Source organism: Gopherus evgoodei, unplaced genomic scaffold (genome assembly GCF_007399415.2).
Source record: "Gopherus evgoodei ecotype Sinaloan lineage unplaced genomic scaffold, rGopEvg1_v1.p scaffold_33_arrow_ctg1, whole genome shotgun sequence".
In the NCBI taxonomy this organism is placed as follows: domain Eukaryota; kingdom Metazoa; phylum Chordata; order Testudines; family Testudinidae; genus Gopherus; species Gopherus evgoodei.
The window spans coordinates 1,613,363-1,684,743 of NW_022060005.1; the positions used below are offsets into that span (position 1 = coordinate 1,613,363).

The 71,381-nt window shown below is 46.9% G+C and overlaps 2 protein-coding genes, 1 long non-coding RNA gene and 2 other non-coding genes across 6 annotated transcripts; all 5 read left to right on the top strand.

Moving 5' to 3' along the window:
* Positions 1–2,413: 2,413 nt before the first annotated feature.
* On the top strand, positions 2,414–10,117 carry LOC115641057. Of its 2 annotated transcripts, XR_003998009.1 has the most exons (6): positions 2,414–2,501; positions 2,930–3,024; positions 5,464–5,545; positions 8,526–8,573; positions 9,019–9,096; positions 9,921–10,117. It is a non-coding gene; the product is annotated as an uncharacterized LOC115641057 (long non-coding RNA). The 2 variants fall into 2 exon arrangements; XR_003998010.1 differs by lacking the exon at positions 2,930–3,024.
* LOC115641243 lies at positions 8,674–8,751 on the top strand. The gene has a single exon (XR_003998042.1). It is a non-coding gene; the product is annotated as a small nucleolar RNA SNORD126 (small nucleolar RNA).
* On the top strand, positions 9,511–9,658 carry LOC115641239. Its single transcript, XR_003998038.1, has one exon. It is a non-coding gene; the product is annotated as a small nucleolar RNA SNORA79 (small nucleolar RNA).
* Positions 10,118–21,719: 11,602 nt separating the features above from the next.
* On the top strand, positions 21,720–32,337 carry LOC115641091 (E3 ubiquitin-protein ligase CCNB1IP1-like). The gene is made up of 3 exons (XM_030544197.1): positions 21,720–22,031; positions 30,831–31,164; positions 32,138–32,337. The coding sequence occupies exons 1-3, from the start codon at positions 21,720–21,722 to the stop codon at positions 32,335–32,337; spliced, it is 846 nt and encodes a 281-aa protein (XP_030400057.1).
* Positions 32,338–59,645: 27,308 nt separating this feature from the next.
* Positions 59,646–60,617, top strand: LOC115641092 (olfactory receptor 10A7-like). The gene has a single exon (XM_030544198.1). The coding sequence runs from the start codon at positions 59,646–59,648 to the stop codon at positions 60,615–60,617; it is 972 nt and encodes a 323-aa protein (XP_030400058.1).
* Positions 60,618–71,381: the final 10,764 nt, after the last annotated feature.

Genomic DNA, 71,381 nt, shown 5'->3' on the forward strand with positions numbered 1-71,381 from the left:
AAGATCGCACAGCTGCCACCTCAGATTCTATATGTACTACTGAAAGATGTCAGATTTCAGAACCTCGGGCTAATCATCTGGCCGCTTAGGGTTAGGGTTGTGCAAGGAAAATGAGGATACAAGGGGACAAGACAGAAATCTCTGTATATTAAGTCTGGGATATTCAAAGGGTTCTAAGGATGTTAGTTGCCTAACTCTCATTGTGCAGTCAGCGGGAGTTAGGCACATAATGCCCTGAAGTCACTCTGAAAATCACTGTCACAGCTCATGGCCTGTAGTAAAAATTCACTGTATGGTTACAGATTCTGCAGCACCCACAGCCCCTTGTGTCTGCTCTAATTGCACAAAGACTCAAACTAACAGCAAAACAAACTTTAAGTACGTGCAAAGCAGGAAGCCTGCCAAACAATCAGTGGGACCACTGAACAATCGAGGTGCCATTGTGGAGAAGCTAAATCAATTCTTTGTCTCTGGCTTCACTGCAAAGTATGTGAGGGAGGGGGGCTGAAAGTCCAGATTCCAAGCTTTTATTCCCGGTTTTGGGAGGAGAATCTAATTTAGTGGTCAGAAAAGGAGGACGTGGAAGTCAGGAACCCTGAGTGTTATACTGGGCTCCAGGAGGTAGGTGAGTGGGTGGTAATAAAGGGGACAGGAATCACGGCACCTGGGTTCTATTCTCATCTTGGCCAGTGACTCAGACAAGTTACTTGGGCCCAGATCTCACAGATATTTAGGTGTTTAATTTTCAGTGGGAGTTATATGCCTCGATACCTTTGAGGATCTGGGCCTTCACCTCTTTCTGTGCCTGTTTCTCCACCCATAATGTTGGTGTCACAAAGCATAACCCTAAGTAACTTAAAAGGCAATAAGGATATGGAATCTCCCTGTTTAGGCCTCAGATGAGCAAAAGTCCCTCCATGTTTAAACTCTAATTGACCTAACAGGCCAATAAATAGAAAAGGCCAGGTGCAACATCCGTTATCAGTTGCCATACAGCTCAAACCAGTATAAGGCAGAACTAATGAGGCCTGCATACTTTTGGTCGAGGGAGAGGTGATAACGGTTCACAAAGAAGAAAGGATAAGGTCGTAATTCAAAGGAGTGGACCTGACAAGATAGACTTGTAGTCTCCAGCCTTGATTAACTGTTTAGTGTAACTGCTTAATGTAACTGCTACAAGGGGGAAAAGGGGAGAGAGGGAAAAAGGGACGGGCTTAGCTAAAAGTAAAGTATAAAAAAGGTAAATGCTTGTATTAAATGGGCTGGATCTGAGGCATTCCAAGTCTCCCAGCTCCGCTTTGAGATCTCAAATAAACTTGTGTTTTGCTTCTCCACCCTGGTGTGTTTATTGGCGCTAAGCACTCCGGGCACGAACCACTGTTGCTTGCCTTGGGCACCATCCGTGCCTGCAACAATAACATGGAACAATGATACCTGTCTTTGTACTACAGACAGAAAGGAAAATTCTATTGTGAAATACACCAGTTTAAACCTGGAGCAACTTCACTGAAGATAATGGGGTTACGTCAGTGTAATCGAGAGAGCAGTCTGGTAGGAAACATTGTACACAAGGGATTTTATTATTTTCCTTTGCAGATTTTGCCAAGATTTCCCACATTTATATTACCCGCAGATGTTATTGATGTCCTGCATTGCAGATCCCTCCCACAGCTTTTGTTGACTCTGAATCTGTATATATATTAGGGTTGCCAAAGGCATTTAAGCAAATTAGGTGCCTAACCCTATGGGAGTTAGGTGCCTAGCTACTTTTGAAATTTGGCTCTCTGTTGCCAGTATCCTTCTGTATTGTCCAGTCCTGGGACTTGAGAATGAGAAAAATCCCAAATTCTATATAAATGTGAAATTTTTTAATTGATATTACACTATTTGTAAAGATTTGGGGATCAAAATGACCCCAAAATTCCAGGGCTAAATTTTTCAAAACCAGGAGCTTAAATTTTTATTCCTACACCCTGATTTAGCCTCCTAAATAAGTGACTTTCAGAAATGCTGAGTAGGGTTATTCAGCACTTTTGAATATCAGCTCCATTTAGACCCTACAATCAGGATTTCTGGACAGTTCCTCAAAGAACTCCAGCCTGGCTTTTAAAATGTTGGCCCAAGTTTGCATTCTCTAATACAGACTGAAAAATCTTTTTGAGAGATTTCACAGAAAACCACCGATTTCTGTCACACGTTTTTCCTAAAACCAGCTCTGTAAAGGTCTGTTTGAAGCCTCAAGGGATTAGTGTTTGGCATCTTGCTTTTTTGATTCAAGGAAATGAGAGACTGACAGTTTTTGAAGCCTCAAGGGATTAGTGTTTGGCATCTTGCTTTTTTGATTCAAGGAAATGAGAGACTGACAGGTTTATGCTCTCAGCCAATTGCAAAGCTGCTCTCTTCTCTGTCCCACCTACCACTTCCTCTCATCTTTCTCTCTATCATCATCACTGTGTTTCCTGCACGTTCCCTGTTCCTGTGCTCCCAGACCAGCGTGCTTGGTAAATTGCAAGATCTTTAACTCGGTTTGAATCCTTTGCCATTCACCCATGTTTTAGGATTGGAATAAATGTAGTTAAACTGTGTGTGGTGGAGAAAGGTTTCCCCGTGGATTGAATTTGGCCTTAGGGCTGTTGAATTCAGAATCCATAGGCTACCCCTTTACATAGGGCCAAAGGCAGGGAATTAGTGGGAAAGTGATTTGTTAAAACTGGTGCTGTGCGATCTTCAGCGACACCCCTGAAATCCCCATTGACTTTGCAGTCCCTGGGTGAAACAGACGGCATGATTTGTTCCTGTGTTTTAATAAATTACTGTGTGTCTGTAGTGTTCCTCTTCAGGCCTGCATGAAGTCACACATGCTGTAGAATGAGTTTATCTATCTCTTTCTCTTCTCCCTGCCCCTGTATGATTTGATGGCTTGTTTCAGGGCACCCAGGGAGTGTGCTGCAGAGCTCGGAAGCTGAGTCAGGAGTTCTGATGCTTCATTCTGCCCTTTGCTCCAGCAGATTCCCTTCCAGAGCTGTGAGTAGAGAGTAAAGCCTTGAGATCCACTCCTCCTGCCATAGGCAAACCATCATAAACAGCAGCAGATGTTTTTATGTACAGATCTCTTTTTAATAGGAAAAACCACGTGGTGGGCGAGCTGGTGAAGGTTGAACAAAGAATGTCCCTGCTGCAGAGGGAGGCTGGGTTAGCAAGGTGCCTTCTGCTGCGTGTTCTAGGAGTCTCTTCAGGGGTGTGGAGTGAGCTGGAAGTGGGTTTGACTGGGTGTTCAAAAATGCTGCTGCTGGTAATGATGAAATTGCCCACGCTGTGTGTGGCCCATGTGCTGGGGGAGAGTGTGGGAGTTGAAGGTGACTCCAGGCCTGAGTTTTGGTCTGACTATTCTCCCCACTTTATAAACTGCATGCTGCACCAGTGAAGTAAATAAATGGAAGCTTAATTACAGAGAAGAAAGTTGAGCGAGTTCTGCTGGCTTTGAAACACAGGATGAAATTCAGAGGCTGTCTTGAGCCCAATCTGACTCCATGGTAAAACTTCCACCTGCTTTGCCGAACTCCATGTGCCATCCAGACTCCCTTTTAAAAAGCAGTTTCATGATGGGGGTGGGTGAGCAGGGAGTTAAGACTCCTGGGTTCTACCCCAACTCTGGGAGGGTAGTGGGATCTAATGCCTGGTGGGCTAGGAGCCAGGACTCCTGACTGTTGGCTCTAATGCTATCCCAGGGGTGACCTTGAGCAAGCCACTTTGCCCTTGCCCCTCTGTACCTCAGTTTCCTCACCTGTGCAATGTGAATAATACTTCATAGGAAGCATGTGATGCTTGATTAATTCATGATTGTAAAACACTCAAATCTTTAGATGGGAGTTCCTAGAAAAAGAGCAAATTATCAAATGTGGTTGGTTTTGATCCCTTATTAGGTACTAGTGGTTGGGTACTTCATAACCTGTGAATGATCCCAGACTGTAACTTTTACCTGATCTGTAGCACCTACCACAATAAAGAGAGCCAACAACTTTTATGCAGGTTAGAAAGATACCCAAGAGCCCAGTATCTGTGAAGCCTCAAAGGATTTGAGATACAGAATGCAAACGCCATAGGCTGCAAGCAGCCGGGCTTTAACAGAAAGGTTCTCAGCCCTGCTCTGGGGGTTGGATCTGCAAGTGAGGCAGTGGGATAAAGTCTGGAGGCTGATTCAGGGCAGTAATGGGTTTAGTTAAGGATTATTCTAACACAGAAGGTTAGAGCTAGGTAGAATGTGTGACCTAACAGGCCTGTCATCTTGGGGTTAGTGCAGGATTGTTCCCTACAATCTGCTTTCTATCACTTTGTTCACTCTAGTTTTAAAAATCCCAAAGTAAATCAGGAAGAGCTGAGACTGGAAGTGTAAAGCCTTTTGGCTGAGAGGAAGGATGCACCCACAATTAGGGTGCTAGCCTGGGACTTGAGAGACATGGGCTTAATATCCTGCTCCACCACAAACTTCTGATGCAAGTTTTAGTCTCTCTGGGACAGATTTGTGTAGGTACTTGGGCACCTAAAGATGCAGACCATAGAAGCATAGATTCTTAGGGTTGGAAGGGACCTCAGGAGATCATCTAGTCCAACCTGCTGCTCAAAGCAGGACCAGTCCCCAAATGGCACCCTCAAGGATTGAACTCACAACCCTGGGTTTAGTAGGCCAATGCTCAAACCGCTGAGCTATCCCTTTCCCCTGCATAGTGAGATGTTCAGAAGTGCCTAGATGCCTAACCCCTACTGATTTCAATCTGCCTCTAGGTGCCCACAGACATTTAAAAAACTGGCCCTCTGCCTCAATTCCCCATCTATAAAATGTGGATAATAGCAATGCCGTACATCACCAGGAAGACATTGTGAGGTGCTCAGATAGTTGATAATGGGAGCTCTGTTTCTGGTGCTGGGAGGAGGTGGGGCTTACTTATTAGAGAAGGGTGAATTGAGATTGACCTTTATTTGGTTCTGTTCATGGCTCTGCCTCTCACTGTGTGACCTTAGGCAAGTGATTGGCTACTCTGTGCCTTAGTTTCCCCAACTATACAGTGGGGATGATATTGACTTCACAGGGTGGATGAGACTTAATATTTATAAAGCACTTCGGCTGGGATTGTCAGAGGAGCCTAAGGGGATAGGTAAGGTGCTTAATTCCCTTAGACTCCTCTGAAAGCCTTTGTTGGAGATTTTTGGAAGAAAGGAACTAGAGAAGGACAAACCCTTATTACTGTATTAATTTTAGTGGGTGTAGCTTCTGCATTATTGGTGACTTGCTGCTGCTTACTCCTAAAGGTGGGAACATCCTGCTGTGGAGGCTTTTACAATCCTGTCTCTACTGTAACTTTTAAAAATCAATTTTTTGACATAGCTATGGTGTGGTGGTTGTGGTCTGGTTGCCATGTTTTGGTCTGTGTATCCTAAACCACTGTTGGTATCTCTTCATTTTAGGCTGAAAATGGAATTAATGAGCTGGGAGGAAACAGTTGTTTTGGAGAAATGCCACGTTCCAGATATGGGGCTCAGTGAGCTGGTATGAGATTGGCTTTTTACAGAGGAATGGAGAATCCCTGCCAGGGGGGTTAAACACTACATAACACAAAACTGTCAAAATCTAGGGGCAACTATAATGGGTTAGAACAGGGGGACTAGGAGTTAGGACTCCTGCGTTCTATTCCCAACTCTGGGGTAGTGTTGACTAGTGGTTAGAGCAAGGGGAATCACTTCTAGTTGTAAAGAAGGGGGACTGGGAGTCAGGACTCCTGGATTCTATTTGGCTACCTCTCTAAGTGCTTTAGCAAGACCTAAAACTTCCAACCTGGAGAGAGGACTCCAGGGTATTCCTGTTAGGTGTTCTGGCAGGCCTAATCCTGCCCTGATCTATCTCCCTTCCCTCAAATAGTGCAGGCTGAGGTGTGTCAAACCTTCAGCTTTGGCCTTTGTAATGTAACAGATGTTTTCAACTCTGACTTGATTAAAGTATCTGTTACCAGCTGTGTTGACCAATCCAACGTTCAGCTGTGGCAGTGGAGTGTAGGAGTGACTTGTGGCTTCACATGTCTTGAAGCCTTCAGATTTTAAGTCCTCATTGTCCAGTACTGGTTCATCTCTTCCTCCTGCCACTGCAGATAAATTAATGCTTTCTGTCTGAAGCTGTTTGGTCTTTTGCTTGAGGCCTCAACAAAATTTGAGATCCTGCCTGCTCACTGTGGATGTTAAAAGGGCCATGTGATCTTCTGTAAGCATCAGGAGGGAGCTTACCCAGTTGTCTTCTAAAATATTCCCCTTCCTTTTCCTCTTGCACTTTGCGCTCACTGCCTCCCTCCACCCCAGAAGTGGCTTCCTTTTACTCCTGCTGTTTTCCCCTCCATGTATAGTGTTATCTCTTTCTGCCTAGATTGCTCCTGTAGAACTGGGCTGTGGTGTGCTGGGAATTAGGTATAGATGCGTCCAGTGGCAACTCTGATCTCTGGTGTAGCTGCTACAGTAGGAGAGAGGAAGAGGCTGTGTTGGTTACGCTCTTATGAATGTTTCTTTGCCCATTTCAGATTGTGGAGAGGCTGAGGATGAAGACTGACTCCTCAGCCCCATGAAATGATTGGGACTGAAGTGGAAAAATTAAGTATTGTAACTGAATCTAGAAAATGGTCTGTAATGAAACATCCTGGACCTGAGCCCCAAGGACAGTAGGGTAAGGGCCTCCAACTGAGTAGGGCCTTAAAGAAAAGGGACTGAGCGGTTTTATGGCCTACCTGAGCTGAGATAAAGAGAATCAGCTCCTGTGCTTTCAGGACTTGCTCTGGTCTCTTAGGAAGTAGCCAGGGATGTGTTACTAGAGGCAGGATGCCTGACTTGATGGGCCCATCCACTGTTTTATTGTGTGTACACTGTGTTACACTGTAGCCTAGAGGCCCTACTGTGCTAGGGTTTGTACAGACACTTTATTAGAGACCATCCTTATCCCAAAGATTTTTGTTGGCTTTGTCTACTTAGGTTATAAAGGATAGAAAAGAGGAAGTATCAGTATTGCAGATGTGAAACTGAGGTACAGAGAGCTGAAGACTGAAATTTTCAAAGGAGCCCAGTGGAGTTAGAGATTTAAAAGGATTTGTTTGTGGTCACCCGGGAGTCTGTGGCAGAGCTGAGAACTGAGCCCAGATGTCCCAGTCCAGAACCGTCACCACACAACTGTCCCTGTGCTTGAGGCACTTTTCAATCCTTCAGTTTCCATGGCGAGACCTATGTTCCTATGTCTCAGACTCCGGAAATATTGGGAATAAGGTCCTCGTTCTTGTGGCACAATGAGTGCCCCTTGGACAGACACTTAGTACTGGGGGAAGTGCACTACTGTATGAGACAGCTCATAATTGGATGCATGGGGGCTATCTTGAGGGTGGGTGTGGAGGGGAGACCCAGCCTACAATAAGTTTCTTCTCAGACCTATGAGACCCCTCTTTTTGCCATTGGTGATGTTGTAGCTGGCTTTGAGGGCGTGGGTGGGGTCTGCCATGATGAACTGTATGTTCAGTCGATCTTTCACCTGCTCCACCCAGATGCCACATGTGCCCTCAGCAGACCCCATTACACCAAGGAAGGAGAAAAGCATTAACTCCCTGTGTGGCTTCCATTTCGGGCCTGCAGTGAAATCTGGGAATTTCCCATAGTAAATGGGGTCAAGGTTTAAGGCCAGGAGGTGTAAGACCATTATAGCCATTTAGTCTGACTTCCTGCATTGTAGGGGGCATAGAACAGCACCTAGTAACCCCCACTATGAATCCTTGACTCCTTCCCCTTTCTAAAACTCAGCTGTTCTCCCTGCATGGTCCTTTAAAATAGTTCCCTGCACTAGCTCTCACCTCATAGCGTCTCCAGGTAACTTCACTGTGCCATTTCCTTGTCTGTTGCTGCTGTGCCCTTAGCAGCTGCTCGTATGGCCATATTGAAAAGCCAGATCTTCGTACGCCAGAAGGAACCATTAGATTGCCTAGTCTGATCTCCAGTTTAATACTGGCCAGAGAATTCAGTCTGGATTGGAAGACAGCAAGGAATCTACCGTCCCTTGGGAGTTTGTTCAGTCACCCTCACTGTTAGAAACTTGTGCGTTATTTCTAATTTGAATGTGCCTGGCTTTAACTTCCAGACATTGGTTTTGTTCTGCCTTTCTCCGCTAGATTAAAGAGACCTATAGGACCCTGTATTTTCTCCCCATGAAGGTTCTTGTACGCTGTAATCAGGTCACCTCTCTCAAGCTTCCTTTTCTTGATTTAAACTAAACAGATTGAACTTGTTAAGTCTCACAATCAGGCATTTTCTCCAGCCCCTGAATCACTTTTATGGTTCATTTCTGAACCCTCTCCAGTTTTTCAGTGTCGTTTTTTAAATCTGGACACCAGAACTGGATGTGGTATTCCAGTATCAGACTCACCAGTGCCTTATACAGGGGTAAAATCACCTCCCTGCTTCTAGTAGCTACTCCTCTGTTTATGCATGCAGGGATTTTATCTGTCTTTCAGGTGAAGTTGGGAAGCCAGGGAGTCCATGTTGCAATGTGAGGAAGTTGGGTAAGGAAGCAGCTAAAATTCTCAAACACTTGAGGTCTCAGAGTCATGGTGGTTTGTGTGTGGGTGGGGCAACCACATTGCCACTTTTAGGACTAGGAGGGGTCTGCTGTGATGAACTGCATGTTCAGTCCGTGTTTCACCTGATTTACCTTGATTACACACGTGCCCCGAACAGACTAATGAAACAAACACCTGTAGCTGAAGTCTGATTTGGGGGGGAGAAACTGATGTTCTAATGGTTTCCAATGCAACCATATGTAAAGTCCCAGACAGTGAGGGGAATAAGTAGCAGATCCAGGGGACCTCTTCAGAAACATGGATCTGGTTTCTGTGCAAATGAAGAAGGAACAGAGATACAAGGAAGTGAGTTTTCCCTTTAGCTGGTAGCATGCTCTTTTAATAAATAAGGTCATGAAGTGGAAATAATTCCTCTTTGCTTCTGTAGGGGCAAGAACTCTGAAGACAAGATTGGCTGGTTTCGCTTCTCCCTCCTCACCCTGGATCCCTTATAGGAATCACAGATGTAAGTGCTGCAGGAAGTTCGTATCCATCCAGTTTCTTAGTGTAGTCCCAAATTGGTACCCCCAGCCAATGTCACCATCGAGGAAGGTGTGGGACAAAAAAGGGGTACTATGGTAGACATAGTTTTCCAGCAGTTAACAAATGTCTGGCATAGGGTGCATCATGCATTCCTCATTCAGTGACAAACAGTCTCTGAACTGATCTTCCAAACATTGCCAGGCTGCTTTTCAGTGCCTGAAGCTGCAGGTGCTTTCAGAAAGCCATATCTTTCTGCACATATGAACGGGAACTCCCTGCTGCAGAACTTTACTGAGGTAACTGCTTAGTAAAGGTTTGCTATTTGGGGAAATTCATGGGTGTTCTTTCTAGGGAGTCCTCTTGTTCTCAGAGCTGTTCATTTAAGTAAGAGTGGCTACGATGACCGTTCCTCTTGCTGCCACGAGCCATGGGCAGTGGGATTTTGTGTCATCGCAGATTACACTTGGCCTTTCTTCACTCAGGGTGCTCTTGGATGGGTTTGGCTGTTCGTTAGCACCTTCTGAATTTTGCGGGGTCAGATACTCAGAGGCAGAAGGGGACTGGACTCTGGGGACAGAAACAGGGTTTAAAAACAACATGCTCTGTACATATTGCTCTGTAAACTTTAGGCAGTGGGCTATAGTAACCAGATAGTAATTTTTCAATGTGAGCTGAAAGATTGCCTGCACTGAGGCACTAGGAGCTATGCTGGCCTCAGCTGGGAGGAGTTAGCTTCAGTGCACCAACTGGGTTTCCAAGACATAACTGTGTGCTGCATTCTGCATCTGTGAACCTTTATCTTTACAGGGATGATTTGAGATGAGCCTTAAAGGAAAGGAAAATGTATCTTTCTCTCCACCAGCATCAACTATAAGAGAGAATTTGGGGCCTGAAGATTAAAAGATTTGCCCCATCTCTGATCTGCATCACAAAGACTCTTTGAAGTTATGTTCAGGAAAGGCTATACTAAAAACAGGATAAATAATAAAACTAGATTGAATGGATGTGTAAAAGTTGGGTGTTTTTTGTACAAAAGGGCAGTGGTAGAACTGGGGGAAATGGAGCGTTTTCAACTCTAATCCACTGGTCTGAATTCAGTCCAGGTCAATAGTGGCTGTAGTTGGGATTTTCATAGGAGATTTAAGGGAGTTAGATGCCATGCTGCTTTAGGCTCCTTTGAAAATCTCATCTTTAATGCATGGCAATTTTCAGTTGCCCTTTCTGTGAAATAAGTTAGGGCTTGATCTCATATCTGAGATACAATATCTGTCGAGGTATTTTTAAAACTCCTAGTCACTAGTATCTATGCACTTGTACAAAACTGAGGATCAGGATGTTAACCAACATTGATCTGTTTACTGCTGTGTCCAAAATTACTTTCCATTCTTCCATGAATTGACTCCACCATGTCCACTGTCTGTTTTCTACTATCAACACCATTTAGGTTAGGCTGAGATTTTCAGATGCACTCAGGATTTGGACACCCGGTTCCCATTTAAAAAAATAATGGGACTTTAATAGGCAAATCCCATAGATTTGAAAATCTTAACCTAAATGCATTTAAATCATGTCTCCCCCATCCTACAGGTGCACACTCGCTCCTCTGACACCAGCTCAGACCTTTATTTCTTGCTTCGAATGTTGGCATCCTCTATCATCCTGTTTTCTCTTCACCCCAAATAAACAGACGTAGATCCTTTCCCATTGACCTGGGAGCCACCACTGCAGTCCTGCTACATCTTGCAGCTGTTGTGCTGAACAGCTGGGAGACAGTGAGAGAGATGGAGCTGAGAGGCAATGCTATGTGAACCAAATTCAGCAACGGTTTTCAGTTTAGGTAACCAGGGGAGTTCTGTTGAAGTCAGGACAAATTTTCAGTGTCACGAGCAGAGATGCCAAGCTGGACCCTCAAAACCAGGGCCATCCCAGAAAACATGAGCCATTTGGTCATCGAGAGTTCAAACTAGCTTTTGGGGGTTCAGCTGAACATAAGAAACAAGCATTTCCCCAAAATCCTGTATTTAACATTAAACCAGCATGAATCCTAAAAAATTTTCATTCTCCAATTTTTATTTTTATTTGTACTCCACATTATGGGAGAAGTTGCAATTTTATTCTTTTAACGTGATTGCTTTTTAACTGGGTGAAGGTCTCTGATTACATATGTACAGACAAGTACACAAATGCTATGTGATAACTTTTGAACACTGCATGCAATCATTTCCAACTTTTGTGGGAATGTTTGAGGTGGTGAGGGCCAGCAACCTGTTCATTTTTGGGGAAAATGGGAGGAGGGACAGATTCACACATTGAGCCTTTGCCAGCTGTTTAGCACAGCTGCTGCTTCAAGCAACTCTGCAATTGTCTATAGACTAAAGAACTGGTTCTTCTTCGAGTGATTGCTCACATCCATTCCAGTTAGGTGTGCGCGCCGCGCGTGCACGTTCGTCAGAAACTTTTTACCCTAGCAACTCCAGTGGGCCGGCAGGTCGCCTCCTGGAGTGGCGCCGCCATGGCGCCCAATATATATCCCTGCCCGCCCGCCCGCTCCTCAGTTCCTTCTTACCGCCGTGTCGGTCGTTGGAACTGTAGAGCGCGGCATAGCTGTCCTCCACGTCCCTAGCTCTCCTAGTTATCTATCGTTTATCTATCGTTCATCTCTAGTCCATTATAGTTGTTAATTAGTTGGTTAAGTAGATAGTTAAGTTAAATAGTTGTTAAGTAGTTCTTCGCCGGGGGCTTAGCCCTTCCCGGCACCCGGCGCCAGGCTCATGCCTGTTTCGCCGGGCTTCAAACAGTGTGCGGCCTGCAAGAAGCCCATGCCTACCAGCGATCCCCACGAAGCGTGCCTGAAGTGCCTCGGGGAATTGCACAGATCCGACAAGTGCCGCATCTGTAAGGCTTTTAAGCCAAGGACAAAGAAGGAGAGGGATCAAAGGCTCCGGACTCTCCTCATGGAGGCGGCACTTGACCCGACGGCTTCGCAGGCCGTGATCTCGGCGCCGGCACCGGATCGCACCGGCACAGAGAAGACTCCCCGGCACCGACCCTCTCCGGCACCGGAGTCAGAACCAAGGCCGTCGAAGTCCAATACTCCGGCCAGGCAGACCCGGCTAGAGCGCCCGGCCTCGACATCGGCCGCGGCGCCGCCAGCACCGTCGACTCCGGGCCCGGCGGGTCCGTCGAGTCCGGTACCGCCGAGCTCCCCCATGAGATCTGGGGTTGAGATAATGGTCCCATCCACACCGGAGACCCTCGCCTCGGCTCGGGACCTCATAGCCCTGACTGAGCCCACTCGGCTGCCACCCCCGGTACCTCCGGTGCGGGTTGTGTCCAGAGGCAAGCCCATGATGTCGGCACCGCCCAGAAACTCTCGTTCACGATCCAGGTCCTGACGTCTTGGGCGCTCCAGGTCCCGCCGCCGCTCGCAGTCCCGGCACCGCTCCCCTCAGCGGTACCGGTCGCACTCGCGGCACCGGTCGACATCGAGACGATCTTGGTCAGGTTCCAGTCGCCGAGACCGGCACCGCGATTCCAGGAGCAGGTCCCGATGCTACTCGCCGCACCGGTCGACCTCCCGGCACCGAGCTGGTGGCAGGTCCCGGTCTCGGTCGACCTCCCGGCACCGAGCTGGTGGTAGGTCCCGGTCGACCTCCCGGCACCGAGCCGGTGGCAGGTCCCGGCACCGAAGCGGCGCCCGGTACCGATCAGGATCCCGGCACCGTGACAGAACCCGGTCCCGATCCCGATCCTGGCACCGATATGACTCCCGGCACCGGTCCCCGGCACCGAGACGATCCTCCGTGCTGACCCGCGCAGACCCTTACCATCCAGGGTCGGCCCCACCATGGCCCTCTAGACAGCCGTCCGTATCCTCCCAAACGGACAGCGGGTATGCGCTGGGCACCGACCGGCAGGCGGCGCTGTTCGGTGATCCGCCGCTGCAGGACCAAGGCCCACAACAGTGGGGATTCTGGACACCCTGGGCATACCATCAGGCCCAGGGCCCCCAGCAGCTCCCTGCTAGGCCGGCGACTGCGGAGCGTAGGGCTCCTGAAGCCTCGTTGTCTCGCCCCCCTCCCTCCCCGGAAGGGGAGGAAGGGTCCAAGCAGCAAGACTCCGCTGTGGCTCCTGAGGCAGAGGCGAGGGCTGAGGAAGACCCTCAGTTAGACACTCTCGTGCCTGGGGTCTCCTCATCCTCCTCCCCGGATGAGGCGGTGGCGGGTACCTCCTCCAACAGTCCCCCCCCGCTGGATCTCAGGGCGCACCAAGACCTCCTCAGGCGATTGGCTCAAAATCTGAGTCTGCAGGCAGAGGAGGTCTCGGAGATAGAGGATCCAATTGTAACCATCCTCTCTTCTGATGCTCCCACCAGGGTCGCCCTGCCCTTCATACGGACCATCCAGGCCAACGCCAACACCATCTGGCAGTCTCCGGCCTCCATCCCTCCGACAGCGAAAGGCGTCGAGAGGAAGTACATGGCCCCTTCTAGGGGATACGAATATCTCCATGTACACCCGACTCCGTGTTCACTGGTGGTGCAATCAGTGAACGATAGGGAGCGTCATGGCCAGGAGGCTCCAGCCCCCAAATCCAGAGAAGCCAGGCGGATGGACCTCCTTGGCCGTAAGGTGTATTCGGCTGGGGCGCTGCAGCTCAGGGTCTCCAACCAGCAAGCCCTGCTGAGCAGATATGCCTTTAATTCCTGGGTGGCAGTGGACAAATTTAAGGAGCTGCTGCCACAAGATGCTCGCCAAGAGTTTGCGGCCATCTTGGACGAAGGCAAGAAGGTCGCACGCACGTCCTTGCAAGCCTCCTTGGACGCTGCGGACTCGGCTGCCCGTACCCTCGCGTCAGGAGTTACGATGCGTCGCATCTCCTGGCTGCAGGTTTCCGGCCTTCCGCCGGAGCTCCAGCATACTATACAGGACCTTCCTTTCGAAGGCCAGGGCTTGTTCTCTGACAAGACAGACCCCAGACTCAAGAGTCTGAAAGACAACCGGGTCATTATGCAGTCCCTCGGGATGCACACCCCCGTGATGCAGCGTAGACCCTTCAGGTCGCAGCAACAACAACAGCGCAGGCCGTTTTCCCAGTTCCGCCAGCGGCAGGACCTTAACAGGCGCCGCGGCAGGAACGGAAGGCGCAGGCATTCGGGGAACCAAGGGGGGCAGAACCAAGGCTCCTCAAAACCCCCGCCTGGACCTAAGCCTTCATTTTGAAGGTGCGCCCAAGGGCGCAGTAACAGTTTCCCCTATGGATCCTTCCCCCCCGTTTTCCAACCACCTTTCGTTTTTCCTCCCGGCGTGGTCCCAAATAACATCGGACCGCTGGGTCTTAAGCACGGTGCAGACGGGATACCGCCTGCAGTTTGTTTCATTTCCTCCTTCCCACCCTCCTTCCTCGTCCCTCTTCAGGGACCCCTCTCACGAGCAATTCCTTCGGCAGGAGGTGCAGACGCTCCTCAGCAAAGGAGCTATAGAGGCGGTTCCGGAAAGCGAGAAAGGCAAGGGGTTTTATTCCCGCTACTTTCTGATCCCCAAGGCCAAGGGGGGCCTCAGGCCTATCCTCGACCTGCGAGAGCTCAACAAATACCTGGTGAAGTTGAAGTTCCGCATGGTATCCCTGGGGACCATTATTCCATCCCTGGATCCGGGAGACTGGTACGCCGCCCTCGACATGCAGGACGCGTATTTCCACATTGCCATTTGGCCGTGCCACAGACGCTTCCTCCGCTTCGTGGTGGGGGCTCTTCATTATCAATTTGCAGTCCTCCCATTTGGCCTGTCCACGGCCCCGAGGGTGTTTACAAAATGCATGGCAGTTGTCGTGGCGCATCTTCGACGCAACCGTGTCCACGTGTTCCCTTATCTGGACGATTGGTTGATTCGGGGCACGTCGGAACAACAAGTCAACAGCCATGTCCACGTGATCACCGGCATGTTTGCAAGTCTGGGCCTCTTGATAAACACAGACAAGTCCACCCTGAGGCCCACTCAGAAGGTGGAATTTATCGGGGCCGTCCTGGACGCCACTGTGGGCAGGGCCTTGCTGCCTCTGCAACGGTTCCAGACCATGGCGGCGATCGTTCAACGTTTGCGGTCAGCCCCACTGACGTCAGTGAGGACATGTCTAACCCTGTTAGGCCACATGGCGGCTTGCACCTTTGTGACCGATTACGCTCGGCTCCGCATGAGGCCTCTCCAACTGTGGCTTATCAGTCATTACAGGCCGGCAAGGCAACCGTTAGACATGTTAGTCACAATCCCCCAGAAGGTCTTAGATTCTCTCGGCTGGTGGCTAGACCAGTCCGTATTATGTGCGGGTCTTCCCTTCCACCCCTCTCAGCCCTCGGTATCCCTGACGACAGATGCCTCAGATCTAGGCTGGGGGGCCCACCTAGGGACCCTGCGGACACAGGGCCTGTGGTCTCAGGAGGAGGTGGGGCTACACATCAACATGCGGGAGTTGAGAGCGGTCCGCCTTGCTTGTCAAGCGTTCTGTCATCAGCTTCAGGGTCGTTGTGTCGCCGTGTTCACGGACAACACGACGACCATGTACTATATCAACAAGCAGGGCGGCACCAGGTCCTCCTCCCTGTGCCACGAGGCGATACGACTCTGGGACTTTTGCGTAGCCCACTCCATTCACCTCAGGGCTTCTTTCCTCCCTGGAGTACGGAACACGCTGGCGGATCGATTGAGCAGATCCTTCCTGTCACACGAGTGGTCCCTTCGCCCGGACGTCGCTCTCTCCATTTTCCGGAGGTGGGGTTATCCCCAGGTGGACCTCTTCGCGTCCAAGGGGAACAGGAAGTGCCAAGCGTTCTGCTCCTTTCAGGGCAGGGAGCCGGGGTCGATAGCGGATGCCTTCCTCATCCAGTGGTCGACCCACCTGTACTATGCGTTTCCCCCGTTCCCTCTGGTCCACAAGGTCCTCCTGAAGGTGCGCAGGGACAGGGCTCTCGTGATCATGGTGGCCCCGGCATGGCCCAGGCAGCACTGGTACACCATGCTGCTGGACTTGGCCGTAGCCGACCCAGTTCCCCTGCCCCTTCATCCGGACCTGATTACCCAGGACCACGGGACCCTCTGTCACCCAGACCTGCAGTCGCTGCACCTGGCGGCGTGGCTCCTGCGTGGCTGACTGGTTCCGAGCTGCGCTGCTCCACGCCTGTGAGGGAGGTGCTCTTGAGCAGCAGGAAACCGTCCACAAGAGCCACATATTCGGCGAAATGGAAACGCTTCTCCTGTTGGTGCGTAGAGAGAAATCTCCGCCCTATGGAAGTTTCGGTGACCGAAATCTTAGACTATGTTTGGTCCCTCAAAGGGCAAGGTCTGGCCTTATCGTCGTTGCGAGTCCACCTAGCAGCTATCTCCACCTTTCACCCGGGTGCGGACGGTCGCTCCGTTTTTTCTCACCCGACGGTGTCGAGATTTCTTAAAGGGCTGGAACGTTTATTCCCTAACGTCCGTCCCCCTGCTCCGACCTGGGATCTTAACCTGGTGTTGTCCCGGCTCATGGGGCCCCCCTTTGAGCCGTTAGCTACTTGCTCCCTGCTCTACCTCTCTTGGAAGACTGCCTTTCTAGTAGCTATCACCTCAGCTAGACGGGTGTCGGAACTCCGAGCTCTTGTGGTAGACCCCCCATATACGGTCTTCCACAAAGACAAGGTGCAGCTGAGACCACACCCTGCATTTCTGCCCAAGGTGGTCTCAGCCTTCCACGTCAACCAAGAGATTTTCCTCCCGGTTTTTTTCCCAAAACCTCACTCCTCAGGCAGGGAGCAGCAGCTCCACTCGCTGGATGTCCGTAGGGCTCTCGCGTTCTACATAGATAGGACCAAACCCTTCCGAAAATCCCCCCAGCTTTTCGTGGCGGTAGCGGACCGTATGAAAGGGCTTCCTATCTCCTCCCAGAGGGTATCCTCTTGGGTTACGTCCTGTATCAGGACCTGTTATGACTTGGCCCATGTCCCTACGGGCTGTGTGACGGCGCATTCTACCAGGGCGCAGGCGTCGTCGCTGGCTTTCCTCGCCCGTGTGCCCATCCAGGAAATCTGTCGGGCAGCGACCTGGTCATCGGTCCACACCTTTGCTTCCCACTACGCCCTGGTCCAGCAGTCAAGGGAGGATGCGGCCTTCGGAACTGCAGTGCTCCGTGCCGCGACTTCTCACTCCGACCCCACCGCCTAGGTATGGCTTGGGAGTCACCTAACTGGAATGGATGTGAGCAATCACTCGAAGAAGAAAAGACGGTTACTCACCTTTGTAACTGTTGTTCTTCGAGATGTGTTGCTCACATCCATTCCACACCCGCCCTCCTTCCCCACTGTCGGAGTAGCCGGCAAGAAGGAACTGAGGAGCGGGCGGGCCGGCAGGGATATATATTGGGCGCCATGGCGGCGCCACTCCAGGGGGCGACCTGCCGGCCCACTGGAGTTGCTAGGGTAAAAAGTTTCCGACGAACGTGCACGCGCGGCGCGCACACCTAACTGGAATGGATGTGAGCAACACATCTCGAAGAACAACAGTTACAAAGGTGAGTAACCGTCTTTTGATGGAAGCCATTAACCCCTTCCACCATAACAATACCCCTAGCTCATTAGTGTGTCCTACCACCAGAATTTAACATTTGACACCCTAAATAGCTTCTCATAGACCAATAATAGAGGAAGTGGGGGCATGCACACAGCTCCTGGTATTGGGGAGGGGAAGAAGGGGAAGTGAGAGTGTACAGAACCTAGTGGGGCAAATCCAGTTTGGGGGAAGGGGGCACACAACTCCTGGCATAGAGGGGTATCAGGTGCAGGGAGAGCCCATGCAATTGCAGGGGGAAATTGGGGGACCCTGTTATAGCGAGATGGGAGCATGCAGAACCCCTGCCACATGGTAACTTTGGGGACCTTGGCATGGGGGTAAGTGGGAATGAGGATGTACCCATTGATGCTGGCAGGGGGAAAATGGAGGGATGCAGGGAGTCCCTGATGTGTGCAATAAGCTGAGCCTACAGAAGCTATGAAATGTAGAAGCCACCAAGTTAAATCCAAATTAACAAAATAATCCAAATATAACAGTATTGAACCCTCAAACCAGCTGGTAAGATTTGCAGTTAGCAGTGGGAGTAGTTGAATCCATGGGTAGTTATTTTATGGCATGGTTATTCGGGCGGGGGTGGGGGAGGCTGAGACCAGTACAAACAGGGATGTATTTTAGCATCCTGGGAAATGGAGTCTAAAGTCACCAGCTGTCACAAGTTCAAAGATGGCCCCTTCCAGCAGCAGCACCTCCCATCAGTGTAGGAGGCAGGGTAGAGTCAATAAAAAGATGGTTGCTCGTGTATGGCCCCTAACATGCAGATGAGCACCATTTTGAGATGGCTGTTGTTGGGATCCTAGAGGTGCTGTTGTGATGTGGGTTGAGAGGGCAATGTGGGTGCCATTTTGATGTTTATATGGGGAACCTATGGGGTGCCATTGTGATAGGAGTTGAGAGGTGGGATGTTGGGTGTCTTTTTGAGAATTTTTATTGGAATCTCATTGGTATCATTTTGAGATGGGGTGGAGGTGGCATGTGGGTGCTGACTTGACTTGCCTTTTTTGTGGGGGAAGCCTTGGGTACCATTTTTGATATAGCTTTATGGGAAAACTGGATGCCATTTCGATGCAGGTCAGGGAGCAGATGTGTCAGTGCCATTTTCCCATGGATCAGGAGTGGATGCGTGGCTCCCCTGTTGAAATTGGTTGGGCAGCGGGTGGGTGCATGGGTGCCCTGTTGACATGGCTCAGGCAGGTGGGTGCCCTGATGATGTGGGTCAGGCAGGGGGCGCGTGGGTGCACTGGTGATATGGGTTAGGCAGCGGGTGCATCATGGGTGCCCATTGACGTGGGGCTGACAGCAGCAGGTCGGGCAGCCGGGGGGGAGGTACCCTGCTGACGTGGGGCCTGGGCGCTAGCTCAGCAGCAGCACGCGGTTCTGCCTGGGCTTGGCAGGGAAGGCGGCGCTGCGGCCGCTCACTCCGCCACGTCATAGCGCCCCTCCCCCCTGCCTGTGGCTGTGCAGAGAAGCAGGGGAGGGACTTTCGGACCAAACCATTTCCGCAGAAGGGGGCTGTTTGGTGTAAAGAAGCTGAAACCCTTTTGGGCGCATTTTGGGATACCAGCCTCTAGTCAACATATTTTGTAGTGAATTTTGTCTTTATGCCTCAAGAGCTAGATGGAATTTGCGCCACCTCAGCTCCTAGTCCTTTCCCCCTCTCTCTACAATGGTACGTGTCACTCTCCTTCCCCGCCCTCCCCTCAAACAGGGCTTTGGGCAGGGCGGGCGGCGCGAGACGCTTTGGGACGCTGAAGGGTGAAGCTGACGCGCGCCGCTGTTGTTGGCGAGTGCGAGCGGGAGGGAGCGGGGGCGGGGCCGGGGCCGGGGCCGGAACGCTCCTCGGGGAGGGAGGGAGAAGCACACCGAAGCAGCGGCGCATGCGCAGAGGCGGATTTACTCGCCGGAGGGGGTTATTTTCCCGCCCTTTCCCTGCACGAACGGATTTTTTGTAACCACTGCGTGGTTTCCGCTCAATGAGCGAGTAACCCCCACTTTATTTTGGGGGATACTAGCTCCTCCCCACACCCCGGGTCAGTCTTTCCCGCCAAATATAAACGTGTATCAAATTCACCTCGCAGGGCACGAAGGTACAGCCGCCATTTTATAAAATGGGGCCCTTTGTGATTCAGTGGCTCTGTCAAAGCCAATGGGGCAACCCCCCCCAACACCCTGTACACACACTCCTAAAAACGCCAACGGTGTGCTCAACAATCCCATATGGGCTTATATCAAAGCTGTGAGGCACCCATTTTGGCACGTTTCATGCTTATGCTACGGCGATGTTGGTGATACTGGCTCATGCCAAGCCAGTGTGAGTGGATGCCCTAACAAGGCCACTTTAATGACCAAAAAACACACTGGTGTCAGCCAGGCTCACATTAACAGACAGAAAGTCCCAATATTGCCATGGGATAAAATGCTGTTGGCGTGTGCCAATTTGGACAAATAAAAATCCACCATATGGACTCATGGCAGTACTCTGTCAGCAAAAACCACACGCTCAACGGCAGGAAAACATTGCATAGTTGCATTGTCAAACGGTGCATCATCCAAAGCAAGGAATCCTGTGTAGATGTGTGACCAGACACCATTGGTATTCACTAAACCTGTATTGGTTGGACAACAGAAATCCGTGTTGGCCCATGTCATAGCCTATAATGGCAGATGGAAATAATCCCTCTACCAGCACCTGTGAAACTGCCATTGGTGCACCCCCAGCCTGCACTGAAAGCGTTGCAGAAAACTACAAATACACTTTGGAAGTAGTTGCCTTAATAGCCATATAGTTCCCCCTCAAAACTTGCACACACAATTGACTAGCCCAAGATCACAAAATGAAGCTATAGAGAGTCAGGGTGGGTGAAGTGATAGTGTTTACTGGATCAACTTCTTTTTGTGTAAGAGACAAGCTTTTGAGATATAGAGAGCTCTTCTTCTGGACCAGACCTGGACCAAGCTCAAAAACTTATTTTTTATTGAACCAGCTTCTGTTGGTGAAAGAGACATCACCTCACCCACCTTGTCCCTCTAATATCCTGGGACCAACATAGCTACAACACTGCAAAGTGAAACTACGGCAGAGTTGGGAAGCAACTGCAGGAGCCTTAATTTCAGTCCCACCTGTTCTAACCACTAGAAAACAGGCTTCTCCCAGAATTGGGAATAGAATCCAGTAGTCCTGCCTCCCAGCCCCCTAGACTCTACTGCCTGCACAGAAGAGGGGATAGAAACAAGAAGTCCTAACTCCTAACCACTAGACTCCACTTCTCTCCCACAACTGGAACAGAACCCAGGAGTCCTAACTCCTAGCCCCACCCTGCTCTAACACCTTGGTGTTAATACAGACCAAACTTGCATTGGCGCACTGTAGGCCCCATGTGCATTAGCAGAAGTAAAAAGCTGAATAAGCACATACCCAAAAGCTGGGCATCTCTGGCAACCATGCTACTCTATCACCATTGACATGCACAGGACTCTCCCAATGTGGCTTTTGGACACTATTAAACGAATTAAAGTTCCCCTTCAAAATATTAACTACACTGGAAGAAATGTCACCTCCTAAAGGGACATGGCCAATTTCACACATGGGTTGTCCAGAACTCCAAAATGAGGATTGACACTTAGAGTTTCCCCAAATAGCTCTTTAAAGTATCCAGTGTCCATTTTAGTGGCCAAATGTGGGATTTTGGTTGCCACCACTTTTGAAAATTGGGCCATTTTTTTCTTCACAGAGGCAAGAGGTTTCTGAAGAAAAATATTCAACTGGTTATTTTGATGCTGCATAAAAGTGTCAGTGTTTCCACTTCAGCTTTTAGGGTGGAATTTATAAAGCAGCATAAGGAAGTTAGATGCCTGAGTCACATAATTCAGTGGAAGTTGGACACCTAACTCTCTTAGGCCCCTTTAAGAATCCCAGCTTGTATGTTTGTTTTGCTGTATAGGTTTGGTGTGGTGAGTGGCAGATTCCTTTCCACCAGGGAGTATTTGTTTTGGAGTCAACACCCTTGCTATGGGCTCCGTTGAAATATCCGTGTGTGAGGATATGTTGGTGTGCAATTACCGCAAGTGCCGTGTCAAGCTCTCAGGCTATGCTTGGGTCATGGCTTGCTCACACATCTTCTGTGACCAGCACGGTAATGGGGAATTCAGCCGTTCACCAGCAGTCTGTCCTGCCTGCAACAGTGCCCTCTCTGGCAAGCTAGACATTGTTCGCACTGAGCTAAAGCCCTCTGAAGAACATAAGGCCATGATGTTGGCTGGATTTCGGCCAGAGACTGTGCTGGACATCAGCTCCCACGCACTCGCCTTCTGGACATACCAAGTAAATCCACCCCAGGTGGGGCATCAGCATGATGTCCTAGGATAGGTAGACACTTTCAAAATTGTCTCTGAAAATATAATTGGGAAGAGATTTTGTTTGTTAAAGGAATGAAAAATCCAAAATTCAGTCTTTATGGCTACCTATATCTCGTACATGGAGGGCAGAGCTGACACCTAGGTGACTCCAAAGGGAGGGCCAGCATGCTATATTTTTTGGCCTGAAAACCGTGTAAAGGAGCCAAAGGGAATGGACTAGGATTAAGAAATCCCATTGTTTGGTTTTGTTGGGACCACAGAGAAGGTTCACTCTCTGGTTCAAAATCACCGGAGTGTGGCATTTGCACTTCTCCCTCCCTCCTTCTCTGTCCAACTGTCAGTGTAAAATATTATCACTCTATTAGCCATTCCTCTCTTTCTCATCTGTCACCGTGGAAAGTTCTCCCCATCTTTGCTATACATTCTTTCTTTCTTACATCAGAGCAGTATCAAAGTGTTGGTGTCACTAAGCATAACCCTACGTAACTCAGGAGGGTGGAAGGCCACAAGAGTATGGAGCCTTCCTAGTTTTAGGCCATGTTTGAACTTTAATCGACCTAAAAGGCCAGGCCGTTATCAGTTGCAACAGTTCTAACTGGTCTAAAGCAGAAATAATGAGGCCTGTGCACCTTTAACAGAAGGACAAGATAACCTGCAGAAAGAAAACTTACTAACGAGCTGCCGCGGCCAAGATTACTTAATGCACCTGTGCTTACGTAATTGCTACAGGGGGAGGAAGGAGAAGGAGGGAGGGGAAATGGGGGATTGCTAGTCAGTGAGAAAAGTTCTCATGGATATAAAGGAACAGACTGCTTGTTTTAGGTGTGCTTGATCTGAGTCAATCTCCCTGCACCGCTTTGAGATCTCAAATACATTTGGTTTGCTTCTCCACCCTGGTGTGTTTATTGGCGCGGCACACCAGGCGACGGACCCCCCCCGCTGTTGCTTGGCCTCAGGCAGTTATCTGCCGGCAACAGTTCTTGGCGCCCAGCGTGGGGCATTGAGGCTAAAATTAGCCTTGCCTGGATCCCTTCTGGTGGTTGACAGATTGCGGCGACGACCGACGCCCAGCGCGCACCGGTGACTTCACTGGGGGCCTCGGCGGAGACGCAGTTCGAGTGATCCCAGAGGGCACAATGGTGCAACGTGCTCGAGTAGTGGAGAAGCAGTTGAGGGCGACGGTGAGGAACCGGTCCCTTGGATAAGGTAGGAACAGTCCAGTGGTCTGGATTTTTGCCTGTTATGACCTGGGGATGCCCAGTGTCAGCCTAGGATATGGGGCAGGGACAGAGTACAGGCAGGGCACGGTGTACACCCTTAGAATGCATTCTAGCGAATTGGGAAGTGCTTGGATCAGATCCACTAACTAAAAGCAAACTAAAAAGTTCTGTATAGTAGACTGACCTCAATATCAACTAGAGGACCAGAAAGGTGGCCATCGGAAGGATCACTTAATTATAACATGATCCTCCAATTACTCCTGTTTTGTCAGTAAATGTGTAGCTTCTGAAGCTGTTTGTATGGAGAGCTCTTGTAAAAATACCCCACTGTAGCTCCAGTTCTTCCCTCTGTCTGGCAGAGTGCAAGGATCCAAAAAGCAGGTTAGGGATAGTGCAGGGACAAAGGAGGGACCTGTCTAGAAAAGGGAGACCCTATGTCCTAGTGCACTCTCTCCCTGTTGTAGCTAAAAAGCAAGATCAGATGCAGAATGGTACTGGGGGCCAGTGTGAGTGACTGTTACCGGAAGATACCCAGAGTACCCTGTGAAGCAAAAGCTCGTGACCAGGACTACTCTAACACAAGCCCGGTAACTAGTGGATCTTTAGGAGGTCCGACCCATGGTGGGCTGACTTGGCCTGGCATCGTCCGCTGAGGAAGCTGCCTGGGTCTAGGAGTGTGTGTACCCATCTTCCCTTCCCCTTTCCTTTCCGTGTGGGCTACTGACAGTCTGATCATCTCACTGGATGCAATCAGAGTAAGCGGCGCCGTCTCCGAGAGACTAGCCGACGCTCTTTGCTGAAGGGAGGTGTAGGAGGGTCGTGGCCATCCTCGTTAGCCTCTCCTGTGTGAGTATCCTGTAGGGAAAAATCCTTAGTTTATGAGCCGCTAGCGCGGACAGGGCACCCTCCCTGTGTGTGTAAGTGGAAAATGGGTGGGGGGGCAGTCTAAACATTCCACCTCACCCCCTAGGGTACCCCAGCATATTACATGTACGTACATTATGGTTCAACAACCTGCAGGTATTTAGAGAAATGGAATATTTACATACATGAAAATCCATCTAAACAATGCCCACTAGAAGGTACTTCAATCTAGATAAGATCATACATCTAAGAGGAGCGTTTAATCACCAAAAAGCCCTGACACAGGGTGAGCAAATTTGTCTATTGAGGAAAGGAACGGGTTAATTTAAAAATCATCTTGGCCCAGGGATGGAAGGGGGGGATTGCTCTGCGTTCAAGGTCCAGAATCAAAGCAGACTATGCTAAGTACAAAGAAAAACTGCTTTTGGCCCCAGCTGGCTGTGAAGGAAAAAATATAGACAGAGGTGAACCAAAGGCAATACAAGTTACAGAACTAAGATTACATTTGCAAAGCTTAACTGTCCAGTGAGATCCAACAGTGTGCCTTTGTGTCCCCGGAGCCGGTGTGGCTTGGTGACACTGAAGAAGCCGCAGGCAGCTGACCTGGACTGGAATCTCTGAAAGAGACGCTGCAGAAGATTCCAGGGTGCAAGAGAACAGCCCTCCAAAGAGCAGAAGCATGTTAGAAATTCTGGACAAGCTGTATACAGGATAATCTCCAGTCCACCTCTCCCCCCTTCTCTGAACATTATACACAGAAGTGGCCAGTCTGGACGTACGTCTGTGGGTATGAAAGGGGCTTGGGGCATTAATGTTTTCCTGAGTGATGAGGGAGCATTCCCAACACTCTCCGTTGTTGTTTTATTATTTTATTAATGGAGCTTTAAAATACAGTTATATGGTGTGTTTTCTTTATCTTCCCCTAACGATCCTGTAGTGTCAGCCTGATCACCTGACACGAGGGAGAGATTGGTAACAGAAATTTGTCACAGTTTGGTGAGCAATGAAGAAGGGGGGAGCCCTGCAGAATTTACGCCATCTATCTGTTTTACCCTTATTATTTTGTGTTTGCTTTGCTTGGTACTGTTGGTGTTATATGTTGAGAACTGCATGAGTAAAAGTGAGTCCTAATAGGATAAGAAAACGCTATCTGGTTCTGGTTCTGTTCTGTTTAACCAGTTACTGTTGTTTTCCTGCTCTGTTCATTTGGGCGTTAGGAGTGTGGGCGGAACTGAACCTCTCGTTCGTAATTCCTCGGAGTGGAAGCCATGTGTGCGAGGAAGCTCTGAGGTCGAATTGAGATCCTTCTGTCCCGTCCCTTGTAGTGGTCAGTGTATAGAAGTGGGAAAGTCTGGCTTAGACTGTAATTCCCTCTGCGCTCTGTGTAATTCTCTTTTCTGTTTAAGTGTCAAACAGATGAATGAGTCTCTGGGTAAACCCTCTAAGAATAGTCCTTTAAATTATATGTTAAGTAAATGGCCTTTGCCCAATGGGCCATGTGTTTTTGTCCAGGTGGCAAGCCTCATGAAGGAGGACTCAGGTAGTCTTGTGAGTAAGAATTTTTAAGGGAAGAGACCAGGAGGGGTGGGGGCTAGATGAGAAGCCCACCCTCCTAGCTAAACTGGTAGTGGAACAAGTTGGTGCCCATGAAAGGGATGGTTCAGCAAGAAAAGCAGGATCGGGCCCAGGCAGGCAGGCAACAGAGAGAGAGAGAGAGAGAGAGATTGGAAAGCAGGTTGGAAAACTTTAAGGGTGTAGTGGAAGGAAGGAGTCAGTAAGTGTAAGCATGGAGATTTCAAATACCCAGGACTTACTTGGAATGGTGATTTAAGTTGATAAAAGTGGCTGTTGGGAGACAAGCAAGTGATTTAAGGGAGAGTGAGAAGTTAACTCTGTAGTTGCTGGAGAAAACGGCAGTTGAACTTTGTAAAAATGCTAAAGAAAAAAAGGTTTTTGGTGTCTGTGAAATGTTTGTAAATAAATTCAGGCAAAGAAGTTATTGGATTGCAATCATTTGGTTTGGCTATGAACAATTTAGTTGAATTAGCTGAAGAATGTATACAGTGTTATGTAATTCAAAACCTGGGCTGCCTATGAAACAAATACAAGAAAATATGGGGTAATTCCTCTGTTTTTGCCTGAAGTCAACAAGGGTATTTGTATATTTCAAGTGATGATTGTCTGCCCAGCAAGGGTGGGTAGACCTCTTGTTTTTTTGTCTTTCAGATAATCAGAGAAAACTGATGCCAGCTGAACAGCATTCAACATACCATGCATTTACTGGCACAATAGAAATTATGTTTTGTGTTCTATGTTCTGTCTTGTGGTGTTTGTCTTGTGGCCGGAATTTTTGTGTTTAATATTTTTATAAAATAGTCTAGTTTAAAATCAAACAAAAAGGTTAAATTAAAATGCAGATATTTGTTTTGTTCAACTTGGAATACAAAGTGTTTGGATAAATCAGGAGAATGTGATATACTAAAGTCTAATGCATTTCCTCAAGAAAAAGAAATGTCATTGGCCAAACTGTTAATTGCAAAAATTGTTGTTAAAATTTGCATACCAACAGTCTTTGAAAGCAAAGACATGAAAAGTTAACCCACTCCCCATATTGTACATGGGATCTTTCTGGCTACCTCAGATTTCTAGCCAGAGGGCTGGGGATGGTGCAAGGCTATTGGACTAGAGGTTGTATTGAGTTAACTCCTCAAAGTGGGTGTGCTTGTCCTGGCTTGTTGCTCCAATGCTCTGTAATAAGGTTATTTTAGTAAAAGGGTGTGTGTGGCATATATTAAATAATAAGACTAATGTACTGTATAATGACAATGTTTATGTCTTCATTGTTGGGAAGAAGGTGTATAAGTAAAAAGTGGAAGTTTCCTTTGCAGGTTAAAAGAAGCCAAGAAGGGAAGAAGGACAAAGAACAGAATGAATTAACTGAAAAAAAAAAAAAATAGCAAGCTCAGGCTATGGATAAGACACTTGACTCCATTCAAGAACACTGCTCACAGTTAAGACTTGGCTAACAACTAGGAAAAGGAGGGCTTGAATTTGCCCACACAGCTATGAGATCTGAAAAACACTGCCAGGCACTAATGAAATGTGTTAAGTTTATTTTCTCACAGATAAAGAAGTGCTACCCAAAGACCCTAGCAGCCCTGCCACTCCTTGGAACCAGGAGATGGGATTGATGTAAAGGTCCACCAACGAAAGACTGCTTTGGCTCCATGCTGGAAGGGCCCTTAAGTCCCGGTGACTACCAACACTGCTGTGAAGTGCCAAAGACTGACTGCTTGGACCCAAGATTCTCACTGCAAAAAGACCCACTCCACATCGGGAGAATTCTCCTACTGATGATTAGCCTATTTCACCTTCTAGCTCCACTGTGCCTTCTGGACAGTAGGGAAAAAGTACAAGGATGCTGCACCACGACTGTTTTGGGAAAGAAGAAGGAACACTCGCTCCACTGAAATTGCCAAAGTCCAGGAATTCCTGACTAGAAAGGACATTAAGAACTGACGCTGGTGAAGAAACAAAGAATTATACACTGGTGGGAGGACATTTGTGGGACCCATGTTTGGGAATGTGGTATTAATTGGATTTTGGGGTTTATTCTACAGGCTATGCCCTGTGTTTTGGATAAATCCTTCAGCATATATATCTCTCTCTAATTGGATTTTAAATAACAAGTACCCAAAGAGTTTGTTCTGCTACTAGAAATTTTACCCGTATTGAAACCATTCCAGTGACTAATAATGTATGCTATTAATGGAAATGCCTTTTGACAGTACCTGAGAATAGTTAAATAACAGGTGTATTATAGTACTACACCAAGAAAAGATGGTATTAAATATAACTGAGGCTGGGAAGGCATTGCAGTGGGATCTAGTATGTTTAGGAATTCGCGATTTCCTAAATGACCAGCTGATGGCCATTCGGAGTGATCTTGAGTACCAGACTTGGCCCACTGCCCTTACAGACGCATCAGGAATACCATCTCATCTGTGATCATGGAGACATACTTGGACACTTCCTGGGTGGAAGTGTTGCTTCCCAGGCCTGGGTGTGCGCCCTTATAGGGGATGAATGCTGTACTTATGTCCCAGAAAGCGCACAGGATATTAACAAGCACATCCTGTCAGCCAAACAGGCTTTTGAACAGTGGAAGGCCCAGGAAAGGAAACCTACTCTTTCTAATTCCCTCTGGGGCTGGTTACTCAACCTGGGAAAACTAGGGGAAGGTATTGTTCACCTCCTGCTCACTGGTGTGGTGTTGTGTATCGTTACTCTTCTCTTGCTTGCTTGCTGTAAAGCACTGCAGCTCCCTAGAGCTTAATCACATGTTATCCTTTAAATGTGAGAACACTCAGCCAAAAGTTTGTTGAGTATTCTCAAAGGAGGGAGTTTTTTGTGTCACTAAGCATAACCCTACGTAACTCGGGAGGGTGGAAGGCCACAAGAGTATGGAGCCTTCCTGGTTTTAGGCCTCAGCAGACAAGAGTCCCTCCATGTTTGAACTTTAATCGACCTAAAAGGCCAGGTGTAACAGCCGTTATCAGTTGCAACAGTTCTAACTGGTCTAAAGCAGAAATAATGAGGCCTGTGCACCTTTAACAGAAGGACAAGATAACCTGCAGAAAGAAAACTTACTAACGAGCTGCCGCGGCCAAGATTACTTAATGCACCTGTGCTTACGTAATTGCTACAGGGGGAGGAAGGAGAAGGAGGGAGGGGAAACGGGGGATTGCTAGTCAGTGAGAAAAGTTCTCATGGATATAAAGGAACAGACTGCTTGTTTTAGGTGTGCTTGATCTGAGTCAATCTCCCTGCACCGCTTTGAGATCTCAAATAAACTTGGTTTGTTTCTCCACCCTGGTGTGTTTATTGGCGCGGCACACCAGGCGACGGACCCCCCCGCTGTTGCTTGGCCTCAGGCAGTTATCTGCCAGCAACAAAAGCACCTCACAAACATTCATGAATTATCCTCAAGGAGAAGTATGTCTCTATTACTATCTCCATTTTACATGTAGGGAACTGAAGTACGGACACTAAAGCAACATTTTTAAGTGTCCACTAATTTTAGGAGCCTCGCATTTGAGTGCTTAACATGAGACCTATATGACCTGATTTACAGAGATGCTGTGTGTGACAGGTTGAGTCACAGAAACCCCCTTGGGACTGCCACCTGATGTGCTGAGACTACTTCTGAGCCCATTTCCCCTGCCAGCTTGGGACTTCAGTAGCCTGTCTTGTTGAGACAGACATGCTAGACTGCTACAAACACAGACCCAGGTCTGAACCACATCCCCCACAAGCTGAAGACAACTGAAAACAGCTTAAAAAGTTCTCCTATCTCTAGCACTCAGATACCCAGTTCCCAATGGGATCCAAAGCCCAGATAAATCCGTTTTAGTCTGTATAAAGCTTATACAGTGTAAACTCATAAATTATTCACCCTCTATAACACTGATAGAGAGATATGCACAGTTTTTTGCTTTCCCAGGAATTAATGACTTGCTCTGGGTCAAATAATAAGCAAAAAGTGATTTTATTAAGTATAATAAGTAGGATGTAAGTGTTTTCAAGTAATAACAGACAGAACAAAGTAGATTACCAAGCAAAATAAAACAAAAACATGCAACTCTAAGGCTAATACAGTAGGAAACTAAATGCAGGTAAATCTCACTCTCAGAGATGTTCCAATCTGCTTCTTTTACAGACTAGACTCCTTCCTAGTCTGGGTCCAGCAATTACTCACCCCCCCCACCCCCGTAGTTACTGTCCTTTGTTCCAGTTTCTTTCAAGCATCTCTTTGGGATGGAGAGGCTATCTTTTGAGCTAGCTGAAGACAAAATGGAGGGGTTTTCAGGGCCTTATATAGTCTTTCTCTTGTGGATGGAAACCCCTTTGTTCTCCTGTGTAAAATTCCCTCAACAAGATGGAGTTTGCAGTCACCTGGGCAAGTCACATGTCTATGAATGATGAAGCTTTTTGCAGGCCGACACCATTCTTTACATGTTAGTGTGAATGTTCCCAGGAAAGCTCAGATGTGGATTGGCACCTCACAAAATCCATTGTTAGTTAAGTGTTTCTTGATTGGGCACTTACTGAGAATAGTCCTTTCCGAAGAAGCTGACCAAATGCTTCACTGAGGCTACTTAGAACCAAACAAGTACATAGTCAATATTCATAACTTTGAATACAAAAAAAAAAGATACACACATACAGACAGCATAATCATAACCAGCAGACTACAACCTTTCCATAGACACCCCACTTCGCCTCCTTGTACAAGACCTGGTTGCAACAAGGATATATACAGTCACAGTTTATGTCAATAACATTACACTGTGCACCCCACAGCTCTTATCAGCTTCAGCTGGAGTGTGGAGTGCTCAGCACATCTGAAAATCAGTCCGTAGATGTCTCATGTTGGCAACCCTACATTTGTGGTCCCTCTTGAGAATATTGACCTAAGTGACTTACCCAAAGTCACTGTGGCAGCAGTGGGAACTGAATCCAGATCTCATAAGTCCCAGTCCAGTGCCTTAACTCCAGACCATCCTTCCTTTGGTACACTGTAGTCATGCTACGATATCTCAGATGCAGTGACTTCACTTTCCTTTGACAATTAGTGGTCAAAGAAGCCTGTCACACCTGTCATAATCTCCACATGGCAGGTTCACCAGGAGCGCCTGTACCAGGAATACACCTACAGCAAGGCTGAGGGACACCTGAAGCAGATGGAGAAGGTGTACACCCAGCAGCTGCAGAGCAAGGACATGGAACTGACCTCCATGAAGAGCGAGGTCTCCTCCCTGAAGAAGATGCTGGAGGAGTACAAGAAGAAGTTCAGCGAGCTCTCTGAGAAGCTCATGGAGCGTAACCGCCAGTACCAGAAGCTCCAGGGCCTCTATGACAGCCTCCGTCTGCGCAACATTGCCATGGCTAATCAGGAGGCTGCCCACGAGCCTCCCATGATGCCTCACCCTGCTGTCTTTGGCTTCCCATTGGGTAAGATCTGTGGAGAGTTCTCATTTCACTACTCACAGAGGTTGCAAAAGCAGGCGTAAAGAGTCACTATACTGACACTGTTAGTGGAGGGGACAAGGGTTTAGTGAGCTATAGAGACTGAACTCTCCCTCCATGCCATAGGACTGGAGGAGGCACATATGTGTGTGTGTTTGAAGAAGAAGGGCTTCACACAGAGCAGTCACTCTCCAAGTGCTGTGAAATATTTGATTAGACACTCCTGTGTGAGACAAGTTGATGGGTTCTCGGCTTGGACAGTTGTCCATCTATCAAACCCCACTCACACTAATAGCCCCCCTCCTTGGCAGCCTAAGAGGAGAGACCATGGACTGAATGGGCCATGGAGGTTAAGCTCCTTTCTCCTCCCTCAGAGGGGATTTCTCCAGAACATGGGCTAATTCACACCCTGAATCCGAAAGCTTTGAACATCCCTTGTAATTTCTCCAACCTTAGCTAGCCATGTGGTATCACCAACACACAAACTTTACTGTGAGTCTCTGGGCATTTGGTGTGTTTAAAAAAAGGGTAAGTTTCTAGCCCCCATGGTTGCAGAGAAAAGAGGGAAACTGTGACCAATAAATGCTACAGAACCAGAAGGACATTTTTTATATAATATAATTTTAAGAACATCACGATTTTGTAAGCAAATCTCATGAATTTTGGGGGCTGGACTCTTGAGCGTTGCATTTGTCTCTTTTGTGGCTGGTACCTCCTCATCAAAAGTTTTACAAATCCAGGCTAATTGATTTAGGTCTAAATCAAGCCTTCAAATTCCACCATGTCCTGTGACAAACCCAACCTTAGCGCCTGTATTTAAATCAAGCCGTGGTCACTCATGGTCTTAGATTTGGAGATTCTATGTTCAATCCCTGAATGGTCACACTACTGTAGTCACTAATGTCTATCTTGATAGAGAATCCAGCATCCAACTGACCTTGTATCACCCCCTTCCTAGGTAATGCTGCCAAGTTCCCTGGGGATGCCACGCCAGTCCGGGGCAGGTGTAGGGAGGGAGACTTCCATTTCAAACCCTTCTTTGCCACATCCTCACCTGCGGGTGAATCCAGCAATAGCTTCTTCACCTTCGCCTCTCCCAGCAACGAGCTGGAGCCACATCCTGGAGCCAGCAGGGCCTACATGATGAAGAGGATATAACCGGTAATGTGCCTTCCACACCTGACTCTTGGAAATTCAGCCCATCCGTCAGCAGGGGAAAGAGCGAAAATGCATATTGTCTGGATTTGAGATTCTCCTCAGTATTGGGATATTTTTTTTAGGTATTGTAATGTAATCAACCTCTGATTGGCACCGGCAGATTGTCTTGACTTCTCATCCTAGTCTGTAATGCCCTGTCACCTCTGAGTGTCAATTTCATTGTCACAATCTGTCACCAACAGACTGTCTTTCAGACTGTAAATCTCTCTCACCCTTGGATTGCCCCTCTCAGATTGTAAAGTTGACACCCTCTGACTGTAGTATCCCATCGCTTTTGGACCAAGATCCTCAAGGCACCTAAATACCTTTGAGGATCTGGGCCTGGTTCTGAGGTACTCTGCTTAATAGGTTATAAATTCATTGTTGTTTTCTGTGTGTGAGAGATAATGTATTTGTGTGTGTGTGTGTCTATGTGTGCATGCAAATCTACCTGTGTATCCTAGTGTGTTTACCTCTGTGTGTGTATGTGGGTCAATCTATGTGTGGGTGTGTTGTCTGTACACATGGGTGTATAAATCTAGATAGCTGTGTATTGTCTCTGTAAGTCAATATGTATGCTTAAATCTGTGTGTATTTGGTGTGTCTTTCTCTCTTGTGTATGCATACAGATATACATGTGGGTAGGTGCCTCTTGCCGTGTGTGCGTTTATCTCTGAATGGGGGAGGATGCGTAGCTCCAAGGGTGTGTACATGCATAGTTCTGTGTAAGTGTACTTTTGCTTCTATATTTATGCTTGTGTTCATATGTGTGTGTGTATTTCTCAGTGTTATCCAGTGTGTTCACCTGAGTACACTCCACCTCATCCTTCCCTTTGCAGTTATTCCCCCCCACCTTAAAGTTCAGCCATGTTCATTTCACACTCATTAATTTAGCCCTCACTTTCATGAGAATTTATAATCTTTGGGCCCCACAATGGGAGAAGCAGGGTTGGTTTTGGCATCTCACAACCGATGGATTTTGTACACTGTATAAAGTGACCTTTGTAAATAGGTTGTTCACCCTCTCAGAAATAAGGATTAGCAAAAAAAGAAAGGAAAAAAAAGATCTTTTGTATCTTGGTTTCTAGTTCTTGTTGGATCAAGGATGTCTGCAGTAGGGGAGGCGGGCAGCGTGGAGAAGGCAGGTTGGGTGTGGGGGTATGAGATCAGAGCAGGATCCCAGGAGTGAGGGAGGTAGGTGGCATGGAGAGCACAGGCCAGGTGGGAGGGGAGTGGTAAACTGGGGAAGAGATCCCAGCAATAGAGGAGACAGCAGCATGGGACATGCAGGCAAAGAATGGGAATTGGGGAGAGAACTCAGCAGCAGGGAGGAGGGTGGTGTGGGGAGTGCAGGCCAGGCTGCAGGGGCACGGTAAATTGCGGGAGGTGGGCAGTGTGGAGAGTGCAGGCTGGGGGGGATGCGGGGGGAGGATTGGTGAGGGAACCTGGTAGCTGGCCAAGGGGGTGGAATCAGAAAGGGATCCCAGCAGAGATGGAGGTGGGCAGTGTGGGGAGCATAAGCTAGGTTGCAAAGGAGTGGATGTAAATCAGGGGAGGTGGATGGCAGGATGTGCTCAGCCTGGGGAGGGGTTGGGCAGCACAGGCTGGGGTAGGGTTATACCTCCCAATATTTCAAGTGGCTACAGTGGGATGGGTGCTGCCCCCAGGGGAAAAGAGGCCTGTGGATGCAGGGTCTAGGTGCCGCCTGGGGGTTGCAGGCCCCTGGAGGGACAGGTGCTGCCCCCAGGGTAGGTGGGGGGTGGGATGCAGAGTGAACCTGTCTCATACTCACCCTATAGTGGCAGCTCCTGTCCTGCAGGGCTGGCTGGGCTCAGCTCCCTGCTCTGGGCGTTACACCCTGGTTCCTGGTGTGTGGAGTCACAGCAACGTTTGTGTTTGGCCTGGCCATGCCCTCGCTCCCCCCTCAGCGGGGCTGAGCCAAATATGAGCGTTGCTTCAACTCCATGTGTCAGGGATCAGAGCAGAATGCCTAGAGCAGGGAGTCGAGCTCAGCCATCCCCGCAGGATAGGAGCTGCTTCAAACGTGACAGGAGGGTTGGGGTCAAAGCGGGACAGTCTCACAAAACCCAGGACCGCTGGAAGATCTGTAGGGCTGCCACCTGTTAGATACAGCTGGGACGGTCCTGAGCCCATCACACTGGACAGCTGATAGCACGAACCAAGCACCCAGACAGGCTTCCCAGGACAGATATCTCAACAAAGGGAAAAGGGTTTTCCTGGGAAAACCTGGACAGGCGGCAACTCTAGCAGAGCATGGAATTAAAAAGGGATCCCAAGAGTGGGAGAGGTGGGCAGTGTAGAGAGCACAGACCAGGCTGAAGAGGGCTGGTAAATGGGGGGAGGTAGGAGGTGTCTGGACCAATGCAAGTGTTGTGTGAGTGGGTGGTACAATGCAGGGGCTGGCGGGGAGGAGGAATGTAGGGGCTGCGATGCAGGGAGTGTGTGGAAGGTTGCAGTGCAGAAGCAGGGGGATAGCGATCAGGGCTGTGTGTGTGAAGAGCAATGCAAGGGCTGTGGAAGGGGGGGTGCAGTGCAAGAGCAGTGTGTGTGTGGGAGGGGGTGCAGTGAAGAGGCTGTGTGTGTGCAGAGCATAGCATTCCCCCTCCAGCCCAATAGATGTCCCTGCCCTGTCCAAGCTCCGCTCTCCTCTGGTGAAGCTCAGAGGTAGAGGAAGGGGGGGAGCTGGACAATCATAGTTGAGGAGGGAGAAGGAAACCGCCACGTTGTAAACTCTGCAAGAAGTCCCCTCCTTGCCCCTCCCCACACACTGGGCCTTCACACACAGCAATGCTCGCATACACACATTGATTCCTGCATACACACACAGCAATCCCTGCACACACACACACAGAGCAATACACATGCACTGTTCCCTGCACGAACAACACATACGCTGATCTCTGTGCGCACACACTGATCCCTGCATACACACACACACAATGACACACACACTCTGATCTTGCACACAAACACACACTGATCCCTGCACACACAGCAGTGCACACACCTACACACACACTGGTCTCTGCACACACACGCACACTGATCCCTGCACACCGATCCTGCATGCATAGCAATGTACACATACACACTGATCACTGCGCACACACATAGCAGTACACAGACACATACAAAGCGATGAGAACACAGTGATCTCTGTGCACATGCAGTGACACAAACACACTGATCCCTGAACACAAACACACAGACACACACACACATAGACACTGCTCCCTACACACAAACACACACTGATCCCTGCGCACGTGCACGCGTGCACACACACACACAAAGTGATTAACACCCAGTGATCCCTGTGCACACACACAGCAATGGACACACACAGTGATCCCTGTGTGCATACATAGTGACACACAGTGATCACTGTGCACACACACACTAATCCCTGAAGACACGCACACGACATGCACAGATGCTGCTCCCTACACACACACACACACACACACACACACACACACACACACACACACACACACACACACACAGAGTGATCTCTGCACACATACATAGTGATACACACACAGTGATTCCTGCACACACACATACTGATCCTAGCAGACACACAGCCATGCACATACAGACATCCCCCCCCACAGCTTTGCTGTATAGCCCCCCCTTAGATTGCCTTCTGCTTTTACAATCCCTGTATGTGATTTAGCCTCTCCATTTTTTCATGTGCTTTTCTCTGTGCCCTCTCTGTGAGCATCTGGGTGGCTTTAGCCATTTTTCTTTTGCTTTTTAAAGCCCCCAGCCCAAGATCAGTGCAAATAACAGGCCTGCAACAGGAAACAGGGTCCTAGTATGCATCGGGTTAGGTATGTCCAGTAGAGACAGGGAAGAATTAGTACCATTGTAAAAGGCACTGATGAGACCTAATCTGGAATACTGTGTGCAGTTCTGGTCTCCCATGTTTAAGAAAGATTAATTCAAGCTGGAACAGGTGCAGAGAAGGGCTACTAGGGTTATCAGAGGAATGGAAAACTTACCTTATGAGAGGAGATTCAAAGAGCCTGCCTTGTATAGCCTAACCAAAAGAAAGCTGAGGGTAGATAGGATTGTCCTCTAGAAATACATCAGAGGGATAAATAGGGAGGGAAAGAAGTTACTTTAAGTTAAGCGCCAAAAACAAATGGATATACAGTGGCCCTCAACAAGTTTAGGCTCAAAATTAGGCGAACGTTTCTAACTATCAGAAGAGTGAAGTTCTGGAACAGCCTTCCAGGGGAACAGTGGGGGAAAAAACCTAACTGGCTTCAAGACTGAGCTTGATAAGTTTATGGACGGATGATGGGACTGCCTATGATGGCATGTGGCCCATTGGTGACTGCCTGTAGCAAAAATCCCCAATGCTGGTGATGGGACACTGGATGGGTAGGGCTCTGAGTTACTACAGAGAATTTTTTCCCAGGTATCTGCCTGGTGGGTCTTGCCCACATGCTCAGGGTCTAACTCAGGTGTGGCCAACCTGTGGCTCCAGAGCCACATGTGGCTCTTCAGAAGTTAATATGCGCCTCCTTGTATAGGCACCGACTCCAGGGCTGGAACTACAGGTGCCAGCTTTCCAATGTGCCAGGTGGTGCTCACTGCTCAACCCCTGGCTCTGTCACAGGCCCTGCCCCCACTCCACCCTTTCCCACCTCCTCCCCTGATCCAGCCATGCCCTCACTCCTTCCCCCACCCCCCTATAGCTTCCTGCATGCCACAAAACAGCTGATAGGGAGGTGCAGGAAGGGAGGGGGAGGCGGTGATCGATTAGCCTGACAGTGGGTGGGAGGCACTGAGAGGGGGGAGCTGATGTGGAGCTGCTGACATATTACTGTGACTCTTTGGCAATGTACATTGGTAAATTTTGGCTCCTTCTTAGGTTCAGGTTGGCCACCTCCATTCTAACTGATCGCCATATTTGGAGTTGGGAAGGCATTTCCCCCCAGGTCAGATTGGCAGAGACCCTGGGGGGTTTTCGCCTTCCTCTGCAGCTTGGGGCATGGGTCACTTGCAGGTTTAAACTAGTGTAAATGGTGGATTCTCTGTAACTTGAAGTCTTTAAATCAGAGATTTTCAAACTGAGGGGCATGCTCCCTAAGTAATATTCAGTGGGGTTCGGGGCAGCACCGTGCAGGGGGGAGAGTTGGAAATGGAGCGCCACCTCCATCCCTGACTCACCTCAGCAGGCCATCCAGCCTGGGGGTCAATGTAAACACCTGCACACCCAGTGCTGGCTCCGTCTCTCGCTCTGCCTCCAGAGACCATAGCACCACCTTCCCCCACCCTGAAAACCTCATGGGAGAGGGGCAGGTATTGGGGGGGTACAACCCAAAATTGTAACTTAAAGGGGGGGCTCAGCTCAAAAAGTTTGAAAACCACTGCTTTAAACTATGATTTGAGGACTTTAGTAACTCAGCTGTAGTAAGATGAGGCCCTGAAACATAAACCCTTATATCAGAGGCCTGAGCTAAAGTAATGGTTAAGACTTTGCTAACATAAAGCAAAGCAAAGCTGTAAGCTAAAGGCAGACCCTGCTCACATAAGCTGGCAAAAAAGAAGACTGATGTTGCAAAAAAACACATACCTGAAAGGTACTGGACATTAGAGATATAAACATATGCCAGGATAGTACCAGAATGCTCTGATACTAACACATTCCACATAGAACATGCTGACCCATCCTAAAGACAGGGTCAAAAGGATATTATGATGGATAGAGTTGTTTTGCTTGAACCAACATATACAAGGTGGTAGGTGGCACCATACTGTGTAGAGGGGTTGTACCTCAATACATCAGAAGTGATGTGTAACTTGTTTATACCTGTGTATAAGACTGCACCTCTGTGTAGTTGTCTTGGTCTGGCCTAGGGGGCAGTGGTAATTCCCACCACTGACTGAGCCAGTCCATGTCAGGGAGCACATATGTACTAGCAGAACTGTAGACATCTGATCTGGGGAGCTGGAGACTGTTTCGTTTGGCAATAAACCTGGCGGGGTGCCTTCGTACCTTATCAGAGTCTGTGGTCCTTGAGGTTTCTCTCGGGATCTGGTGTGCCAGAGGAACACGCACATACACAGCTGACTGTTATGATCATTGAACAGCATGCTCTGCAACTTCCTGCCCTTCACCTGGTTCTAGGGAGAGGAGAAAATACCCCAGCGATATCCCTCCATTCAGCCCTCCATTCTCAGCTATGCAACTACGTCCCACCATCTCTCCCATCTTCAGCTATATCCATTCTCAGCTATGTCTCACCATCTCTCCATCTTCAGCTATGTCCATTCTCAGCTATGTTGCACCATCCTTAGATATATCCATGCATCCATCCATTCAACCCTCCATCCTTGATCATAGAATCATAGAATATCATGGTTGGAAGGGACCTCAGGAGGTCATCTAGTCCAACCCCCTGCTCAAAGCAGGATCAATTCCCAACTAAATCATCCCAGCCAGGACTTTGTTAAGCCTGACCTTAAAAACCTCTAAGGAAGGAGATTCCACTGCCTCCCTAGGTAACCCATTCCAGTGCTTCACCACCCTCCTAGTGAACATTTTTTTCCTAATATCCAACCTAAACCTCCCCCACTGCAACTTGAGATCATTACTCCTTGTTCTGTCATCAGGTACCACTGAGAACAGTCTAGATGCAGCTATGTCCCACCATCCCTCCATCCTCAGATATATCCATTCTCAGCTATGTCCCACCATTCCTCCTTCCTCAGTTATAGCCATCCCTCCCTCCATCCATTCATCCTCAGCTGTATCCATCCATCTCACCATCCATCCTCAGCTATATCCGTCTGTCCATCCTTCCATCCATCCTCAGCTGTATCCATCCATCTCCCTCAGCTATATGCTTCTGTCCATCCATCTTCAGCTATAGCCATCCCTCCACCCGTCATTATCTGTAGTCATCCATTCAATCCTCCATCCTCAGCTATACCCCTCCAGCCATCCAGCCATTCATCTTTGATGCCCTCTGTCCATCTGTTCTCAGTGCTAACCTCTCTGTCTTTCTGCCACAGACATCCTAGGAAATGCCTACCTCTTCTGTTCTTCAACCCAGGCCAGAACCCCAATATCTCCCAGCAGGCCCTAAGTGCCTATGCCTAGGCGGGAAGTACTGCTCTGTCTTCTGTTGGCTGCAAGGGAGCCCTGTTCTGCAGGGAGCGGGTCAGAAGGCTCAGTAAAGGGCACTCTTCTTTAGGAGCCAATGCTGGTGCCAGTGCTCCAGCACCATGCTGGAGGTGCTGTGCTGCAGGGAGCAGGCAGGAGGCTCTGTAGGAGGTGCTCTGACATTGTTTTCCTCTCCACACTAGGAAAAGGTGGATCCTACAGCATCCTGTAACCCAGGCCTGCACTGAGAAGGTGGGAGGGAGGAGAGTGGAAAGTGTGATTGAAAGGCATGGGAGCTCAGTAGGGGTGCTCTCTTCTGGATGTCAGTGCTGGCATCAGTGCCCCAGTGTGGTTCTAAAGTTGCACTGAGCTGCAGGAAGCAGGGCCAAGACTCAGTTGAGGTGCTTTCTCTTTGGCTGTCTAGTTAGAAAGAGCTGTGACGTACTCTGGGTGTGTGTCTATGTGCCTGCTGCCCCCTGTTGGAAGGAATGAGCTCTGCTCAGGGTGTCTGTATGTCACTGCTACTTTCTGGTCTAACCACTAGACCCCTCTTCCCTACCAGAGCCAGGAACTGAACCCAGGAATCCTGTTTCCCCGCACATGCTGTTCTAACCCAGTGGACCCACCTCCACCTTGAGCCAGGAATAGAAACCAGGACTCTTGGCTCCCAGCCCCTTCACTCTAACCCACTAGACCCCCTCAGGCCTGGAACAGAACCCAGGAGCCTTGGCTCCAAGCCCTGCTGCTGTAGGCATAGGATTGTGCTGCGTTTCTCTTGGATCAGCTGCATAAATATGAGGAGAATTACACAGAGGCCCTGGAGAGTTTTTTCCATGCAGCATCCTTTGAGTCAGCCTGGCCCAAACCCTGGCAGCCCCAGCAGCAGCTCCTAGATTTCCTGGAGTGCCTCCTGGAGAACATGGTAGAGCATCCACCCTGCTCCCTGCCCTTCCCTGCCTGGACTACCTGGAGACATATCTCAGTCAGTGACCCTGCCATCCTTCCTCCCCATGCAGGGCAAAGTGAAGGGTAACAAACTGCAGAGCACACTGGGAAGCCTGCACCCATCCCAGCTGGGCCCCTGTGGGGATGGGCGGTACCAGGGGTCCTTGGGCCAGAAGGTGGCACTGGAGCATCGGCTCCTAAGCGCCCTGTAGCTGTGTGTGAACATTGGGGCCATAGTGCTGGGCAGGGTGGTCTTCAGCCTTACCACAGATGAGAAAGTGCCCTTGTGAGTACTGGCCTGTCCATCCATCTTTAGTGCTTTCTATTGATGTCATATATCCATCTTCCGCGTCATCCATCTGCCCATCCTATTATCGTCTGTCCTGAATTCTGTCCATACGTCCATCCTGCTATCCATCTGTCAGTCCAGAGCCCTGTCCGTCCATTCATCCTGCTATCCTTCAGTCCTGAGCTCTGTCCAGCCTGCTATCCAACTGTCAGTCCAGAGCCGTGTCCATCCTGCTATCCCTCTATCAGTCTTGATCTCCATCTGTCCATCCATCCACCCTGCTATCCATCGGTCACTCCCAAGCTCCGTTCATCCATCCATGCTTCTTCAGTTCCATCCATTCATCCTCATGACCATTGGTGTGGCCTTCCATCCATCCACCTATATATCCTCAGCACCATCCATCCATCACCTCAACTCCTGTCCCAACATCTTGCTCATGTTCTTGCCTGGTTTCCTGGCAGCACGTTCAGCCTGGCTGACTCCGAAGGCCCCTGTTTTGCTGTCACTGTCTATAACATGGTGCAGAGCTGGGGTGTGGTCATCGGTGATTTGGTGGCCATCCCTGAGCCGCACATCCAGCACCACCACATCTATCACCAGTTCAGACTGGTCCTTAGTGCTGGAGGGATTCATAGGCCTGGCGCCGTGGGGGAGGAGGGATATGGGAAGTCACCAGAGATAGCAGGTTGAAACAGGACTGTAGCCCTTCGTCAGTTAAAGGGTTAATCCCCACCCTTTCCTCACGCCCCTTCCTCAATCTGTTGTTTCCTCCCACCCCCACTGCAGTAGTGGGAAGCAAGAATGAACTCGAGACTTCCTATCTGCATCACTTCCTGTGTGGAACAGTTGACCTCAGTTACAGGACCTGGTCCCCAGAATGTTGGGGCCACAGACCCTGGAATTGGGGCCTATGTCACCATAACAACATAAGAACGGCCATACTGGGTCAGACTAATCGTCTGTCTAGCCCAGTATCCTGTCTTTCAACAGTGGCCAATGCCAGGTGCTTCAGAGGGAATGATCAGAACAGGCAATCGTCAAGTGATCCATCCCCTGTCCTCCACTCCCGGCTTCTGGCAAACAAAGGGTAGGGACACTCAGAGCATGGAGTTGCATCCCTGCCCATCCTGGCTAATAGCCACTGATGGACCTATCGTCCATGAATGTATCAAGTTCTTTTTTTAACTCTGTTATAGTTTTGGCCTTCACAACATCCCCTGGCAAAGAGTTCCACAGGCTGATTGTGTGTTGTGTGAAGAAGTACTTCCTTTTGTTTGTTTTAAATCTTCTGCCTATTAATTTAATTGGGTGACCTCTAGTTCTTGTGTTATGTGAAGGAGTAAATAACACTTCCTTATTCGCTTTCTCCACACCACTCAAGATTTTATAGACTTCTATCATATCCATATCCCCTCTTACTTGTCTCTTTACCAACCTGAAAAGTCCCAGTCTTATTAATCTTTCCTTATATGGAAGCTATTCCATACCCCTGATCATTTTTGTTGCCCGTATCTGTATCTTTTCCAGTTCCAATATATCTTTTTTGAGATGGGGCAACCAGATCTGCATGAGTATTCAAGGTGTGGGCATATCATAGGTTTATATAGAGGCATTATGATATTTTCTTGTTATCTATCCCTTTCCTAATGATTCCTAACATTCTGTTAGTTTTTTTGACTGCCACTGCACAGTGGGGGCAATGTGTGTTTCCCAGCCCCCTTGTTATGGGGTAGAGGTGGAAGTGTCTTTAAATTGAGGGAGGGGGATCACAATTCCCTACCCTGGTGTTATCCACCCCCACATTCAGGGAAGCAGAAGCCCACTAGTTTCACAGGAGTTCATAGCAGGGAAAAAATTAATTTTAACACTTGCTGGAAGACTGGGCACCTCCTCCCTCACTAGAGCACATCTTAGTCTTCTGTAGGAAGGTGGGGGGATGACACTCTGGCTTTTCAGGTTTTTACAGCTGCCTAGGGGATTTGGGCTCCCAACACCTGTTAAATTTGGGAACCCAGATCCCTTAGGCAGGTTTAAAAACCTCAGCACATGAAATGGAAATCATCATCAGTAGGCTCTAGAGCTAATGGTGGAATGTGCCCTGCCTCTTAAATGGGTTGGGAAATTTCAACCCATTATGTGCAAACAGTCATCAGTAGGATTCAGAATTAACGACCTTTCTGACTGACTTCTCTGTCTCCACAGTACCCCCAGAGCTTCTCCTTCCCTAGAATCCTCATGGAGACCCCACTCCTGCTGGTGGTGAGCAGCAAGACGCAGAGACCCTGTACCCATCAGCTACTGTGGCCTACCACACACAGAGCCAGTGAGGCCATTGGGGAGAGAATGTGCAAAGGTAGCTTCTTGCCCTCTGCAGCTGCTGCTGTGGGGGTCGGACTTATCCTGCTGTCTGCTGCCCCCGCAGTGGATCCTAGAGGCATAATAGCTTGATCAGATTGGTCCCTTCTGACCTATGAGTCTATGAGTCTATGAGAGTCTTGTGGGGCCAGCAGGATACAGGGGATTTACAACTCTGTATTGGGGCAAAGGATGGGGCTTGAGAATAGGGCGATCCCCTCTACAGAGAGGGACTGAGATCGCTGGGATGTTAGACATAGATGGGGGAGCTCTGAACGGGGCGATTCCCTGTACAGACAGGGAATGGTGAAACCAGGTTGGAGGGTATAGACAGAGGAGCTCAGAATGGGATGCTTCCCCCTACAGAAGGGACAGTGATCCCTCTTTTCCCATCTCTCTCCACTCAGCATGGTCCCATCTCACATGGCAATGAGCTATACCCAGGCTATACCCCCTGGCAACCCAATAAACCACCCCAGTGGGCTGATCCCAGGTGTGAAGAAATCTCACTGGGACTAGGAGACCCCGAACCAAGCCCATCAGTGCCCTCCTCCATCTACATCTCTTCCCTGCCCTTTTTCCTTCTCCTCTTCCTTTCCACACTCCTCCTTTCTGTTTCCTTCCCCCTTGGCTGGAATCACTGTCTCCAACCTCCGTAGTTTCACTGGTTTATGACTTGTGGATATTTAAAGGCATATAATGGGCATTGTAGCAACCAAATCTCTGTGGGGTTTGGGGATCGGACTTCCTTAGTCGCCTTTCAGAACAGGTCTGGCTCGGTGCCTGGCTCTCCATGTATACAGAGCAGCAGCATATTTATTTTGTAAGGTTTGATTTGTTTTATAATTTTATATGTTTAAAGTTTTTCTTTTCTTCTCTAATGAATAAAATCTGTTATCGATGCTATTCATGGTCAGTGAGTTGTGTCTGTCTGTCCATTCCCCTACGCAACCATCTGCATGTCTGTCTCCTTAACTCCATGTCTATGATGTGTCATTTATTTCTCTCAGGAAGGTAAATTGAGATGGTCACTGGTCAGCTCTGACTCTGACCACCTGCTCAGCCGCCCTTGGCTACGACAGCCCAGTTTATGGCTGAGCCACTCGGCCTGCCGGCCCCACCAATGCAAGAAAAATTGCCAAGATGGAAAAGGAGGCTCAGGCAGATCCACAGTGAGACTTAGGTGCCTAAGTCCAGCATTTAGATCCTCCAACCTCCCCCCTCAGCTGCGACCTCACCTGGTAGGTCCCTAAATTAAGGCCAGTGGGCATGTGCCAGATGCCTTAGTCCTGGCTCAATCTAAGCCCTGGCAGGATTCACAAAGGAGGCATTCCTCGCCTAGCTCACCTGCAGGCTCCAACCCGGTGGGCGTGCTCAGAGTGTGCCCTGGAGTGCACCTCCTAGCTCGGGGGCCTCACAAACACAGTCAGTGGAGGAGGAGGTGGCACTCCTGTGTTCTCTAGAGCTCAGTGGCTGGAGCGCTCACCTGGGATGGGGGAGACCCAAGTTCAGATCCTCGCTTTGCCTGATGGGGAGCAGGGACCTGGCTCCAGCTCACCCATGCTAGGGCCCTGCTTGCTGGGCAACGGGGGGGCAGGTCTGATCTGAGTCTTTCTCAGCCTCCTATGGAAGCTGTTCCACTGGGTGTCAAATACTCAAACAGCAGCGAGCTGCTGGGACTGACTTTATGGGCCAGTGGTCAGGGCACCCAGCCGAGTGGGGGAAAGTCAAGCTCAAGTCCCTGAGCCAACTACTGCTTCATACAAAGTGAAACAGGAGAGAATGAGAGCCAGCCCCTGTGCACAGCCCAACGACCATGGTCAGGGCACTCCCCTGCACCATAGGAGACCTGCGGACAAGTCTCTACCCACATCATACAGAGGGGAGCTTGAACCGGGGGTAGGGGCCTTGAACTGGGGGAGGCGCTCTGACCCAGGGTTGGCTCTTGGGGCAGCATTTTGGCCATGCTTTTTTTTTTTTAACTTACTTCCTCCTCTCTCACAACCCTGCAGAAGCAGAGCCACAGAGCAGCTGGGATCCAGCATGGGAGCTGAGAACGCATGGGACCCTGGGAGCTGTAGTTCATTGCCTAGCTCCCTGCCTATAAAGCTAGCCCTGGAACAGGGAAATAACTACATTTGCCAAGATTCCTTGGCCGCTATCAACAAGAAAGGGAGGGGTAAGGAGTGAGGTAGGAGTGCCATGCTGTGAGTCAAAAGTGGGGGCATTGTGAATGGGGGACAAGAGTGCCCAAGGAATAGAAGGCTTTGCCCCAGATATCCCCTTCAGAACGCTTCCCCAGACTGCATTAGGTATACTGGTGTGACCTCAGCTTGCAGCCCACAAAGAAGGAATTGGGTGGACTAAATGGACAGTGCACCTCTCTATCTGAAGCCTAGCAAGGGAGGTACGTGGATCCCACTAGAATTTAGAAGGAAAAGTAAGGGAGGGGAGGCTCTGCTAGAGAACTTCAGCAGTTTTAGATACAGTACCAGGCACGTAGGAGGATTTCCACTTCTGAGCCATGGAAGCAGAAATTGACTTTTCCTTTCCAGATTTAGCTAATATTCAGAAAGGGAATCTAGCACCTGCCTTCCAGATTTGAACACCCTGAAAATTCAGGAGTGCTCAAGCTCAATTTGGGCAGCTGTTACTTCATTTCTCCCAAATCAAATATTCTGGTCCACTGTAACTTGCTGTAGAAAAGGTAGAATAAGAAATGAAGAAGCAAGAAATACTTCTCTGTGGTTTTTAGGACTGGAATTGCTATTTTCAACAGCTATTGCCCTTTTTTTTTAAGTTTTATTTGTTTAAAAGGAAGACAGTGATATTGCATTGGTAAATTCCCCATAGAAACAAAGATTGGAACAAAAGAATAATAAAGGTACCTCAAAGTTTCCTCATTTATGAAGGGCAGTCTTATAATATGCATCCAGATATCCTCCAATCACACAAGCTGAAAATTGTTCCCCTTTACTGCAGTTCTGTAACCATATGGGAACCAATCCTGTCTGTGTTCTGTGCACATCCAAAATTCCTGCTGAATGACCTGCCCTGGGAGCAAGTTACCAGTGACCCAGGGCTGGGACAACAGGAAGATGCAGGTTGCAGGGAAGAGCTCAAGGCTGGGGCAACAGAGGAGTGCAGGTGTGAGGGGGGGAGCCCAGGGCTGGGAGCCCAGGGTTGGGGTGTTACATCCTTGGGGGCAGCCGGTTTAGGAAGAAATCACTGGAGGCCAGACAGCAGACAGCTAACAGAACTACCATTTATTTACAGACAGAGCTCACCTAACCGGCTGAAGCTGGCTAGGCCATCCCCATATAATCTAACTCAGTTGCCATGGGAACAAAAACCATGACAACCAAATACACAACATATTCCTCCCCGCATAATAAGAACATCCCCTAAATAAAACACACACTAGACTAGAGACTGCCTCCATTCCCAGCTAAACCCTGGGGTCTATTTTGCCCCATAACCGTGGGTTCACCCTAGCTAAAGATCCAGCCGATGAGGAGGCCTTCTGTCTCTAGGTGGATTACGGCGAACTCCTGGTGTTTTTGCACCCGAAAGTACCATGAGCTCAGGGTCCGCAGCACGAACAGGTGAGGAGGTGGTATCAGCTCGTGATGGGCAAGGGGATATCTTAGCTGCCAGCAGTAATGGAGAAGAACAGTCAGAAACAGGTGATTCATGATTTGGTGTCTCACCAGAAGAGGTGAAGTCAGACCACTCAACTGCAGATGTGTCCTGAGGATGGGCATGACCTGGCAACAGCTGATCTACATGTCGCCGCCAGGTAAGATTCTCTGCAGTCTGGATTGTGTAGGAAACAGGTCCTGTTTGAGTGATGATTGTGGCAGGGACCCATTTAGTTCTGGAAGTATAATTCTGAGCCAAAACTGGTGTCCCGGGCTAAAGGTTCAGTCTTTCGCCCTGGGTGCCTGTCTGATGACTTGATATTGCTGCTGATGTTGCACAATTTGTCGGGGTTCAGAAGGTTTCAGCAGATCAAAGCAAGTGCGCAGCTGTCGTCCCATCATTAGAAAGGCTGGGGATGCCTGGGTCGTAGCATGAGGTGTGTTTCTGTAGGAAAGTAAGAAGGTATTGTTGTGGAAATTGACTACCAGTTAGTTGAGTTGATTAGACAGCCTGAGGCTTCTTTATTGATTAATTATAGATTACAAGCATATATGCAGGGAGAGACGACAGGACCTTTAGCATTCCCTCCTTTGTTTGCTGCTACTGGGCTTTTCTCAGCAGCAAACACTTTATCGAAATTTGAAATATTTATAAGTTTCTGCGCAATGTTTTTAATTAATTGTTGATTTACTGTTTTTTGGCCTGGATTACCTTTCTGGGGAGCACTGGAGGGGGTTTTAATGTACCAACAGCAAATACATACAAAGGTAACGGTACCAATGGCAAAAAGAAGCCCTACATACCAAGGGTGTTTTTGGGGCGACTGAAAACTTTTTGTGCACTGACACAGAACATTACCTTTAACACAAAGGGTGGAGACCAAATGAACCGTTTGAAGAGCGTTTAAAGCTTTTTGGTAAACAGTTTTTAAGTAGTGAATTTGGGTTTGCAAATGTGAAATAGATTGAATGTCTGGTAGGAGGGATAACAATGAATGGAATCGGTCAGGAACAACAGAGGTTCAATTAAAAGGAACCTGAAATTTTAAATAAACCTGATAATTTTTTTTTGCGGGCCAGTAAATGTTGTGAGTGCCTGAGCTGGTGTGGAGATTAAAGGCCACATTGTGTATGATTGAGGAATTAACATGAACGCAACTGCTGTTAGCAGATAATAGATTATGGGAGGTTAGGTCTTGTAAAGTACCAAGACCTTCCCAACATACTCGGTGATGAACAGTTACTACCTTCCCTGGGTGTAATTTTTTAAAACATTGCAGTTGTGGGGGTTGTAAAGGCCAATAGGTTTAAAGATTACCTAGACCTATTTAAAGGTCAGGGGTTATAGCTGGGGCACCAATTAAGAAGCGGTTAGGACCGCCAGGGGGTTTAATTTTCCAAACATTTTGATGAATTACCCAGTCCCATAAGCAACCACCCCAAGGGCCTGGAAGGATACGGTAAGTGGGGGCCCAAAATCCTTTTACGGGTCCATAAGCCCGGAAGGAACACTGTGAGCGCCAACACCTTCATTTAGAGAATTTTCACGTAAGTTTTCAAGGCCACAAATTGAGGGGTATACCCGATGTATTAGTAAGGGCAGTGGGCCAGCGCTGCTGTTTAAGGTCCTTACGTAAGGAAAAAAGGATAGTGTTAAGATAATCCTGTACTTTTGAACACGCTTGGTCCCACTGCAATGCCTTTTTTAATGTGGCAACCTGGTGAACCATTTGCTTAAGTAGGTCCTGGGTAACAATACTTAGTGCCGAAATAGTATGGAGTGCGCCTATACCGGCCTTTTCCTTAGTTATTTGAGCCCCGGAAATAAACCCCTGAGCTTGGTTTAGTTGTTCCAGATGACTGTCATGTTCCTGCGTTTTATATAGAGTTTAGGCTGACGCTGCAGTGTTGGCACCATGCAGTAGAGTTACATATTGTATTAAGACAGACCCATTTGGAAATGAGATATTATTTAGATCTTTTTTTTAAGATTTGAGAAAAGATAGTAGGGGACTTAGTATAACCTTGGGGTAGTTTGGTCCAAGTATATTGAGCTTCCTGATAAGTAAATGCAAAAAGAAACTGACTATTCACATGAATAGGAATAGAAAAGAAAGCAGAGCACAAATTTATTACAGAAAAGTACTGAGCAGTGGGAGGTATACAAGAGAGAATAGTAGCAGGATTTGGAACCACCGGAAAAGTTGGGAGGACAGCAGCATTAATAGCACGTAGATCCTGTACGAATCGCCAGGTGTTTTTCCCGGGTTTTCGGACAGGTAGAATGGGAGTATTACATTCACTTACTGTTGGAACTATGACCCCCTGTTTAAGTAGAGCAGAAAGAACTGGACGAATCCCCTCCTCAGCTTGCTGAGAGAGGGGATATTGCCGGACTCTAGGAAGAGGTTTGCTTGGATTAAGTTGAATTTTAACAGGTTGAGCAGAACAAATGCGTCCTACTTGGTTAGCATGCTTAGCCCACAGTGAAGGGGGTACCCTTGCCAGTAGTTCCTGTTGCAACAAGGAAAGACTGGGATCGGGTTCCCGATCTGGGGCTGGGTCAATTTGGAGGAGACCTAAAACCTCATTATGAGCCGGATCTGGGACCTTTAAAAAGACCCCTTTTGGGGAGCAAAAGATAGTGCAATGAAGTTTGCATAATAGATCTTTTTTTAAAAGGTTTACAGGGGAGCATGGACTGAGGAGGAAGGCATGGTCAGCAGAAAGAGGACCGATAGATATAGATAGAGGAGATGACACAGGGTGGGGAATAGGAGTATTTCCTACCCCCACAGCAGTTACGACTTCAGAGGAAAGAGTTACAGTAGGGAAATTTTGTGCTTTTAAGGTAGACCTAGAAGCTTTTGTATTAACCAAGCAAGGGGTAGGGACACCATTTATTAGACAAGAAACGGTTGGGCCAGTTTGATTCACATGAACAAGGGGGGCGACGACGATGTTATTAGTTTCCTGGCTTTTCTAGTAGTTAAGAGCTGGGGCTGGTGGAGCAGGAAAAGGCAATCCTTCCTGTTTTGGAAACTGTCTAGGGGGTCGTGTGGGACAATCCTTAATAAGGTGTCCCTCCTTTTTACAATACCGACACTGGTTTTCCCCTAATTGGGGACAATTGGCTTTCCAATGTCCTACCTGCCCACACGAAAAGCAGGCTGTGGAACTGAGATTAGTCAGGGGGCTACTTTTAGCAAAAGGTTGATTTTTAGTTACAGCCTGTCTTGACCTTTTTCCGGGCCCTTTTCCAACAGAGTTTTGCATACTTTGGATTTGTAAAGCCATAAGTTTAGATTTTGTTTTATTTTTCTTTTTTTCTAACTGGCGGTGGAAGTGCTGTGCAGCTGCCAGAATTTTTTTTAAATTTTTACCTTCCCAATCCACTAAATTAACCCTTAACTGCTCTCCTACCTTTGGCAAGAGTTCTTGCACAAAGGCTGCCACTACTGCTTGTGTGGCCGTTTGTTCTGCATTATTGATCCCTGAATGTTTTTCAAACACTTGCTTTATACGTTCCATATAATCGGCCGGATTTTTTTCCTTACTTTGTTTACAGGCATTTATTTTGGCCCAATCCGTTTTCCTTGGGCATACATTGAGAACTTTAACAATTAGGTTATTTTTTTTTTGGACCAAATCGGCCTTTGACATTTGGCTGGGGTTATTCGGCCAATTTGCCCTTGCATAGAGGCGAGTAAGGGTTTCTTTGGGCACTATAGCCGATAATAGCTGGTGCATATCAGCATGTGAGGGGTTATAACACTTGATTATCATTTCCAATTGTTCTTGGAATTTAACGGGATTTTTTCTGATTTTTGGAAACTTTTTGATAAGGTTATAAAGATTACCTGGTGACCAGGGAGCATGCACTGTTATTAAACCTCCCTGGCCTTCTGGCAGCTGACGGAGGGGGCAAAGGGCAACAGATTTAGGTGGTTTGGGGATTTTTTCAGCCTTTCGCAGAAACTTCTTACGGCGGGTACGAAAAGCCACTGCATCAGGGTCGTCAGAGACCGGGGGGTGGCGGGGATTTAAAAGGGAGTCATATTTTGGTGATGTCACAAATTGCTTCATCTTTGCTATAGTATTTGACAGCCGCCGTAGCGGCGAATCTGGAGATAATTTGTCCCAGTTAATTTTTTTGCATTTTCAATCTATATTTTTTTCACCTGATACCTGTTGCCAATCGTCTATACATTTTTCTCCCACTTTTACTATAGCTAGAGCTTCCCTTAAGTCGTCGGACATATTAGACCGGGGCGTAGACCCACCTGAAGGGGTCTTGGGAGGTGTTTGTTTATCAGAACCTGAGGGAGATGAGGGAGATGTGGTGTCTGGATGGTTACCTTGATTGTCCTCTGCCTCACTTCTATCTCCCGGTTCAGCCCCACCCCCTGCCTGAGCATCTGGGCTATAAGCGGGCGGCCTATTAGAATTATCGGGCCACTGTCTACATTCCAAGAACAGATCAATTAGCTCATCGGAAGGGGGTGAAGGGTAGATTCTTTTTGGGGCAGTCGGTTTCGGGTGTGTTTGAGACGGGCAGAGGGGAACTACGTTTAAGGGAGGGGGACTGAGCAAATTTTGAGCACTATTTAATTTTTCCTGTGCCTCTTTAAGTTGGGTTTTTAGTTTCTCTTGGGTATTTTTTAACCCCCTAACTTGGGATTCCTGACGCCTTTTACCCATTTCATCATGCCATTCAAAATAAGCATCAAACTGTCCCTGTCCTACAGAGTTGGCAACAAGAGCACCCCTGAGGTGCACAATCCTATCAAGATCAAAACTGCCCTCCACAGGAAATTGCAGTTTTGGGTCGTCTCTTGTATACCAATTCCACTTTTGCAAATATCTACATGTCGACGGGCCACGGTGCACATACATATAAGCAGCAGGAGTGCCTTTTGGTGGGATTGGGATCCCTTTAGATTGGGTAGACCCCATTTTCACTTCAGCCCTTTGTTTCACACAAGCCTTTCACACCAGGGAAGCGCTAATCAGGATTACCACGGTTCTAACACCGGTGGTGTCTTTACCTGCCCTGGGCAGGGGAACTAGGTGGAGTAGGCTTTCTCTGACCCGCCAAACAGCAGGTACCTACATGGAAGGAGGTAAAGGATGGGACGGGCTCCTTTCCGGAGAACCCACGGTCCCCGCACGCTTGTCGTCAGCCCAGAGCACCAGCCTTAAGCCAACGATGCTTCTGAAGCTACGGACCCAGCGGTACGGTTTTCCTGGGGGCTTCCCTCCTCTCCGAGAAGGGAAGGGAGCTTATGGCTCCAGTGGGCAAAATAGGGACTCTGCGGTCCTGTAAGGACAGTGCTCGAGGAGCGGTCACAGGGTCATAGGTCGTGGACGGGAAGGGAAGAGGGACGGGGAAACACACAAGCACCCAACAGGCTAGCCACTTACCAAGGCCTGCCAGCTGGGAAGCTTCACAATCTCTGCACATACAGAAGCTCAGCTGTGGGGCTTGCTTTCGAGACACTCCCGGTCACGAGCGTTCGCTTCGCAGGAGGCTCGGGGCGTCTTCCCACAGCTGCATTCACTCTGGCCGCTTGGCCCTCACACACACAGACACAGGCACTTTCTTGACACAGACGTCAAGGCGAAACCACGGAACGCTGGAACATTAAACCCGGATCCCCATCAGACCTGGTAGGAAGGGGACCCCTGATCCACGCCTGGATCAGGACTCTCCGGACCAAAAGGAGCGTGGTCCGTGGGTTGTTAGCGGTACCTTTGAAACCACGGGAGCCTCTGGAAAGGCTAAAACCTTGGAATCTTAGAAACCTTAGAGAAAGGGCATCTGGTCTGTCTGATAGCTAAAAGTTCGAACCCAGCTTGTGACTTACCCAAACCGGAGCCTACAGACTAGTCCTCTGCCAAACCCCATAGAGATTTCAAAAGGTCTCTTACCTTTTAATTGGGCCCGGGGGTTGGAAGGAGACTGCCTGCGGTCCTCCGATCCAGGAGAAGCCCTCTTGTGAGTTCCCGGCCAATGCACCAAATTGTCGTGGAAATTGACTACCAGTCAGTTGAGTTGATCAGACAGCCTGAGGCTCCTTTATTGATTAATCATAGATTACAAGCATATATGCAGGGAGAGACGACAGGACCTCTAGCAAGAGGGAAGTCGCTCTACCTTACAGCAATAATACCTGGGGTTATAAAGCTTAAAACCGCAAATTACCATATGAGCTTATACATCCGAGGATACCATATTTGGTTAATACAATGACATTTTTTAACCATCTGCAAAAACTTTTACCATTACTATACTGGTTATGAGCTAATCTGCAAGCCTGCTTTTTGCAACTTCCCCTTTATACGGGTTTTTGTTAATGTTAGGACTTTGACACCTGGTTTTCGCCTACTTGCAGTGTTAGCAGCTATATTTTTTAAGCAAATTTGAGGAACTTGGGCCCAAACTGCATGTTCAGCCAAGTTTATTAGAGGTTAATTTTCTGTGTGCCTAAGCTGCCTGATAAACTATAGTAGCCTAGCAGTTGTTAGTTTATTTGGCAGTGATGGATGGGGTTTTTAAGGGACTTTATGTCAGTTTAACCCCTTATAGCAGCATTCTGTGATTTAGCAGCATTAAGTAACATATTAGTAGTGTATGATATAGTTAAATCAGAAAGTGAGCCTCAGGAGGGTTAGTATAAAATCAATGTTTTTACTTTGCTATATGTTAGTGTGATTAAGGCCTAAGGCCTTAATATAATTATTAACTTAAAATTAAGACCCGGCCTTTGGGCCTGGGGTCGGCTTTTTTTATTAGTATCCAGACGCTTTTGAATGGAGTATTGTCCCCTGGCTGATTTCAAAGCGTGTTTCATTGTCTGAACAAATCTTTCAGCTAATCCATTGGTGGATGGATGATATGGTGCTGACGTGATATGGTGTATCCCATTTGCCTTCATAAAATTTTGAAACTCCTGAGAGACGAACTGCGGTCCGTTGTCGCTCACAAGTTGTTCTGGCAGACCGAAACGACTAAAGAGACCCTGTAGTTTTTGGATCGTACTCTCTGCAGTAGTGGACTGTATTATAGAGACTTCTGGCCATTTAGAATGGGCATCTACTGCCACCAAGAACATGCTTCCTTCAAGGGGGCCAGCGAAGTCAATGTGAATACGTTGCTACGGGTTTTCAGGCCAGTCCCATGAGTGTAGGGTTGCCCACTGGGGAGCATTCCTCACACCCTGACATGACATACAAGCTTTTGCCTTCTCTTCAATAGCACTATCCAATCCAGGCCACCAAAATTAGCTTCGGGCAATTTCCTTCATGCGCACTATTCCACAGTGACCGGAATGTAGCTGTTCTAACACCTGTGATCTCAGTGGTGGTGGAACGATGACACGTCTCCCCCACAACAAACAACCAGATTGGACCAATAACTCTGTCCTCCTGGACATGCAGGTAACAAGGTTGAGTCAGACCAGAGAGGTTTGTCGAGATTTTCCATGCATCACCAGGTCCATAACTTGGGACAATACTGGGTCAACGCGAGTTGCCTTCTTTATCTGAGTAGCAGTGATGGGTGTATTCTCTACCTGTTCAAAGTAGATTTCCTTTTGGGCACTATCTTGATGTTTGACCGGCAAAGGCAACCTTGAGAAGCCATCTGCATTGCCGTGCAGAGTGGATTTCCGATATTTGATTTCATATGTGTGTGCTGAAAGTAACAATGCCCAACGTTGCATACGACTAGCAGCTAATGGGGGAATGCCTGTGTAGGGTCCAAAAATTGACGTCAGAAGTCGATGGTCTGTGAGAAGAGTAAACTTTCGCCCAAACAGGTACTGGTGAAACTTCCGAATTCCAAAAACAATTCCTAATGCCTCACATTCGATATGGGCGTAGTTAGTTTCTGCTTTGCTTAGAGTGCGTGAAGCAAAAGCAATAGGTCTCTCTTCTCCCGAAGGCATAATGTGTGACACGACTGCTCCCACTCCATAAGGGGAGGCATCGCAGGCCAATTGTAGGGGTAAGGATGGATCAAAGTGTGTTAGAACTTCAGAATTTAGCAATGCATCCTTAGCTTTGTTAAATGCAACATCACAGGCTTCAGTCCACTTCCAGGCCTTGTTCTGCCCAAGGAGCTCATAAAGTGGTTTTAGCAGTGTGGCTAACTGTGAGATGAACTTTCCGTAATAGTTCAGTAGTCCTAGAAACGAGCGCAGCTGGCTTACATTTTGAGGTGGGGAAGCCTCCACAATAGCTTTAACTTTTGCAGGGGCCCTATGAAGACCTGCAGAATCAATGATGTGTCCCAAATATTCAACAGAGGGCTTGAAGAATTCACAGTTGTCTTTGCGAACTCGTAGGCCATACTATTCCAGTCTTTGTAGGGTATCCTCTAAATTCTTTAAGTGATCCTCTTCCTTCCTTCCAGTGACCAGGATATCATCCAGATAGCACTGAACTCCTGACAAGTCACACAAGATCTGGTCCATAGCCCTCCGGAACAGGGCAGGAGCAGACGTTATTCCGAAGGGTAGGCGACAGTATCGATAAAGCCCCTTATGAGTCACAATAGTCAACAGCTCTTGGGACTTTTCATCGATATGCATCTGTAAATATGCTTGACTCAGATCAATCTTACTGAACTTTTGTCCCCCAGCCAGGCCTGCGAAGAGGTCATCGATGCGGGGAAGCGAGTATTGCTCTGCACACAACACTGAAGTTTGTGCTATTGTGCTAAAATTAGGAGTGTGGCCACAGTAGCACAGGCAGCGGTAAGTGACAGTACCGTGTGCTAGTCACCATGAGTGCAAACCTGCTCGCACCCCGTGGGTGTATAGTTGAGGCAGCTAGCCTGTACTGCCACTCCCCCAGCTCCCAGTGTAGATGTCGCCTTAGAACAGAATTTGGCTTAGTTGATCCAAATCCCATTGATGTGGAGGCTGCCTTGTACGACTCTAGCAGCATAAAAGGTGCCTGAAAATGGACATAAATTACATTCGCTCACAAGGCTCTGTGACATTGCCAGAGCCACATGAAGTGGTTTTAATTTGAGTGAGAATTAGGCCTAGTGATTCTCAAGCCAAAAAAGGGAAAAGTTTACACTGAAAATCCTAACGCTGCATTTTTTTACAGCCCAATCAGAGAGAAGCAATGGGAATACATGGGTGTAAAATCCCCCAGTGAGTTGAGTGTAAGCTCCAGCACAATACTGCCCCAAAGGTCATCTAAGGGGGCTCAAATAGACCATAGAAACCAGCACATTCATCTGCAGAGAGGTGAGCAGAAGGAGCTGGCGGTAGGAGGAACTTATTTTGAATCTAACTAAATTTTAGTTATTGTTCACTTTTACACGGCTTGAAAACATAGCTGAGGACATGTTGCTTTTGCTCCTGTGACTTGAACTATCTCAGCATAGAAACCTGGGACAGATTTTCAGCTAATGTCATTTGTAACAAAGAATTTTCACCACCCGAGAGTCAGCCCCTTAGTATTTCCTTTTCTTGCTTTTCTCAAGAAATTTAACACTACAATTAAATAGGTGCCTATCTCTGGAAGTTCCTGGCATTAGCCATCCCAGGGCTCTATATAGAAATGTAAAATCTTCCAAAAGGAATACGGAGCGCGAAATGATGGAATTAGGCTATATTTTCTTTCGGGGGCAAGGACTGGCTTTTTGTTCTGGGTTTGTCCAACACATAGGTCACTGGGGCCCTAATCGATGACTGGGGCTCCTAGTTATTAAGGTAATTCAAAGAAAGAAAGAAAGAAAGAAAATGTGTCCATCAAGCGATGCAGACCCGAACATACAACTAAACCAGACAGAGATAGTTCCGTATCTGGCAGATTCTGGCAATTGCAAAGAGATAAATCAGTATCTTATAATTAAGTTGAAGGCAAATGAGAGTTTGTATCAGGTTTGATTTCATCGGAAGAGATTGTGTAAAATTAACAGTAATGATGAAGTATTTGTTCTGCTTTTTTTTACTTGTTTTTTAATTCCCTGTGTAACTGAGCAGACTGTGATTTCAGGGATCTCAGACTCTGAATTCGGCCATTGCCAATTACATTTTAATTTTGCCTAGTCATATGATAAACACAGAACTTCCTAATTCTGTAACATTAGAGAAGTTTAGCAGTCAGATAGGATTGTGCACTTTATTACACATTTATCCGGGGCTCAGTTTCACAAATACAAGCATGAATGACTCTCCTTATGTGGCAAAGTTTGCTAGATCAGAGCCTTTGGTTATAGGCAACTCCTAACCATGGGAATAGTTTGGAGGGAGAGCAGAAGGGGTGTTGCTACCCCCAAACTGCAAGCCTCAGGCAGGTGTGGAATTTGCCCCTCCATACATGCGGAACTCCATTGGCCTGATGGAGTTGCGCCCCCCACCCCCCAAATATAGACGTCAAACTGCGCCTATGCACTGACAGATATTATTATTCCCCAAATCCAAGCTGTCAAGCCTGTGGTGTCTGCAGCATCTGTAGTCATGCAGCCTTTACTGGTGTCTTTAGAATGGAGCCCCCTGAGAGCCAAATAATGAGACTGTATTGATGGTTGGTGGATGCATGAGACAAACTGTTTTTCTGTCTATCTCTCGGTATATATATATATGAGTCCCATCTCTGTAGTTTGATTAATCGTATATTTGGTTTTCTGCAGAGGTGTATACTCTCACATCTATAGGGAATATTCAGGGGCAGTTTTGTGCTTAGACCAGGGTGACTTATGAGATCTGGAATCTGTTCCTGCTCCACCACACATTAGCTGTGCAACCTTGGAAGAGAATCATTTCTTGCTGCTCTGTGGTTCAGTTTCCCCATCTGCAGAAATGGGATAAATACTGGCCTGTCTCAGCCAGAGGTAGTGAGACTGACACAACTGATGTTAGTTGTTGAGAGGTTCTCAGAGGAAGATGCTATATAAATGATAGGTGATAGAGTGTGATACCTTCGTATTGAATGGGACCTTGTTCTGTAAATTATCACAATGCTTGCTGTGGAATTGCTCAGGGAGAAACTGAAATGATAATCAGTAAGTCTAGCATAACAGGCTCAAAGAATTGGCTTATTTTTATTATTATTAATTAGTTGTTATTATTATTATTTATTACAAATAAGAATAAGAGCAATGCCTTACCTCTTTTTCAGGACTGGTCAAAAAATGGAATTTCTGTCCTGTAAGAAATACATAGATTTCAAAATTGGTTTTAATCTCAAATAAGGCCAAAAGGTAAAAATTTCAGACTTTTTCATGAAACAAAATATTCTGAAATATTGCACATCAATAAGGAAAAATGTTTTTTTTAATAAGGTTGAAACATTTCTTTTGAACATTATCATTTTGTTATATTATCTTTCATTTGGACTTTATCATTATATTATATTATATTATATTATATTATATTATATTATATTATATTATATTATATTGACAAAACAAAAAGTTTCAATCTTATCAATTTCCCATGGAAAGTTTTGACAAAATCAATGCATTCCAGCTAAACATTTAGATTTTGCTGAATTAACATTTTCTTCTGGGGAAAACATTTATCTAAAAATTTTAAACCAGATCTACTTTTTGTTACGTTTTTCTACATGCCTATATACAGTTGTTACATTTCCTTGTAGACCTGTAGTTACACACTCCTGTTTTCTGGTAATGTCTTCATACTTTAGATTCACCGAGCAGGGCAGAAAACTCTGTGCTGATTACATGGAATTCTAGGGTAAAATGCTGGTGCAGATCAGCATAGCTCCATTTACTTCAAAGCAGCTTTGCTGATCTGCACCACTTGGGGATCTCTATAGTGTACCATTTAGAACATAGTCAATCTGTTCCTTATGAATTGCTAAGTCAGAAACTGGTTTCAGAGTGGTAGCTGTGTTAGTCTGTATCAGCAAACAAACAAACAAATAAACAAAAACAAGGCATACTTGTGGCACCTTAGAGACTAACAAATTTATTTGGGCATAAGCTTTTATGGGCTAAAACCCACTTCATCGGATGCATGCAGTGGAAAATACAGAAAGAAGATATATATACACAGAGAACATGAAAAAACGGGTGTTGCCATGAGACTGGTATGGTAACATCCAGTTTTTTCATGTTCTCTGTGTATATATATATCTTCCTGCTGTATTTTCCACTGCATGCATCCGATGAAGTGGGTTTTAGCCCACGAAAGCTTATGCCCAAATAAATTTGTTAGTCTCTCCGGTGCCACAAGTACAAACTGTGCATCCTTATTGGAGCAGAAGGGAAGGTGGGATGGTTAAAGTAATGTGAAAGAGGATAGAATTTAAACAAGTAACATGGGTCCAAGTGAAATCTATCCATTGGTCTACTGGTCTATATATCTATTGGTCTATCTGTATTTCTATCGGTCTGCCTGTGTGTCGGTTTGTCTTTCTGTTGGTTTATCTGTGAGTCTATCTGTCTAACTGAGGTGTCCTTTCCAGGCAGTCCTAACTGCTCACAGAGAAATTAACTTTTGGGGGTGATTCTTTTTCTTGAGACATTTACTCCCATTTTCTGTCCATATCTAGAGTAGGAAATGCCAATCAACCTACACAGGGATTTCGGAATGAGCCTCGATGAGATTTGAACTGGGTGACATGAAGAAAGAATTTGCCCTTATGGCTCTTGGGGAAGATTTTCAAAGGCACATGTGGCAGCCAGGCTCCCAGACACTTTAAAATATTCAGGTGCCTAACTCCCCTAGAAATCAATGGGAAGTAGCCACTCACATACCTTTGGGGATGTGGGCCACAACTCCTACTGAATGTCCATGGGAATTGGGTCCATAAATTCCATATGTGCCTTTGAACATCCCCCACTTAGTTGCTGCAGTGGGTCATTCCTTCACATGTTACCTAGATATTTATTGTCCCCCCACAGATGAAATACGCAGAAGAATCAAGAAGGAGGAACCTCACTGTGGTGACTGAATTCATTTTACAGGGATTGTCCAACCATCGAGAGCTGGAAGTGCCTCTGTTCTCCATCTATCTGTTATTTTACACCATTACGCTGAGTGGGAACATCCTTCTCATCACAATCACCATGGACCCAGCTCTTCACAACCCCATGTATTTCTTTCTCCGGGTCTTATCCTCCCTGGAGATCTGCTACACCTCGGTCACTGTCCCCATGATGCTGGTGAACTTCCTCTCAGAGGACAAGAGCATTTCCTACATGGGCTGTCTTGTACAAATGTATTTCCTGCTCTTTCTTGGGGCCTCTGAGTGCTTCCTTCTGGCCGCCATGGCATATGATCGCTATGTGGCCATATGCAACCCACTGAGGTACAGGCTCATCATGAACAGGATGGTGTGCCTTTCATTGGCAGTTCTCTCATGGTTCAGTGGGAATGTGGTGTCCCTAGTACAGACAGTCTGGGTGTTCACCTTGCCATTTTGTGGCTCCAATAAGATAAACTATTTTTTCTGTGACATTCCCCCATTGATTAAGCTTTCTTGCATTGACACCTCTCAGTATGAAATGCAGTTGTTTTCAGCTTCTATACTGGTCATCTTCACTCCATTTACTCTCATCCTTGTGTCCTACATCTTTATTATCTCCACCATCTTAAAGATAGCATCGGCTGAAGGCAGACACAAAGCCTTCTCCACCTGCTCCTCACACCTCATTGTGGTGACGTTGTATTATGGCTGCAGCAGTCTGATCTATTTAAGACCCAACTCCATTAACTTACCAGACAGCAACAAAGTGCTATCTCTGATATACACAACTGTCACTCCGACCTTGAACCCTTTTATCTACAGCCTGAGGAACAAGGAGGTAAAAGAGGCTCTGAGGAGAATATTGGGGGACATGATGAAGAGAAAAATATTTTCTCATAGAAAGTAATTTGGGTATACATCTTTTTTTCTGATGTCAGTTATAGAACTGTGCAAATCTTGAGCAGCTCTTTTGAAGTCAATGGCATTCAATGCTATGGTTCAACTAGTATCCAAAAACTGCAAAAAAGAAACACATAAAATGTTAATGTTCTGTCCAATGTTTATATGCATTAGAATTAGAAATTTTGGCCAAAAAGCACTATCAAAGTTTCAGAAATAATTATCATCTCCATTGCTGATGGAAACACAGAAAAAAAAATCACAAAAAATCATCTGCATTTAATATAAGTAGGCTTTCATTTTTTTCATTTCAACTCAAAATTGCAATGAAGAATGTTGTAGAAATATCTAATTTTGGAAAACAATGTCCTCTATGTAAAATCATTGTATTGGAGATCACATGGGTATATGATTGTCTTCTAGATATCAGTATTTATGGAGGAGATCTTACATGTGAAGGGAATATGGATAGTATCATTTCTAGGTTCATTGCACCATTAAGATTAATGTTGACCAAATGCTATTAATTTAATCATGAATGTTTGGTTGACTGTGGCAAGGTAAGCTGGTGGTTCAGTCATTCCTTCCTATATGTGAGGAAAGGTCCTCTGAATTTTCATTCGTCCCTGCCCTGGTTGGCCAAGGTTTGAAAGAAACTGTGGAATATGATGGCATGAATCTCCATGGCCTTGCAACTTCTGTAGTTGATTACACTTGTAATATGCTTCCAGAGCAGAATAATAGTGCCTGATTCTTTTTTGACTGACACTAGTGTAAATCAGAAGTGACTGCACTAACATCAGAGGCATAAGTCAGAGGAGAAATAGGTCCTGAGCATTTAAATTCTCATTCAGAGGTGTGAATGATTGCACAAGATGCAAGGCAGTGGACATTCATACTTCCCTCCCCTTCCTAGAATTTGTCCATATAAAGTAGGCCATAGGACTGCTTGATCTACAATTTCTCCACTCTAGGTACACTACAAAAAAGAATTTTTCTCCACAGACCCTTCGGCCAACTCCTGAGTCTCTCAATCCTATTAGGGAATCATAGAATCATAGAATATCAGGGTTGGAAAGGACATCAGGAGGTCATCTAGTACAACCTCCTGCTCAAGCAGGACCAGTCCCCAACTAATTCATCCCATCAAGGACTTTGTCAAGCCTGATCTTAAAAACCTCTAAGGAAGGAGACTCCACAACCTCCCTAGGTAACCCATTCCAGTGCTTCACCACCCTCCTAGTGAAATAGTGTTTCCTAATATCCAACCTAGACTTCCCCCACTGCAACTTGAGACCATTGCTTCTTGTTCCATCATCTGCCATCACTGAGAACGGCCGAGCTTTATCCTCTTTGGAATCCCCCATCAGGTAGTTGAAAGCAGCTGTGAAATCTCTCCTCATTTTCCTCTTCTGCAGACTAAATAATCCCAATCCCCTCAACCTCTCCTCATAAATCATATACTCCACCTTCTAATCATTTTTTTTGTCCTCCGTTGAACTCTTTCCAATTTTTCCACATCCTTCTTGTAGTGTGGAGCCCAAAACTGGACACAGAACTCCAGATGAGGCCTCACCAATGCCAAATAGAGGGGAATGCTGGCGTCCCTTGATCTGCTGGCAATGTTCCTACTTATACAGCCCAAAATACCATTAGCCTTCTTGGCAACAAGGACACAAAGTTCACTCATATCCAGCTTCTCGTCCACTGTAACCCCTAGGTCCTCTTCTGCAGAACTGCTGCCTAGTCATTTGGTCCTTAGTCTGTAGAAGTGCATGGGATTCTTCAATCCTAAATGCAGGACTCTGTACTTGTCCTTAGTTGAACCTGATCAGATTTCTTTTAGCCCAATACTCTAATTTGTCTAGGTCCCTCTGTACTCTCCAGCATGTCTACCACTCCTCCCAATTTAATGTCATCTGCAAACTTGCTGAGGGTGCAATCCACACCATCCTTCAAATCATTAATGAAGATATTGAACAAAACTGGCCCCAGGACCAATCCTTGGGGCATTCTGCTTGATACCTGCTGCCAACTAGACATGGAGCCTTTGATCACTACCTGTTGAGCCTGACGATCTAGCCAGTTTTCTATCCATCTTATAGTCCATTCATCCAATCCATACTTTTTTAACTTGCTAGCAAGAATTCTGTGGGAGACCGTATCAAAAGCTTTGCTAAAGTCAAGGAATAACACATCCAAACTTTCCCCTCATCCACAGAGCCAGTTATTTAGTCATAGAAAGCAATTAGGTTAGTCAGGCATGACTCGCCCTTGGTGAATCCATGCTGATTATTCCTGATCACTTTCCTCTCCTCTAAATGCTTCAGAATAGATTGAGGTTTGCTCCATGATTTTTCCAGGGACTGAGGTGAGGCTGACTGGCCTGTAGTTCCCCAGATCCTCCTTCTTTTTTTTAAAGATGGGCACTACATTAGCCTTTTTTCAGTCATCTGGGACCTCCCCTGATCGCCATGAGTTTTCAAAGATAATGGCCAATGACTCTGCAGTCACATCCAGCAACTCTTTTAGCACCCTCTGATGCAGCACATCCAGCCCCATGGATATGTGCTCATCCAGCTTTTCTAAACAGTCCTGAACCACTTCTTTCTCCACAGAGGGCTGGTCACCTCTTTCCCACACTGTGCTGCCCAGTGCAGTAGTTTGGGAGCTGACCTTGTTCCTGAAGACAGAGGCAAAAAAAGCATTGAGTATATTAGCTTTTTCCACATCCTCTGTCACGAGGCTGCCTCCCTCATTCAGTATAGGACCCACACTTTCCTTGATCTTCTTGTTGCTAACATACCTGAAGAAACCCTTCTTGTTACTCTTAACATCTCTTCCGAACTGCAACTCCAAGTGTGATTTAGCCTTCCTGATTTCATGTCTGCATGCCTGAGCAATATTTTTATACTCCTCCTTGGTCATTTGTCGAATCTTCCACTTCTTGTAAGCTTCTTTTTTGTGTTTAAGATCAGCAAGGATTTCCCTGTTAAGCCAAGCTGGTCAACTGCCATATTTACCATTCTTCCTACACATGGGGATGGTTTATTCCTGCAACCTAAATAAGGATTATTTAAAATACAACCAGCTCTCCTGGGCTCCTTTCCCCTTCATGTTATCCTCCCAAGGGATCCTGCCCATCTATTTCCTGAGAGAGTCAAAGTCTGCTTTTCTGAAGTCCAGGGTCCGTATTCTGCTGCTCTCCTTTCTTCCTTGTGTCAGGATTCTGAACTCAACCATCTCGGTCACTGCCTCCCAGGTTGTCATTCACTTTTGCTTCCCCTATGAATTCTTCCCTGTTCGTGAGCATCAGGCAAAGAAGAGCTTTGCCCCTAGTTGGTTCCTCCACCACTTGCTCCAAGAAATTGTCCATTACACATTCCAAAAACTTCCTGGATTGTCTGTGCACTGCTGTATTGCTCTCTCAGCAGGTATCGGGGTGATTGAAGTCTCCCATGAGAACCAGGCCCTGTGATCTAGTAACATAACATCACCTTTGTTGCTCACACTTCTAAACTTAATGCAGAGACTCTCTGTTTTTTTCTGCAGTTTCATACCAGAGCTCTGAGCAGTCATACTGCTCTCTTACATACAGTGCAACTCCCCTGCCTGTTCTTCCTGAACAGTTTATATCCATCCATGACAGTACTCCAGTCATGTGAGCTATCGCACCAAGTCTCTGTTAGTCCAATCACATCATAATTCCTTGACTGTACCAGGACTTCCAGTTCTCCCAGGCTTCTTGCATTTGTGTATAGGCACTTCAGATAACCTGCTGATCATCCTGCTTTCTCAGTATGAGGCAGGAGTCCTCCCCTCTTGCGCATTCCTGCTCATGCTTCCTACTGGTATCCCACTTACCTCAGGGCTTTGGTCTTCTTCTCCCGGTGAACCTAATATAAAGCTCTCCTCACTAGGTTAGCCAGCCTGCTTGCGAAGATGCTCTTCCCTCTCTTGATTAGGTGGAGCCCGTCTCTGCCTAGCAGTCCTTTTTCTTGGAACATCATCTCATTCTTTGGTTAAAGAATCCAAAGCCTTCTTTCCAACACCACCTGCATAGCCATTCATTGACTTCCATGATTCAATGGTCTCTATCAGGGCCTTTTCCTTCCACAGGGAGGATGGACGAGAGCACCACTTGCTCCTCAGACTCCTTTATCCTTCTTCCCAGATCTATGTTGTCTTCAGTGATCTACTCAAGGTCATTCTTGGCAGTATCATTGGTGCCCACATGGAGGAGCAGGAAGGGATAGCGATCCGAGGGCTTGATGAGTCTTGGCAGTCTCTCCATCACATCATGAATCCTGGCTCCTGGCAAGCAGCACATTTCTTGGTTTTCCCAGTCGAGAAGGAACCAAAGCCCAATGAAGTCAATGGAGAGATTCCCATTGAAGTTAGTGAGCTTTGGATCATGTCCAAATTTTTAAAGGGTGAAACTCATAACTGTTCAGAGGATTAATACAAGACCTGTGAACTACTTGACTCCTAGTGAAATCCTCAAAATATGGCTGATGTGTTGTGTAGGCCTAATGCTGGCACTCTGGGGAGTGTAATATTTCACCCTAAATGATGCATTCTGAACCTATCACTGAGAGCTTGGTGTAGAACACGTAGCTTACAAACAACTCTTTGATTATCACTACACATGGGTCATGTTTAACTGACATGATGCAGATCACTAGTGGGCGGAGCATTGCTGAAGTGAACACTTGGCCTGTTCTGTGAACGGATAGAGGCTCCCAGATCTTTTTGGTGACATATGAAAACTCTTGATGTTGAGTAGAGCTGGTGGGAAAATCAGGATTTTTCCTGTGAAAAATTTAATGGGAAATATCCCCATTAGAAAGATTCCTGTCTGGAAATTCCAATTTTCCTAAAAGAAATTTTGAAAACATAGGAAAATATTATAGGAAAATATTGTTTTTTTCATACCTTCTTACTGTTTCCAAACTATTTCCACCTAACACTGAATACTGTTAAGTGTTGAAAGCATTTTCATTAAAAGTGAAAGTGTTGCTTTATCTCTGACAGTAATATTTTCAGCACTTAATTATTATTTTCCAAATGGCATAAGTTAGAGGGAGGTCAACCTTTTTATCCTTTTCCAAATTTTGCCATTTGGAAAATATCCTGCTGCGGGGAGGTTCCTGGGATGGGAGTTTCCCAGGACACCAGGGGAGCTGGGTGCCCAGTGGACACCGTGAGATGTGTGCCATTCAGTAGGTGACCTTGAGACTGGGGTCTATCTACATATATGGCTGGTTGTAATTTTACATACTGTCATGTTTTTAAACTACCATGGTGATTAAAACAAATAAAATATTATTATATGAATTTAAAATAAAAAAAAACAACAGTAACAACAATAAAATAATCAATCATACAAAATCAGAGTAGTTAGCGCAATATAATTTGGGGGCAAAACATTTTTTCTTTATTTGTATGTTAAATCCTCACGCAGCCATGTGTGGTGTTCTAGAAAAGCTAAATAAGAATCATTTGCTGTTTGATCTTCCTGATTACAAAATGGGGAAAATGATAACTATCTACCCAGTTGAAGATTAACACTTTGATATTCTAGCTGAACTTTCAACATACAAGCAGTGATTCAGCACTCTGCTTTGTGTCAGCACAACAGCTTTGATTTCAGGAATTTCAATCAGTGTATAAGTGGAGTAACACACGAATATCTCAGAGCCATTCTATAAAGGTCTCAATCAATAGGTCTGATAGCAAAAGACCAGATGAAAATGAGCTAAAATTCATAGAATATGAGTGGCTTCCTGCTTCAATGAATGAAGACTCCAGTGATCTTTGGTTACCCAGCTCAGATCCACAAAGGGAATTAGGCACCTGAAGACAAGATTTAGGCAGTTTCAGGCACCACGGCAATCCACAAACACTTGCTCTGCTGCCACTTAACTCTGTAACCGCCTAAACTTACTTCTGGCAAGATTCTTAAAGGTATTTAGGTGCCTAGTGGGATTTAAGCATCTAACATGCATTGAAATCCCTACCTTTAAAAATACCTTTAAAAATCTCACTTTAGGCACCTAAATTTGCACTGTAAACATTCCCAAAGTGTCTTACTTTGTGCCTCTGGGCATGTGCCTCTGGACATGCATCTCTGGAAGCCCCAGCATGATCCACAAACCTGTGAAGATGAGTGTTGCCCAGCTTATCTCACCTGCAAACCTTATCCAGTAGGCAGGCTCTCTACACACACTTAACTCTACACAAAATGGCCAGAGGGACACAGGGGTGCTGGAATAGGGGGGACCAGGGGACCCATCATTTTTTACAGGAGTTAAGGGCAAGTGCGAGGAGGGAGGGGGCAGAGAAGAATGATCAATGTGCAGAGCCTTCGGGGGAAGAGGTTGTGTGGGAGTGGGGCTTCAGGGGAAGGTGCGACATGAGGGCGGGGCCTCAAGGGAAGGGGTGGTGTGGAAGCTGGGTCTTCGGGGAGGAGGTGATGTGGGGCTGGGACCTCAGAGGAAGTAGCAGTGTGGGGGTGGGGATTCGGAGAAGAGGTGGTGTAGGGGTGGGGCCTCAGGAAAGAGGCTCTTTTGAGGCGTGGCCTTGAGCAGAAGGGGGAGGGCCATGGTTCCGGCAGTGGTAGCCCCCCAACTTCTAGGGAGCTTCTGGTGGTCTTTTAGGGACATGGGAGAAAAAGGAAGCAACAGCAGCATCTTCCCTTGCAAAATTTAGCCCAGTGGTTAGGGCACCCACCTGGGCTGTTGGAGACCCCAGCTCAATTCCCTCCTCTGGTTGATCAGAAGAAGGAATTTGAACAGGGATTTTCCATCTCTCACGTGATTGACCTGACCACAGGGATACACAGTACCTTTCGCTCACTATAGGCCCAGTGCATATTTAATTGTTTATAAACAGAGAAAAAGCTTCAACAGGAAAGACTGGAAGAGCACCATATTAAGATATCTTTTAGTTAGGCTTGGCAGAATTCAATTATAATTTTTTTTTTATAATTTCAATGTATAATAGCAGTGTATACTTGTAAGCATTTTTTTTCTATTTTTATCAATTTTCATTTTCACAATTGGGCAAAATTATGAGTTTTAAGGATTTTTTTCCAATTTTTATTGATTTTAACAATCACAGGTGTGAGAAATTGTGAGGGTGAGTCACTCAACAGAGCTGGTCAGACAACAATTATTTAATGACAAGAGATGTTGATTTTTAAAAGTTAAAACTTTACAACCATTACAACACATGCTGACAACATCACGTGTCAAAATACCACAAGGCAAATATAGATAAATCAAACTCTAATAAATTCTCAAGCAGCATTTTTCTTACTTTGCCTATCTGTAAATTTCTATTCTTATCAATGGAAATATTTTTTTCATTATTTTGTGTGTGTGCGGTAAAATTGATGTATACGGGTAATTTACAAATAAAAATCTAATCCTTCAAGCCTATCTTTTGCACTGGGGTCAGTGCATGTATCTAAAATGCAGAAAACCAATGTTCAAAATTAAACTGGGGGTCTCCAATATTCTTGTTGAGTGGCCTAAGCAGTGGGCTAAAGTTTATAAGAGAAGCCTTCTCTTCTCCCTGCCATTTGATAGGGCTTGCTCTGAGAAAACCTACCAGCTGAGGTATGCCACATGTTGTGATAGCCATGTGTAGGTCCCATGGATCCGGAAACATGTGTTGTGGTAGGTGTTGACCATCATGGCAGTGGAGATATGTCGGCAGGTTTCGCATCTGTTGTTATGGCCGGGGCTGATGCCTCTTTGAGTTGGTGGTTCCTGGTCTATGGGGAACTTGCGTCTGATAATGAGATTGGAGAGGTTGCAGGGGTATGTTTGAAGGCCATAGGAAGGGATTCGGAAAGATGTCATTCAGGATGTGGTCCCCAGAGAGTATGGATTGTAATGGTTTAAGGATACTTAAATTCATAAATCTGCTACACAGCAAAAATCATGGGGCCTTAATAAAGATACTGGATTTATGGCTCATTCCAGCAATTTGTAACTCACCAACCCTCTTTGTCCTGTGACTGGAGAGGTGTTAACTGCCCACTTCACCTTGAATAGCCTCTTGCAACATGTGTTAATGCATTATCTGTTCCACATTTGTATGTAGCTGTGACATGCCGAGTGCCTGTCCCCAGTCTGAAGAAGACCTTTGTGTAAACTCAGAAGCTTGTCTCTTTCACCAGTGGAAGCTGGACCAATAAAAAAATATTACCTCATCCACCTTGTCTCTTTAATATCCTGGGGGAAAACACGGCTACAACAATAGTGCAAACATCATATACCTCATATAGACCCTGTGCACTGCAGGGAACTTCATCATGAATAAATCCCTTACGTCCCCACTGACATTGGTGGAGTTCAGTTCAGGGTGGGCTGGACATGCTCTGCCCATCTCACAGTGAAGCTCGTTTAGCTCACATTACCCCAAGCAGATCCAGGATCTATACAGAATATGCTTTATGAGTCTGAAAATACCTGCCCTGCAGTCATTACTTGTAAACTGGCCCTTCTGCACTCCTGGGTCTCACTGTAGGTAATAGAACAGCTCGAATAATTCAGGGCTCCCACAGGCGCTTTGGTTTACTACATTATACCTCTTGGTGAGCTTCCACTATATATATTTTATTGCGACTTCACAATAAATGTTGAGAAAAAAGTTTGTGATTGGTTATAAAAGTCCTAGTCTTACTCAGAGCTTTTCTCAGGGCCTCCTTGACCTCCTTGTTTCTCAGGCTGTAGATGAGGGGATTGACCATGGGAGTCAGGATGGTGTAGAAGGCAGAGGACACTTTCTTCAGGTCTCGCAGTGCAGCAGTGTCTGGGAGCATGTAGACAACGAACAGAGTCCCATAGAAAATTGTCACCACGATGAGGTGAGAGAAGCAGGTGGAAAAAGTCTTTTGTCTCCCAGTGCTGGAAGAAATTCTCAGGATAGTGCTGATGATATACACATAAGATGCCTGGGTTAATAGAAATGGGGGAAGAAGGAATATGAAGGAGAGAGGGGAAATCACAAGAACCATCAAGCTGGTGTCACTGCAGGACAGTTTTATCAATGTGGTGTAATCACAAAGGAAATGGTCAATTTCATTGGGGCCGCAGAAAATCAATTGTGATAGCCAACATGCTGTGATTGTGCTGGCTACAGACCCAGTTAGCCAACACCCGACTGCTAGCTGGAAGGAAAATCTACTAGTCATGTGGACTGCATATTGCAGTGGTTTGCATATAGCTAAATACCGATCATAAGACATCATTGATAAGAGACAACATTCTGCAGCTAACAGAGAACCAAAAATATCAAATTGTACGATGCAGCCACTAACAGAAATGGATCTGTTCCCAGTCAGGAGACTGGCCAGCATCCTGGGCAGGAGGGTGGAGGTGTAGAAGGTCTCCAAGCAGGACAAGTTCCCCAGGAAGAAGTACATGGGGGTGTGAAAGTGCTGATCAGCCACAATTAGTGGAACAATAAGGCTGTTCCCAGCCACTGTCACCATGTAGATCACTAGCAACAGTGGGAAGAGAAGAATTTTCAGTTCATGGAGATTCCCAAAGCCCAGGAGGATAAATCCTGTGATGAATGTTTGATTTCTCTCTTTTGTGTCTGCCATGGGTTCTATCAAGAAAAATAGTTTTTAAAAAGTAGTAATAATAGCCTGTGAAATATGACATGAAACAGATACCTTTAGGGGGAGGGTTACTTTGTTTTTGTTGATGTTTAAATCTGATTAGAGAGTGAGGGACAGATTGTCCTGGATTTCTGCTCTTGAACCTTTGCCCTGCAAATATCATCAATGTCCCTGTACATGCTCTAACCCCAAAGCCTTTTGCTGGGTTGGTACCTCAGTTATCCGCAGTAACACTGTGCACTTCAGCATTGTGCTGTGTAATGGGCGAGACTGGGAATCAGGAGATCTGGGCTTCAGTCCTGACCCAGTGTGACCTCGAGCAAATCATATCATTCCGTGCCTCATTTTCTCCAGCTGTAAAAGATCAGAATAATATTTTATGCCCTTTATAAAGTGGCTGACCATCTGCTGAGAAACATAGTTCCTGAACATCTTCATGGTGCTATGAGACCACTCACAGCTTTCTGCACACACTAACAAGCAAAGTCAGAATCATCTGTTGTGGTGTATGTAAGACCCAGGAGGTAATTGTTCTGCTCTGCTCATTACCAAGAAGGCCTCAGCTGGAGGGCTATGTTCAGTTTTGGCCATCACACAATAAAAAATACATGGACAAATTATGGAGAATCTAGAAGTGAGCAACAAAATGATAAAAGATTTAGACCTATGAGGAAAGGTTGAAAAAATTGGGCATATTTAGTCTAGAAAGAGAGAACTGAGGGGGAACCTGATGAATCTTCAAACATGTAAAAGGTTATTATAAAGAGGACAGTGATCAATTGGTTTTTATGTCCACTGAGGGTCGCATAAGGAATCAGCTTTATCTGCAGCAAGGGAGATTTAGTTTAGACAGTAGAAAAGCTTTCTAACTCTCAGGATAGGGAAGCGTCAGAACAGGTTACAAGGCAGGTTTTGGAATCCCTATTATTTGACTTTTTAAAAAACAGCTTAGACAAACACCTATCAGAGATGATCTAGAAGGTCAGTCCAGGAGGATGGACTAGGTGACCTCTCAAGATCCTTTCCAGCCCTTCAGTTCTATGATTTATTATTCTACCTCCTTGTCACACACATATCTGAATTTTTTATTGATGCTTTAGTTAGTGATGAATTTGTTTGTGAATTTTGAGTTAA

Bases quoted from the DNA above. Each gene is read 5' to 3' on its own strand.
- LOC115641092 (XM_030544198.1), top strand. From the start codon at position 59,646: ATGAAATACGCAGAAGAATCAAGAAGGAGGAACCTCACTGTGGTGACT.
- LOC115641091 (XM_030544197.1), top strand. From the start codon at position 21,720: ATGGGCTCCGTTGAAATATCCGTGTGTGAGGATATGTTGGTGTGCAAT. The intron at 22,032-30,830 runs GTAAATCCACCC...TCCACATGGCAG, and splicing joins TCGCCTTCTGGACATACCAA to GTTCACCAGGAGCGCCTGTA. The intron at 31,165-32,137 runs GTAAGATCTGTG...CCCCCTTCCTAG, and splicing joins TGTCTTTGGCTTCCCATTGG to GTAATGCTGCCAAGTTCCCT.